We start from the raw sequence: 72,089 nt of genomic DNA, 5'->3' as shown, positions 1-72,089 counted from the left end.
TTGATCTAAAAAGCTTCATGTATATATCCACCCCATTTATGAGATATTTGTCAAGATTTAAAACGTCTTCCATTACACTTCCTTTCAGTTCAAAAGTTCTAGATTCTTTCGTATATTCATATCTGTTGACAAATCCTGAATTGAGAGTCAATGAATCCATAGGTTCGTCGTCTTTCATGAACAATTGACTTTTCATTTGAGAATTTTGTTCATCTGAACCAGAACACAAAATAATCTTCAAATATGTCTTCCATGGAAAATTGTTCGAATTTATGGGCACGAGTTTATTGTTCATGTATACATCAACTTGAGAAAACATGGCTTGCAAAGGTAAATTAATGATTCCCACTTTCTCTTGAGCAACCAAATTAGATCCATCCCCTTTGACTATCTGTAATTTAACGTATAATCGACTTCTACGTAAATCTATGTAATCGTTCCCAGCACCCGAAACAATTATTTCAATCGGCGTTGATTCATTTAAGATTGACGATATCGGTCGTTCTTCCGTATAGATAACTTTATTAACCGCTACCTGATTTGGAGGAGAAGCAAATATTGATAGTTCCATTGGTTGTCCAAATTGTTTGTTGTCATTGCTTAAAAATGCCATTACGTTTTCTGTTTTTTCTTTACAGTCTGTTGCTGGTTCCAAACGTTATCGTAATAATCAGAATTGAATGCTCTCTTTTTAGAATGTCTACCCTTTCTCTGTTTTATTTTCTTTATCTTTGATGTTGAACGTTTGTAGGTCTGCCTTTTAATGAAACCCTTTCTCTTTTTCTTCTTTTTTATACTACGTTTTGACAACTTAACCCTAGGTTCATTTTTTTCTTTTTCCTTCTCGTACTCCGACTTAGCCCTTTCTTTCACAGCAGCCATGGGAGTCACTAAATCTGTCTTGACTTTATCGTCTTCTTTCACAGCATGTTTATTTACAGGTATGAGATAAGACCCTCTGTAGTGTCCATGTAGCCTTCCACGTCCAATTTGATTTTTTTTTATTTCTTCTCTTGTATTGATAAGGACTAAATTTCTTATCTGCCATATTCTTGTAAAATGTCTCCCATAAACTTGGATCACTGACAAATGTCATACTATTCATTGTAAGGCAAAAGGAAATTTCTTAAAATGAAGTGTTACTGTCACTCTTCCTTTCAAAAATGTTGCAGGAAGTCCTCGTCTATCCTTTATATAGATGTGCATTTGCTGCACGTTTCCTATTTTAACTGATATATAATACGGATAGTTATATACAATGTTTTCTTGTTTATTACCGCTAGTATACACTCGTCGTATCAAAGGAACTTCTGTAAACCGTACAAATGTATCTTGACAAATATCTGAGCACACCAGTAATTCATTTTGTTTTGTTTTGTCGTCCCAATCTGTTGTTGTGAACTCCGTTAACGCCACCACCCAATAACCATCTAGTTGTATTTGCCTATTAAATTGAATTCTAAAATCATAAGATGTATTATTTGGATACAAAGTATTTACATCATCTGAAGATAGAACCATTCGCATACTCATATTGATTCAAGATAACTAAAAATATCGATATGTCCTCTTTTATATCTATATCTGTTTCATAGAATTCTTGGGTATCCATGAATTGAATTTGTCAGGCCATCCCATCCATTTTACTAACACTTCCGGTTGTCTTCTTTTTACCACCTTTTCCACTTTATAGACGTCGTCCTCAGAAATCAAAACTTTTTTGCAATTCATATCTGTAAAATGTTCCTTTGACTGGTTCGTTAAGAATATCTTCGAATTTATATATGTCCTGATTATCTCTTTTAAACCTTTGTGATATTTTGAAATATTCCATAGTCCAATTTTCCTGGTATCCTTTTTCAAATGCTTTCTTCAAATGTGATATTCTAACCAAATCGCCAACTTTGTATCTATATATTGATTTGGTTTTCTTCTTTTTTTCATCTTTAAAGATTCTTTAGTACTATTTTTGTTCGATTTTTTCTCTCTGACTAAATACTGAATGTAACGAATTTCACTTTCATTCGTTTTAGAAACTGTGGCTGGTGCAATATTTCCTAACGATTGATGTGGTGTATGATTGTAACTAAATACTAAGTCCTGTAATACATCAATGTATCTGTACGTTTCGTGTTCAGTAAACAAGGAATAGATCTTTCTTTTTAAATTCTTTATAACTGCTTCTGCATAATTGCTTTTCGTTTGAGCGTTATTTGTATAAAAAACGTGAATTCCTTGGTCATTCAAATATGTTTTGGTCACAGATTTAAATTCTCCACCATTATCAAACCTAATGGTTCTCGGTTTCTTATCACCATTATGAAAAATTTCCTTGAAAGACTTGGCTACCGTTTGGCTTTTTTTTATCTTTCAATGGTTTCACTATTAGAAAACTAGAGAAAATATCAATTAACACCAACAAAAATTTCACACCATCATTGTATTTTGAGACGTTTTCCATGGATGCTAAATCTCCATCCCACATTGAATCTATACCTTCTACTATTACTCTATTCCTTCTAAAATTCTTTCTCCGTAATTTATGTAGGCTGTAAGCTTCCTTCTTTGATAAAAAATATTTTATTAATCCACGTTGAATGTTGTATTTTCCTTCTTTTTTCACTATATGATACAATTTATCAGGACCAGCAAAGGCTCCAGGATGCTTTGGGTTGGTCCAAATATCGTTCAAATATTTTAACTTTTGTTGTTTAGTTACATCTGACATTTTCAAATGAAATACTGGACATAAGTATTTTGAACAAATGTTTTATACGTAAGGTTGAACCATAGTTAATCCCTATACGAGAAAAAAATGATTTTTCCTCATTGTAGTTTTTATCCAATGTCATTAGTTGATAAAATTCATGGACATCCAAATTATCGTCATTTGCAAATTTACTTATCAATTTTCTTAACTTGTTTTGAGTGCGATGCGCAAGTAATAAAGCCTGGGAATGTTTTTTTTCTGTTTTTTCATTATTTTCTTTAGAAGTATCTGAAATGTGGCATTCCCTAATGTTACAAAACTGCTAATTGTAGCACAAGGAATTGTTGCAGAATACAGTCCAATTCCACTAGTGCCTACAGTTCCACCTGTAGACAGTATATTGACAACATTTAAAATGTGAATTATAATCTCAATTGTTCGATTCAGTTTTTTATATTTTGAGATACAGGATGAATGTTTTCTGATATCTTTCTCAAGGTTGGTATCCATCTCTGTAAATCTGTTCAATCTATATTCTTCAATCATTTTGCCTTCAATACTGTCAACGTTGTTCATGCTTATTTTAAACAGAATTTGAGTTAAAATTTGTCTTTAATGTATATTTATATATTATAGGTTATCCTCTTGGGTACATCTTATGAGGTATCCCACATTAATGGTTGTTAATATAGATTCCTTTTTTGGGGGTACCCCTCATACATTGTTAATTATAGACCACTCTTTGAGGGTACCCTCATCTGTAAGCTATGTTGCTAATTATAGACTCTCCTCGGGGGTACCCTTGTTGCTAATTATAAACCTTCTTCGAGGTATCCAGTTATAGACCCTCTTAGGGGGTACCCCTCATTCACATTACAGTTATAGACCCTATTAGTGGGTACCCTCATCCACATTGAGGGGTTAAGGAACCCATATGTAGTAGCCTCCTGTGGGGGAGCCCTATGGTTCCTACTGCGGGAGAATACCACAGTAGGGTTCTTTAACGTGCGAGGAACGTTGCATCTTTCCCAACACGGTGCACCACTATGGTTTGCGATCAGGTTTTCCGTATTATAGCCTGACAACCCCAGCATGTAACACGCCAGGGGTACCCCATTCCACCGCCTGGGGCACACACCCCAGTTGCTCTGAGCACTATTTCGTCGCCTTTTACGACAAGCTTAGCGCTGCTGCAGGCCTATTCTTTTAACACCCGGACCTGCACGGGGCTGCCGTGATATGGCCCTGGTCCCCGAAACGGCAATACATAACAACAATCAATCAATCAATAATATTCAGACTATGAACATGAAACGGATGATAAAATGAACATAAAATGATGATGAAATGAAAAAAGGGATGGGACACAAGGATAATGGGGTCGACAAATTTTGATTGACGTTGGAAATAGGGAGAGGTTGGTAGGGTCGGGCAATTTAGACTTCTGTGGCTGAGCCCTATGGTTCCTACTCCGGGAAAAACCACAGTAGAGTTCTTTAACGTGCGAAGAACGTGGCATTTTTCCCAACACGGTGCATCACTATGGTTTGCGATCAGGTTTTCCGTATTATAGCCTGACAACCCTAGCATGTAACACATCAGGGATACCCCATGTTAAAAAAATAGGCCTGCAGCAGCGCTAAGCTTGTCGTAAAAGGCGATGTATGTTCTGATGTGTATCCATATGATGAAATTTGCATAAACGATACAACTCATCGTGCTGAAGCTGCATACCAAATTTCAAATCATTTTCCAATGAACAATTTCAAAGTTCTACTCGACAATACTTATGTAGTTCATGGGATGTACGTACGAAAGTACAAATGTATGTAAGGAGGGTAAAATTTATATGCTCCAAGTTTCAAGTCATTCCCATGAACAGTTCCAAAGAAGTACTTAAAAAGTTTATTTGGGACGAACAATGTATGTACGAACATACATACGAAGGGTACAACTTACAGTGTATATGCCCTGACGCAAATATATACGTAATGAATATAGAATAGCACTGGTATATCATATACCCCCCTCCCCAAAAATATACTAGATGTGTATTTAAGGGGTCATTGGACGATGGACCTCTGATAATTTTAAACCCTTCTCTTCTCAAAGGTAATTTTATTTGGCATTCATCTGCTTAGCATCTTAAAACTTTTCTTACCAACTTGCATTGAAATTTCTTAGCAAATAAAAATATGTTGTCTTCTCTGATGCCTGAATTCTTTGTCAATGGGTTGGCCAGATTTTTCATGGCATGAATGGCTCCACTTTGGATTATCACAGGAATAGTCTGCAATATAAAATACACTACAGCTCATAACGACTTTGTCATTTCCACCTGTCCACGATGGGAATACATTTGAAGCTTTCTTCAAAACATTTGCAGTTACACACCCCATAGAATAAATAAAGCTTTTGTATTCAATATTTTTACAGGAATTTATTTAGGAATTCAAGTAAGAGTACAAATGATGGGAAGGTGAAAAAGACAAAGTAGTCTTGAAATGCAGTTTAGTTTTAATAACAAAAACTTTCACATTATCTTTTTTCAACCTTGGGTTTCGGTTGATTGATTGATTGATTGTTGGGGTTTAACGACCGAGCCGCAATATTTCAGCTATATTCAGACGATGAACATGAAATGATGATGAAATGAAAAACGGGATGGGAGACAAGGACAGTGGGGTCGACAAATTTTGATTGCCACTAGAAAAAGGGAGGGATGGGTAAGGTGGGGCAATTCATCTTTCCCAACACGGTGCACCACTATGGTTTGCGGGCAGGTTTTCCGTATTATAGCCTGACAACCCCAGCATGTAACATGCCAGGGGTACGCCATTCCACCACCTGGGGCACACATCTCAGTTGCTCTGTGGGCAGAGCTCCTAGCCCCCGGCTAGGTTTCTGAGCGCTATTTAGTCGCCTTTTACGACAAGCTTAGCGCTGCTGCAGGCCTATTCTTTTGACACCCGGACCTGCACGGGGCTTGGGTTTCGGTAAAAATTCCATATCAATTTTCAGATACTATGGATTCTCGATACATGGATTAATACCCAACATTATTATGATATATTGATGCCTTTTTTAAACTCTGTGTTATATAATTTTTGAGGGTCCATGTTACACTTGTGTAGCTTGACCAAAATTTTGCTCATTTCCGTCGGCTCAGGGGAGCTAATAATTTTCTTTGCCAAATATATTGTTTTTATTTCTCAAATCAGCATTTAATCAACATTTTGTATATAATTTTTTACTATTCATCACAGCTTTATAGTTCTCATCTTGCTTCTAATTTCTACCAACTCCTGTTTTACCAACATCTTTTTTTCTAGGTCGGTTAACTGGTGACGATTGATTGTTGGGGTTTAATGTCCGAGCTCCAATATTTCAGCTATATTCAGACGATGAACATGAAATTGAGGATAAAATGAACATGAAATGATGATGTAATGAAAAATGGGATGGGACACAAGGACAGTAGGGTCGACAAATTTTGATTGCCACTAGAAAAAGGGAGGAATGGGTAAGGTCGGGCAATTTAGCCTGTAGCGGAGCGCAAAGGTTCCTACTCCTATCGAATACCACAGCAGGGTTCTTTAACGTGCGAGGAACGTAGCATCTTTACCAACACGATGCACCACTATGGTTTGCGATCAGGTTTTCCGTACTATAGCCTGACAACCCCAGCATGTAACATGCCAAGGGTACCCCATTCCACCACCTGGGGCACACGAAGAGACATCTCTGATTCACTAATACTTGTTGACCTATTTCTATAATACTGCAGACTACAATAAGATAAAGAGAAGAAAATTTAATGTTTTAAAGTATTCTGTACGAGATTGAAGACAAAACTAATTATATCCAACAATCACAGTGGCTATCCTCTGTCATTCTGTATATCTTTATTACATGCTTTCTACTTGTTTGAGTTTCATGTGCGACTACCCGAACATTTTGCATTGATTTTTCACAGCAAACAGATAATGAATTTGTAAAAGTAAGAATACAAATCTAAACGAATAGGTAGCATACTTATGGAAATACTCATACTGTTCAAATAAAATGCCCTTTAAATATCATTAAGCATTTAAAAAATTCAATAAATAAAATGGCTTCAACATTTCATAAAACTAATAATCATTAACTCTATTAAAAAATCCTACGCCTTGACCTAAATGTACTCTCATCTTACTAACCCAAGAGCCAGAAGCTCTCCTGGTCGCCTTCTGTAGTAGAGTAACATTCTTGATTGCACAAGCATTACGACTTCACGAAATCGTGTACTGTCAGCTGAAGCAGGATCTAGTTCTGTCCCCAAGTTTCTCGAGTTCAGTTACCTAATATGTAGCCAGTTTGACAATATCTTCTGGTCTGGAAGTGGTTTTCTTTTGTTGAAATTCCTATCTGATGGTGTTGCTCTGGAAATTTGGTTAACCCTTGTGCTCAATTCCATTTTCATCAACTGTATAAAATCATTAGCCTCTTTTCTTCCTTATTCATCATATAGTTTAAGTGAAGTTTTCTTCCTTATTCATCATATAGTTTAAGTGAATGAGCCAGTTTTAATCCTGCAAGACGTTAGATATCAAACCCTAGTTTTATAGGGGTACTGGGGTGTTGTAGTTCATCCTTTTCATCCTCAACTACAAACCGGATTTTCAAAAAATTAAATCATCGGCAGAAAAGACAAAATTAATCTACAAGTCAAATAATGCTGAATCCCATAACTCTCAATTTTCCATAGAGGAACTAAAATCGTCACTGGCTAAAGCCCACGATACAGCTAGTGGGCTAGATAATATTCACTACCAACTTTTGAAACATCTTCCTGATCCATCTCTACATACACTCCTTGCGTTAATGAACGAGATATGGACTTCTGGTAACGTTCCGTCCATCTGGAAAACGGCCAATATGTTTGATTTGTTCAAGACCGTTTCATCTAAAAACATTATCGATTTCTTGCGGGACATTGGTTTATTTAATAAAATCCAAATTGGATACCTTCCTTGATTTTTCAATATTTTAAATGTTTTATCGAAGTTATGTTTCTATATGTATTTTATGTCTTAGGTTCACCTTTTATGTACCTTTTTATATGTAAATAGCTGTTTGTTTTAATTTCATTATTTTATGAAGAGACTTTGATCTTACTTTTAATGTTTTCCTTGCATTAAATGTTCTTGCCGTGATATGGCCCTGGTCGCCGAAACGGCAATAAACAACAACAATCAATCAATCATTGTCCCTATTCCAAAACCAGGAAAGGATTATACGGATCCTTCAAATTATCGCCCGATTGCATTGACAAGCTACGTCTGCAAGACAATGGAACGAATAGTCAATGATCGCCTTGTGTGGTTCCTTGAGAAGCACAACTTACTCACTAATATTCAGTGTGGTTTCAGGCAAGGCAGAAGTACTCTTGACCATTTAGTCCGGTTTGAAACTCTCATCAGAAATGCAGTTGCTAAAAATGAACACGTGTCGGTCTTTTTCGATTTAGAAAAAGCCTATGACACGACGTGGAAATATGGTATTTTAAAAGATATATTTGATATGGGGTTGAAAGGAAGACTTCCTCTGTTCTTGTCTAATTTTTTGTCAGATAGTCATTTTAATGTGAGGGTAAATTCGATTTTTTCTGAGGAGAAGGGACAGGAAATGGGAGTTCCTCGGGGAAGTATTCTTTCTGTCACTCTCTTCAGTATTAAAATTAATAGTTTAGCCCAAGTTTTAAATGACAATATTGACGGTTCCTTGTGTGTGGCCCCCCGGCAGGTCCGGGTGTTAAAAGAATAGGCCTGCAGCAGCGGTAAGCTTGTCGTATAAGGCGACTAAATAGTGCTCAGAAACCTAGCCGGGGGCTACGCGCTCTGCCCACAGAACAACTGGAATGGGGTACCCCTGGCGTGTTACATGCTGGAGTTGTCAGGCTATAATACGGAAAACCTGACCGCAAACCATAGTGGTGCACCGTGTTGGGAAAAATGCCACGTTCCTCGCACGTTAAAGAACCCTGCTGTGGTATTCGATAGGAGTAGGAACCTTTGCGCTCCGCCACAGGACGCTAAATTGCCCTACCTTACCCCTCCCCCCTTTTTCCAGTGGCAATCAAAATTTGTCGACACTATTATCCTTGTGACCCATCCTTTTTTTTCGTTTCATGTTCATTTTGTCATCCATTTCATGTTCATTGTCTGAATATAGCTGAAATATTGCTGCTCGGACGTTAAACCCCAACAAACAAACAAACATCCTTGTATGTAGACGACTTTTTGATTTGCTACAGGGGACAAAATATTAGTAATATTGAAAGGCAGTGACAACTTTGCCTCAAAAGAATTGAGAAATGGGCTTTGGAGAATGGGTTTAAGTTTTCTACATCTAAAACTGATGGTATGCACTTTTGTCGAAAGCGAAAGCTGCATCTGGACCCAGATCTCTTTCTTTATGGTAATAGAATCAAAATAGTAGAAGAAACAAAATTCCTTGGATTACTTTTTGATAGTAAACTTTCTTTTCCTCCCCATATCACATTACTTAAATCTAGGTGTCTTAAGGCACTAGATATTTTAAAAATGGTGTCCAGTACCGATTGGGATGCTGATACCTCAATTTTATTAAATTTATATGTTTGTTTGGTTTGTTTGTTGGGATTTAACGTCCGAGCAGCAATATTTCAGCTATATTCAGACAATGAACATGAAATGGATGATAAAATGAACATGAAATGAAAAGAAGAAAGGATGGGTCACAAGGATAATAGGGTTGACAAATTTTGATTGCCACTGGAAAAAGGGGGGATGGGTAAGGTAGGGCAATTTAGCCTCCTGTGGCGGAGCGCAAAGGTTCCTACTCCTATCGAATACTACAGCAGGGTTCTTTAACGTGCGAGGAACGTGGCATCCTTCCCAACACGGTGCACCACTATGGTTTGCGGTCAGGTTTTCCGTATTATAGCCTGACAACCACAGCATGCAACACGCCAGGGGTACCCCATTCCACCACCTGGGGCACACACCCCAGTTGCTCTTTGGGCAGAGCGCCTAGCCCCCGGCTAGGTTTCTGAGCACTATTTAGTCGCCTTATACGACAAGCTTAGCGCTGCTGCAGGCCTATTCTTTTAACACCCGGACCTGCACGAGGTTATTAAATTTATATAGATCTTTGGTTAGGTCTAAACTTGATTATGGATCCATTGTTTATGGTTCCGCCAAAATATCTTACCTGAAATTGTAGACGCTGTTCACCACCAGGGGTTGTGACTTTGCCTTGATGCCTTCAGAACCTCTCTTACTGAGAGCCTTTATGCCGAGGCAAATGAACCATCCCTTTGGAGACAGACGTTTGAAATTAGGTCTTCAATATGGAAGTAAACTTATGGCCTACCCAGATAGCCCTGCCTACGACTGTGTCATTTATCCTATTTATGTCGACATTTATCGAAAACATGAAAGCAAAACCCCTCCTTTTGGAATTCGAATAAAACCTTATTTGGAGGCAATTCATCTGCAGACCAATGCAGTGACACCTGTTGTTACTTCGAAATGCCCTCTAGGGCAGCTTCCGCAACCTTCTTTCATTTTTGATCTGCGTGAATATAAAAAGTCCGATACCAATCCTTTATTTTTACAAGAAAAGTTTTCTAAAATTAAAGCAAATTATCCAGATTTTTCGACGGTGTATAGAGATGGCTCAAAAAACGGCGATAGCGTTGCATGTACTACTGTCCATGGTGACAGAACTGTAACTGAACGGTTGCCATCAAGCGCTTCCATATTCACAGATGAAGCTCGAGCCATATTGTTAGCTCTTAAATTGATTACTCAATCTAATCTGTCACAGTTTATTATTTGTTCTGACTCTTTGAGCTGTCTTTTGGCAATTAAGAATCACAAACTGAAAAACACTCTTATCTTACAAAATTTTATATTTTATTCATCGACTTCGGGAATTTAATATAGAGATTGTTTTTCTCTTGGTACCCAGTTTGGTATTCAGGGGAATTCAGTTGTAGACAGGGTTGCCAAGAAGGCATTAAATGAAATAATAAAGGACTTTAGTTTGACATACACCGATTTTAAACCTTTAATAAGGAAATGACGGTCTTGAACACAACAAACTCAATTCCATAAAACCCGATCTAGGCGTTCATCAATCCGGGTCGGGCAATTGCAAAGACCAAGTGGTCATGACTAGATGCCCCATTGGACATTCTAGATTTACACATGGCCATTTGCTTGTTGGTGATCCTCCACCTGAGTGTATCCCATGTGATTGCCCTTTCTCTATCAAACATGTTCTTCTAGATTGTGTGGATTTTGCCAACAACAGGCAAAATTATTTTGACTGCGCCAATATGTTTGATATGGACTTCTGGTAACGTTCCGTCCATCTGGAAAACGGCCAATATGTTTGATTTGTTCAAGACCGTTTCATCTAAAAACATTATCGATTTCTTGCGGGACATTGGTTTATTTAATGAAATCTAAATTGGATACCTTCCTTGATTTTTCAATATTTTAAATGTTTTATCGAAGTTATGTTTCTATATGTATTTTATGTCTTAGGTTCACCTTTTATGTACCTTTTTATATGTAAATAGCTGTTTGTTTTAATTTCATTATTTTATGAAGAGACTTTGATCTTACTTTTAATATTTCCATTTCATTCAATGTTCTTGCCGTGATATGGCCCTAGTCGCCGAAACGGCATCAAAAGACAACAATCAATCAATCAATCAATCAATCATATATGTAAATAGTATTTTGTTTTAATTTCATTATTTTTAGAAGAGACTTTGATCTTGTTTTTTAGTGTTATCAGATTGTTAAATGCTCTTGCCGAGATACGGTCCTGGTCACGGAAATGCCATCAAAACAACAATCCATCAATTCTTTAAGAGTCCTGGACTTCATGTGTAAAAGTTTCGTGTATCCATGATGTATTATTCAAAAGAAATTGCCCCGCTGTGGATCGCTATCCTCGTCGTGGTAGGGGGGGCTTGCGTGCCTCAGTGATCCTAAGAGCTAATCCAGCTGGAGTTTTTTCTCCTGGTAGGGTTACCCATGCTGGAAAGGTCAAAGGTTAGAGGCCAGACTAAAGCAATCTGAACATCGACCGTGGGCCCCGTGTTTAAAATAAAAAGTGGGTTCACCTACTTGTTTGCCGTGAGTTGCAACCCGTGGTGGTCGAGGAGGTCCTAGTGGATGAAGGTCGTATCTAGACTCCAGTCGTGACGTAACCCCCGTGTCATCGATGGCTGGATGATCGAGGATACGGCTATATATGCCACTCGGCTCTTAGGTCATCTAAACGATTATTATTATTATTCAAAAGAAATTGTCTAAGAGGAAAATCCGTAAAACAAAGTGCAATACTATTCAAAAACCGGAAAGTTGGAAAACTAACGCAATGGTCCGCTTACCAAATGATTGATTGATTGATTGTTGGGGTTTAACGTCCGAGCAGCAATATTTCAGGCATATTCAGACAATGAACATAAAATGAATGTTAAAATGAACATGAAATGATGATGAAATGAAAAAAAGGAATGGGACGTGATATGATGATAAAATGAAATTGGACACACGGATAATGAAGTCGACAAATTTTTAGTGCCACTGAAAATAAGGAGAGGTGGGTAGGGTCAGTAATGCAGGCTCCTGTGACGGAGCCGTATGGTTCTTACCTACGTAGAATACCACAGCAGGGTTCTTTAACGTGCTAGAAACGTGGCATCTTTCCCAACACATTGCACCACTATGGTTTGCGGTAAGGTTTTCCGTATTATGGCCTGACGAACCCAGCATGTAGCATGCCGGGGTTAGTCCAGTCAACCACCTGAGGCACACAACTCAATTGCTCGGTGGTTAGAGCACCCTAGCCCCTGCCAGGGTGTGGTATGCGATAGGTTTTGTTTGTTTGTTTGTTGGGGTTTAACGTCCGAGCAGCAATATTTCAGCTATATTCAGACGATGAAGATGAAATGGATGATAAAATGAACATGAAATGAAAAAAAGGATGGGACACAAGGATAATATGGTCGACAAATTTTTATTGCCACTGGAAAAAGGGGGTATGGGTAAGATCGGGCAATTTCGCCTCCTGTGGCGGAGCGCAAAGATTCCTACTCCTATCGAATACCACAGCAGGGGTCTTTAACGTGCGAGGAACGTGGCATCTTTCCCAACACGGTGCACCACTATGGTTTGCGGTCAGGTTTTCCGTATTATAGCCTGACAACCCCAGCATGTAACACGCCAGGGGTACCCCATTCCACCACCTGGGGCACACATCCCAGTTGCTCTGTGGGCAGAGCGCCCTAGCCCCCGGCTAGGGTTCTGAGCACTATTTAGTCGCCTTTTACGACAAGCTTAGCGCTGCTGCAGGCCTATTCTTTTAACACCCGGACCTGCACGGGGCGGTATGCGATAGGAGTATACATGTGTCCCGTACATTTTTCATTTCATGTTCATTTTCTCATACCCCGTGCAAGTTCGGGTGTCAATAGAATAGGCCCGCAGAGCAGAGCGTCGTTAAGGTAAACAATCACAAAGGTATAAAAAATAGGTTTTATTAAATACAATCCTTGAACCGATCCGCGCAACGATTTGACGGATCGATGACCGTTGACTGATTGATGGCTGACGGATCGGTTACCGATAACCGATCAGATCGTAGTTTCTTTTATGTGAAATGGTGTAAGATCTGTTTGAAATAAAAGTACTGTAAAATAAAGGTATAAATTGATGTTTAAATCTTTCATTATTGATTGATTGATTGATTGTTGGGGTTTAACGTCCGAGCAGCAATATTTCAGCTATATTCAGACGATGAACATGAAATGGATGATAAAATGAACATGAAATGATGATGAAATGAAAAATGGGATGGGACACAAGGACAGTAGGGTCGACAAATTTTGATTGCCACTAGAAAAAAGGAGGGATGGGTAAGGTCGGGCAATTTAGCCTCCTGCGGCGGAGCGCAGTGGTTCCTACTCCTATCGAATACCACAGCATGGTTCTTTAACGTACGAGGAACGTGGCATCTTTCCCAACACGATGCATCACTATGGTTTGCGGTCAGGTTTTCCGTATTATAGCCTGACAACCCCAGCATGTAACACGCCAGTGGTACCCCATTCCACCACCTGGGGCACACATCCCAGTTGCTCTGTGGGCAGAGCGCCTAGCTCCCGGCTATGTTTCTGAGCACTATTTAGTCGCCTTTTACGACAAGCTTAGCGCTGCTACAGGCCTATTCTTTTGGAACCGGACCTGCACGGGGCTATTTCATTATTAAATATGTGTAAAATTGACAAAGAAAACAATAAAAATCGTAAATTACAGTGACCGCTCTGTGGTTACTTGATGCGATCACCGGTTTCATAGATCGGTTTGACGGATCAATGCCCCCCGTGTTACAAGAATAGGCCTGCAGCAGCGCTAAGCTTGTCGTAAAAGGCGACTAAATAGTGCTCAGAAGCCTAGTCGGGGTCTAGGGCGCTCTGCCCATAGAGCAACTGGGATGTGTGCCCCAGGTGGTGGAATGGAGTGCCCCTGGCGTGTTACATGCTGGGGTTGTCAGGCTATAATACTGAAAACCTGACCGCAAACCATAGTGGTGCACCGTGTTGGGAAAGATGCCACGTTCCTCGCACGTTAAAGTACCCTTCTGTGGTATTCTCCCGGAGTAGGAACCATAGGGCTCCGCCACAGGAGGCTGGATTGCCCGACCCTACCCACCTCTCCCCATTTCCATTGGCAATCAAAATTTGTCGACCCCATTGTCCTTGTGTCCCTTTTTCATTTCATCATTTCATGTTCATTTTGTCATCAGTTTCATGTTTATCGTCTGAATATAGCTGAAATATAGCTGCTCGGACGTTAAACCCCAACAAACAAACAAACAAACATTGACGGATCAGTGACTGACTGGAAACTGATCGGTGACCGATGGCTGATCGCAATTTTTGTTGCACGGATCGGTTACTGTAAAGCGATGCCTTGCAAGAAATCGATATTGTTTTTGATGAAACGGTTTTGAACAAATCAAATCAAACGTATTGTCGCAGTGAAAATAATTTTGCCTGGTCTGGAGTTGGCAAAATCCACACAATCTAGAAGAATATGTTTAATGGAAAAGGGAGAATCACATGGGATGCACTCAGATAGAGGATCATCAACTAGCAAATGGCCATGTGTAGATCTGATATGTCCACTACGACATCGTTATGATCACTTGCTCTGTGCGATTGTCGGACGCAAATTAATGAACGCCTAGATCGGATTTTATAGACTGGAGCTTGTTGTGTTTGAGACCGTCCCATCGGTCCTGCCAAATCTTCAAAATATATTACGCTATGTACGGTTTAAAATAGTGTATGGTATACGTACGTCCTTCTTGGCAACCTTGTCTAGAATTGAATTCATTCCCCTGAATACCCATATGACTGGGTACCCAGATGTAGACAATTTCTTAAAGTGATGATTAAAATAAAGGATCTGTAGGATAAGAGTGTTTTTATTTTGTGTCTCTCAAAAAGAGTGTTTTTATTTTGTGTCTCTCAAAAAGACAGCTTAAAGAGCCAGAGGAAATAATTAACTATGAGAGATTAGAAGTAATCACTTTAAGTGCCAACAGGTTAGCTCGAGCTGCTTCAGCTATAAAGATTGAAGCGTTTGACGGCAAACGTTGTTGCAGTTTTGTCACCATAGAGAACAACAAAAGAAAAGCCTGGATAATTAGTCGTAAAAAGGATTGGTATAAGACCATTTATACTCACGTGAATCGAAAATAAAACTAAGGTGTGGAAGCTCTATTGGAAGGCATTTTGAAACCACAACAGGGGTTACTGCATTGGTAACAGGTTTGAAGCTGTCAAAATATTTTACAGAATAACTTAAATTCAGTAAAAAATTATTTTCAACATGGAACCATTTTTCAAAACACAAATGAAGGAGTCCCAGAAACAGCGTATAAATCCACCAATGTTTTAAATTTTCAGGGAACTAATATTTACACAATGCTTTTTTGAAAAACTGGATTTCAATAAATCGAATAAATAAGGTAAGCCCTTCAACATATACATCTTTTAAAAGTAATAAATCTTCATTCGATGTCTCAAGCATACTTGATAAGTCGCTAACTGATGTTATATTCTTACCAGTATACCAAGATGATAAATATGCAAATAAAAGCAAGGAAGAACATACAAACATAATAAAACAGAGAAAAGGAAAAAGTGGAGAAAGCTTTCAAAAGGTCTCCTACTCTTGTTTCAACATCTTGTCAAACAGAACCCGATTTAATGGAAAGTGAAAAGCGACTAAACAATGCTCAGAACTCTGCCCGGAGGCTAGGGCGCTTTGCCCACACAGCAACTGGGTCGTGTGTCCTAGGTGGTGGAATGGGGTAAACTGATATGTTACATGCTGGGGTCGTCACGCCATAACTCGGAAAACTTGACCGCAAACCGTAGTGGTGCAACGTGTAGGGAAAATTCCTCGCACGTTAAAAAAAAACCCTTCCATGGAATTCTCCCGGATTAAGAACCCTTGCGCTAAATTGTCCGACTCTACCCACATCACTCAGTGGCAATAAAAAATGTCGACCCTATTATCCTTGTATCCCATTCCATTTTTCATTTTCTGTTTATAATCTATTTTATGTTCATTGCCTGGATATAGATGAAATTAAACCCCAACAATCAATCAATCCCTTAATTACCCATCCCCCCTTTTTCCAGTGGGAATCAAAATTTGTCGACCCTATTATCCTTGTGACCCATCTTTTTTCTTCATTTCATGTTCATTTGGTCATCCATTTCATGATTATTGTCTGAATATAGCTGAAATATTGCTGCTCGGACGTTAAACCCCAACAAACAAACAAACCTTGATTACCCTGTAAACAAGGAATAAAGCCTCAGCGACGACAAATTTTGGTAAGTAATTTATGATCTAGTGTTCGTGGGAAGAAAAGTCTCAATACTGGGTTAGTGAATATCTTCAGGCCTAATGGCCAACCAACACGTCTCAATGGTATTGTTTATCTTGCCATGGTGATGGAATATACTGCTGGTGGTCCCTGGGAAGCATGCTCACCTCCGGCGCAGAAGGTCGTGGTTTTGATCCCGGCGCGATTCAAACCAAAGACTTTTGAATTAATCTCCGTGTGCATCTCCGTCAAGCACACGGTATTTAGGACGAACGATTGACGCTTGCCTGGCTTTAGGTCAGAATAATGTGCCAGTGTGGGTTGTCTTCCTGCGAGCTGTTGCTTATGTGAGCTAGCACAATACAAATCCTGCTCTGTGTGTTGGACTTCTACGGGGTATGTGCGATTGGTCAGTCGTCCTGAAATACATGAAAAAATCTGCCATAGGATGTTTAACCATTATCAAACACTTAGTAACGGAATTCATTTTAAGAATAATCATTTTATTGCTCAATGAAAATTTACAAAGTTTTCTTATACATGTTGTAACCACACGTAGCTGATCATTTATTCATTTTGTAGTTCAAAGAGACCAACAAAATCACTTTAAACCACAACTTCCTGGCTCTTTTTAGCCTAGTGTAATGTAATTTATCTTTTCTACATCAAATACATGTAGGAAATCGCTGTTTATATTCTTTTAAGTGTTTTGTCTATATCGAGTAACCCGGTAGTGAGAGAAATAAGATATGAAATTCACCATTTTACAATGTACTAACAGAGAATCTAGGATTCGTCACTATTTGGAAAAAAAAAATAATTATAACTGCATTGCAAGATATTGCTAACAAATATTTCAGGAGCAGATATCTCTCATTCAAATAAAATATTTCCCAACACAATTTAATTTGACGAGATCCGATAGTAGAAATTTCAAACGGACGTCTTGAGTGAATGTATGTTGTGGATCGGTGGATTTCTAGCCATGCCTGTTTCAGGGTCTTGTCTGACTTTGTCTGATTCTTACACGCACGCAAACATGAAAAGAGAAGCTTGGAATATCTTTTTTTATAATTTGAAATAACTCTGATCTGAAAATCATGCTTTTACCTTTCAAAAATGTGTAAAATTATTCCATTTATGTGTGAAAATAAGATATTTTAACCGTTAAAATTGTGAAAATAAATAGTTTGATCCGAAGAAAATCCCACCCGCCTCAATATCAAATGGTCGTTCCATAATGGAAGTATAATCAATATTTAAATTCTACATTTGATGTAATTAATTTGGAGGACGCTTACCCTACCGGTGCACCTAGTCCATGCTCCCAGTTTTTAGTGGAGTCCGAGTTGCTTATTTGCTTTTGTTACTTTGTATGTTTGATTTTAGTTACTTTATGTTCTTTGTTGTGTATATCTGTATTCCATGTCTGGTCTTTGTCCCTGGAATACATTCTTTTGATTACCGCTACAACCTTGGTTCCCTTGATTACTCTTTGAATGACAGTACGACATGTATTGGCAACTATGAATGAATTACGTTTTTTTTTTCATTAAAACAAATTTAAACCAAAACTTTACGAACAAAACAAAACAAACAAAACGATTTTTCGATACCTACAGTAAAAACCACTAAATTAGACATGATGTTCGTGAATTACTCTGAAGAAAACTTAAATTCGTGGATACCAATTGTCGTGGATAAGGGAAGAAACTCAAGTTCGGAAGAATGTTGACATATTTCTACTTACATGTAATTATTTTTAGCAAAGTTAAATATATCCGGAAGGTTGATTTTCAGTATCAGTTTGGATAGTAAAGAGCATTGTCACAGTTTATCGTCTGACCAATGAAATTGGCAATATTATATGGAGACAAGCCTTATTTAACTTTTCAAGTTAGTTTTACCGGTACTTAACCCACCTCTCCCTGTTTCCAGTGGCAATCAAAGTTGTCGACCCCATCATCCTGATATCCCATACCTTCAGTAGATACACAATTTGTTTTTATGTTCAATTAGGAAAATGTACATCTTAATAATCGTGTTTAATATCTATGACATTCATGCATTTTTGTCTTAATAATGTAGGTGTCAATCAAATCCATGTAGCATCAATTACATGATGTTGTACAAGTTTTCACGCTAGGAAGATTCACAATTGTCATTTCATATTTTCAACAAAACAAGGCCCGTGCGGGTCCGGGTGTTAAAAGAATAGGCCCGCAGTAGCACTAAGCGTGTCGTAAAAGCTGACTAAATAGTGTTCAGAACCCTGTCTGGGGGGAGTGAGGGGCTAGGTCGCTCTGCCCACAGAAAATTTCGGTTTTGTGCACAAGGTGGTGTTCAGCGCCTGGATATAGCTCATATAGTGCTGCTCGGGCGTTAAACCCCAACAATCAATCAACAAAACAGGAAGTTGATATTGAATTATTGGTTCTTGTAGAAATGGACTTGGACAAAAGTAAGTTAGCTCAGTATAATTTTGACGTGAGAGAAACATGGCATCTTTCCCTACACGTTGCACCACTATGGTTTGCGGTCAGGTTTTCCGTATTATAGCCTAACGACCCCAGCATGAAACATGCCAGGGTTATTTAGTCGCCTAAGTAGTGCTCAGAAACCTAGCCGGGGGCTAGGTGCTCTGCCCACAGAGCAACTGGGATGTGTGCCCCAGGTGGTGGAATGGGGTACCCCTGGCGTGTTACATGCTGGAGCTGTCAGGCTATAATACGGAAAACCTGACTGCAAACCATAGTGGTGCCCCGTGTTGGGAAAGATGCCACGTTCCTCGCACGTTAAAGAACCGTGCTGTGGTATTCGATAGGAGTAGGAACCTTTGCGCTCCTCCACAGGAAGCTAAATTGCCCGACCTTATCCATCCCCCCTTTTTCCAGTGGCAATCAAAATTTGTCGACCCTATTATCCTTGTGTCCCATCGTTTTTTTTCCATTTTATATTCATTTAATGTTTGTTGGGGTTTAACGTCCGAGCAGCAATATTTCAGCTATATTCAGACGATGAACATGAAGTGGATGATAAAATGAACATGAAATGATGAAACAAAAAAGGGATGGGACACAAGGGCAACAGGGTCGACAAATTTAGATTACCACCAGAAAAAGGGAGGGATGGGTAGGGTCGGGCAATTTAGCCTCCTGTGGCGGAGCGCAAAGGTCCCTACTCCTATCGAATACCACAGCAGGGTTCTTTAACGTGCGAGGAACGTGGCATCTTTCCCAACACGGTGCACCACTATGGTTTGCGGTCAGGTTTTCCGTATTATAGCCTGACAACCCCAGCATGTAACACGCCAGGGGTACCCCATTCCACCATCTGGGGCACACATCCCAGTTGCTCTGTGGGCAGAGCGCCTAGCCCCTGGCTAGGTTTCTGAGAACTATTTAGTCGCTTTTTACGACAAGCTTAGCGCTGCTGCAGGCCTATTCTTTTGACACCCGGACCTGCACGGGGCTATTCATTTAATCATCCATTTCATGATTGATTGATTGTTGGGGTTTAACGTCCGAGCAGCAATATTTCAGCTATATTCAGACGATGATAATAAAACGGATGATAAAATGAACATGAAATGATGATGAAATGAAAAACGGGATGGGACACTAGGACAGTGGGGTCGACAAATTTTGATTGCCACTAGCAAAAGGGAGGGATGGGTGAGGTCGGGCAATTTAGCCTCCTGTGGCGGAGCGCAAAGGTTCCTACTCCTATTGAATACCACAGCAGGGTTCTTTAACGTGCGAGGAACGTGGCATCTTTCCCAACACGGTGCACCACTATGGTTTGCGGTCAGGTTTTCCGTATTATAGCCTGACAACCCCAGCAATCATCCATTTCATGTTCATCGTCTGAATATAGCTGAAATATTGCTGCTCGGATGCCATGTTCCTCGCACGTTAAAGAACCCTGCTGTGGTATTCGATAGGAGTAGGAACCTTTGCGCTCCGCCACAGGAGGGTAAATTGCCCGACCTTACTCATCCCCCCTTTTTCTAGTGGCAATCAAAATTTTTCGACCCTGTTGTCCTTGTGACCCATCCTTTTTTTTTTTATCATTTCACGTTCATTTTATCATCCATTTCATGTTGATTGTCTGAATATAGCTGAAATATTGCTGCTTGGACGTTAAACCCCAACAAACAAACAAACAATCAAATATTTACGATAATATACAATATAAATGTAGTAATTGATGGAAATTTGATTCATTTTTACAAAATTTAATCAGGAAATGTAACAGAGATATATCGCTAGATGTTAAACAAATCAATGAGAACATCTTCAAAGTTTTGTGTTTTTAGTAAAGCCACTTAATATAAATATTGAAACGTGTTACTGTATTTTGAAAAGCGTTTACTTCCCTCTTTTGTTTGTTGACTCATTCTAAGGAAAGTGACGTATCTTTGATGTAAAATTTACAGCCGTAGTGAAGCTGATAGTGAGTACTTAAGATTTAAATTAAGTTTATTTCATTAGCATTTGTCCTTTGTTTACGATATTGTAAATCGGACAGGTTTGGGTTGAAATAATCAAACTATTGACGTTATTTCTTGAGTTAGAACCTGACCACAAACCATAGTGGTGCACCGTGTTGGCAAAGATGTCACGTTCCTTGCACGTTAAAGACCCTTGATGTGGTATTTGATAGGAGTAGGAACCTTGCGCTCCGCCACAGTTGGCTAAATTGCCCAACCTTACCCATCCCTCATTTTTTTCTAGTGGCAATCAATATTTTCCGACCCTATTATCCTTGTGTCCCATCCTTTTTTATTCATTTCATCATCAGTTCATATTCATTTTGTCATCCATTTCATGTTCATCGTTTGAATATAGCTGAAATATTGCTGCTAGGACGTTAAACCACAACAATCAGTCAATCTTGGCTTTGTTTTTTTTCTTACCGGGAATTTCCCTTTCATTTGATAATTTATTATCATTTATTGGACCCCGTGCAGGTCCAGGTGTTAAAAGAATAGGCCTGCAGCAGCAGCGCTAAGCTTGTCGTAAAAGGCGACTAAATAGTGCTCAGAAACCTAGCCGGGGGCTAGGCGCTCTGCCCACAGAGCAACTGGGATGTGTGCCCCAGGTGGTGGAATGGGGTACCCCTGGCGTGTTACATGCTGGGGTTGTCAGGCTATAATACGGAAAACCTGACCGCAAACCATAGTGGTGCACCGTGTTGGGAAAGATGCCACGTTCCTCGCACGTTAAAGAACCCTGCTGTGGTATTCGATAGGAGTAGGAACCTTTGCGCTCCGCCACAGGAGGCTAAATTGCCCGACCTTATCCACCCCCCTTTTTCTAGTGGCAATCAAAATTTGTCGACTCTGTTGTCCTCGTGACCCATCCTTTTTTTATCATTTCATGTTCATTTTATCATCCATTTCATGTTCATTGTCTGAATATAGCTGAAATACTGCTGCTCGGACGTTAAACCCCAACAAACAAACAAACCTTGATTACCCTGTAAACAAGGAATAAAGCCTCAGCGACGACAAATTTTGGTAAGTAATTTATGATGTAGTGTTCGTGGGCAGAAAAGTCTCAATACTGGGTTAGTGAATATCTTCAGGCCTAATGGCCAACCAACACGTCTCAATGGTATTGTGTATCTTGCCATGGTGATGGAATATACTGCTGGTGGTCCCTGGGAAGCATGCTCACCTCCGGCGCAGAAGGTCGTGGTTTTGATCCCTGCGCGATTCAAACCAAAGACTTTTGAATTAATCTCCGTTTGCATCTCCGTCAAGCACACGGTATTTAGAACGAACGATTGACGCTTGCCTGGCTTTAAGTCAGAATAATGTGCCAGTGTGGGTTGTCTTCCTGTGAGCTGTTGCTTATGTGAGCTAGCACAATACAAATCCTGCTCTGTGTGTTGGACTTCTACGGGGTATGTACGATTGGTCAGTCGTCCTGAAGTACATGAAAAAATCTGCCATAGGATGTTTAACCATTATCAAACACTTAGTAACGGAATTCATTTTAAGAATAATCATTTTATTGCTCAATGAAAATTTACAAAGTTTTCTTATACATGTTGTAACCACACGTAGCTGATCATTTATTCATTTTGTAGTTCAAAGAGACCAACAAAATCACTTTAAACCACAACTTCCTGGCTCTTTTTAGCCTAGTGTAATGTAATTTATCTTTTCTACATCAAATACATGTAGGAAATCGCTGTTTATATTCTTTTAAGTGTTTTGTCTATATCGAGTAACCCGGTAGTGAGAGAAATAAGATATGAAATTCACCATTTTACAATGTACTAACAGATAGTCTAGGATTTGTCACTATTTGGAAAAAAAAAAATTATAACTGCATTGCAAGATATTGCTAACAAATATTTCAGGAGCAGATATCTCTCATTCAAATAAAATATTTCCCAACACAATTTAATTTGACGAGATCCGATAGTAGAAATTTCAAACGGACGTCTTGAGTGAATGTATGTTGTGGATCGGTGGATTTCTAGCCATGCCTGTTTCAGGGTCTTGTCTGACATTGTCTGATTCTTACACGGACGCAAACATGAGAAGAGAAGCTTAGAATATCTTTTTTTATAATTTGAAATAACTCTGATCTGAAAATCATGCTTTTACCTTTCAAAAATGTGTAAAATTATTCCATTTATGTGTGAAAATAAGATATTTTAACCGTTAAAATTGTGAAAATAAATAGTTTGATCCGAAGAAAATCCCACCCGCCTCAATATCAAATGGTCGTTCCATAATGGAAGTATAATCAATATTTAAATTCTACATTTGATGTAATTAATTTGGAGGACGCTTACTCAACCGGTGCACCTAGTCCATGCTCCCAGTTTTTAGTGGAGTCCGAGTTGCTTATTTGCTTTTGCTACTTTGTATGTTTGATTTTAGTTACTTTATGTTCTTTGTTATGTATATCTGTATTCCATGTCTGGTCTTTGTCCCTGGAATACATTCTTTTGATTACCGCTACAACCTTGGTTCCCTTGATTACTCTTTGAATGACAGTACGACATGTATTGGCAACTATGAATGAATTACGTTTTTTTTTTCATTAAAACAAATTTAAACCAAAACTTTACGAACAAAACAAAACAAACAAAACGATTTTTCGATACCTACAGTAAAAACCACTAAATTAGACATGATGTTCGTGAATTACTCTGAAGAAAACTTAAATTCGTGGATACCAATTGTCGTGGATTAGGGAAGAAACTCAAGTTCGGAAGAATGTTGACATATTTCTACTTACATGTAATTATTTTTAGCAAAGTTAAATATATCCGGAAGGTTGATTTTCAGTATCAGTTTGGATAGTGAAGATCATTGTCACAGTTTATCGTCTGACCAATGAAATTGGCAATATTATATGGAGACAAGCCTTATTTAACTTTTCAAGTTAGTTTTACCGGTACTTAACCCACCTCTCCCTGTTTCCAGTGGCAATCAAAAGTTGTCGACCCCATCATCCTGATATCCAATATCTTCAGTAAATACACAATTTGTTTTTATGTTCAATTAGGAAAATGTACATCTTAATAATCGTGTTTAATATCTATGACATTCATGCATTTTTGTCTTAATAATGTAGGTGTCAATCAAATCCATGTAGCATCAATTACATGATGTTGTACAAGTTTTCACGCTAGGAAGATTCACAATTGTCATTTCATATTTTCAACAAAACAAGGCCCGTGCGGGTCCGGGTGTTAAAAGAATAGGCCCGCAGTAGCACTAAGCGTGTCGTAAAAGCTGACTAAATAGTGTTCAGAACCCTGTCTGGGGAGAGTGGGGGGCTAGGTCGCTCTGCCCACAGAAAATTTCGGTTTTGTGCACAAGGTGGTGTTCAGCGCCTGGATATAGCTCATATAGTGCTGCTCGGGCGTTAAACCCCAACAATCAATCAACAAAACAGGAAGTTGATATTGAATTATTGGTTCTTGCAGAAATGGACTTGGACAAAAGTAAGTTAGCTCAGTATAATTTTGACGTGAGAGAAACATGGCATCTTTCCCTACACGTTGCACCACTATGGTTTGCGGTCAGGTTTTCCGTATTATAGCCTAACGACCCCAGCATGAAACATGCCAGGGTTATTTAGTCGCCTAAATAGTGCTCAGAAACCTAGCCGGGGGCTAGGCGCTCTGCCACCAGAGCAACTGGGATGTGTGCCCCAGGTGGTGGAATGGGGTACCCCTGGCGTTTTACATGCTGGAGCTGTCAGGCTATAATACGGAAAACCTGACTGCAAACCATAGTGGTGCCCCGTGTTGGGAAAGATGTCACGTTCCTCGCACGTTAAAGAACCGTGCTGTGGTATTCGATAGGAGTAGGAACCTTTGCGCTCCGCCACAGGAAGCTAAATTGCCCGATCTTACCCATCCCCCCTTTTTCCAGTGGCAATCAAAATTTTTCGACCCTATTATCCTTGTGTCCCATCGTTTTTTTCCATTTCATATTCATTTAATCATCCATTTCATGATTGATTGATTGTTGGGGTTTAACGTCCGAGCAGCAATATTTCAGCTATATTCAGACGATGAACATAAAACGGATGATAAAATGAACATGAAATGATGATGAAATGAAAAACGGGATGGGACACTAAGACAGTGGGGTCGACAAATTTTGATTGCCACTAGCAAAAGGGAGGGATGGGTAAGGTCGGGCAATTTAGCCTCCTGTGACGGAGCGCAAAGGTTCCTACTCCTATTGAATACCACAGCAGGGTTCTTTAACGTGCGAGGAACGTGGCATCTTTCCCAACACGGTGCACCACTATGGTTTGCGGTCAGGTTTTCCGTATTATAGCCTGACAACCCCAGCAATCATCCATTTCATGTTCATCGTCTGAATATATCTGAAATATTGCTGCTCGGATGCCATGTTCCTCGCACGTTACAGAACCCTGCTGTGGTATTCGATAGGAGTAGGAACCTTTGCGCTCCGCCACAGGAGGCTAAATTGCCCGACCTTACTCATCCCCCCTTTTTCTGGTGGCAATCAAAATTTTTCGACCCTGTTGTCCTTGTGACCCATCCTTTTTTTATCATTTCATGTTCATTTTATCATCCATTTCATGTTCATTGTCTGAATATAGCTGAAATATTGCTGCTCGGACGTTAAACCCCAACAAACAAACAAACAATCAAATATTTACGATAATATACAATATAAATGTAGTAATTGATGGAAATTTGATTCATTTTTACAAAATTTAATCAGGAAATGTAACAGAGATATATCGCTAGATGTTAAACAAATCAATGAGAACATCTTCAAAGTTTTTTGTTTTTAGTAAAGCCACTTAATATACATATTGAAGCGTGTTACTGTATTTTGAAAAGCGTTTACTTCCCTCTTTTGTTTGTTGACTCATTCTAAGGAAAGTGACGTATCTTTGATGTAAAATTTACAGCCGTAGTGAAGCTGATAGTGAGTACTTAAGATTTAAATTAATTTTATTTCATTAGCACTTGTCCTTTTACGATATTGTAAATCGGACAGGTTTGGGTTGAAATAATCAAACTATTGACGTTATTTCATGAGTTAGAACCTGACCACAAACCATAGTGGTGCACCGTGTTGGCAAAGATGTCACGTTCCTTGCACGTTAAAGACCCTTGATGTGGTATTCGATAGGAGTAGGAACCTTGCGCTCCGCCACAGTTGGCTAAATTGCGCAACCTTACCCATCACTCATTTTTTTTCTAGTGGCAATCAATATTTTCTGACCCTATTATCCTTGTGTCCCATCCTTTTTTTTAATTTCATCATCATTTCATCATCAGTTCATATTCATTTTGTCATCCTTTTTATGTTCATCGTTTGAATATAGCTGAAATATTGCTGCTAGGACGTTAAACAACAACAATCAGTCAATCAACTTTTTCTTTGCTTTGTTTTTTTCTTACCGGGAATTTCCCTTTCATTTGATAATTTATTATCATTCATTGGACCCCGTGCAGGTCCAGGTGTTAAAAGAATAGGCCTGCAGCAGCAGCGCTAAGCTTGTCGTAAAAGGCGACTAAATAGTGCTCAGAAACCTAGCCGGGGGCTAGGCGCTCTGCCCACAGAGCAACTGGGATGTGTGCCCCAGGTGGTGGAATGGGGTACCCCTGGCGTGTTACATGCTGGGGTTGTCAGGCTATAATACGGAAAATCTGACCGCAAACCATAGTGGTGCACCGTGTTGGGAAAGATGCCACGTTCCTCGCACGTTAAGGAACCCTGCTGTGGTATTCGATAGGAGTAGGAACCTTTGCGCTCCGCCACAGGAGGCTAAATTGCCCGACCTTACCCACCCCCTTTTTCTAGTGGCAATCAAAATTTGTCGACTCTGTTGTCCTCGTGACCCATCCTTTTTTTCATTTTATCATCCATTTCATGTTCATTGTCTGAATATAGCTGAAATATTGCTGCTCGGACGTTAAACCCCAACAATCTATCAATCAATCATTCATTGGCTTTCGTGTCCTGTGCGTTAAATGCACATTCTTGCCTTATTTTCAGATGCTGTGTTAGTAACGAACTCGAAAAAATGAAAATATTGTCTTAATTAAGCGGCTTACATCACAATCTTGATATCACCATGGTCCCTAAATATATGTTTCATTGTAAAATGCAAACAAAAAATTATATAAACGGTTAAATGAATTGTTTAAAAAAGAAAAATATAATTTTAAAGAGAAAAGCCTGAAATTCCGTCTCGGGGGGAAAGGTGACATAACATAGGAAAGACATATACTTTTAGATTTAATTGATCAAACATGGACATATTATTGTTACGTCTGTCTCCCCGTGCAGGTCCGGGTGTTAAAAGAATAGACCTGCAGCAGCGCTAAGCTTGTCGTAAAAGGCAACTAAACAGTGCTCAGAACCCTAGCCGGGGGCTAGGGCGCTCTGCCCACAGAGCAACTGGGATGTGTGCCCCAGGTGGTTGAATGGGATACCCCTGGCGTCTTATATGTTGCTGTTGTCAGGCTATAATAAACCTGACCACAAACCATAGTGGTGCACCGTGTTGGGAATGATGCCACGTTCCTTGCACGTTAAAGAACCCTACTCTCGCGGAGTAGGAACCATAGGGCTCCGCCATAGGAGGCTAAATTACCCGACCCTACCCACCCCTCCCAGTGGCAATAAAAAATTATTGACCCCATTGTCCTTGTGTCCCATCCCTTTTTCATTTCATCATCATTTCATGTTTATTTTATCATCCACCTCGTGTTCATCGCCTGAATATAACTGATATATTGCTGCTCGAGCGTTAAAACCCAACAAACAAACAAACAGAAATACATCCTTACAAATAACATGCATTCATCACGTCAACTTTAACTATAAAAACATGTCATAAGTATCTTATAATTATGTGTTATTATTTTTTTCTGTCAGGTATTGTAGGCGGTCTAAAGATGACTTCCCTTCAAGTAACACTGCTCACATATGGTATACTCCTTCAAACACAGACTTCCATTTGTCAAACTGATGGTAAGGAAACTCTTCTGTTTCAGTTCTTTTTGTTTAAGGAGATAGAGCTGGGGTGATGGTGAGGAAACTCTTGATATCAGTGATATGTTTGTATCATATTCGATTTCACCAAATCCAATCAAGCTTTCATTTATAACAGAATAAAACCTATGCAAGTTACTTTGATGTTTCAATGAGATTGATGTAAAACGCTGAATACAAGCGTTCCAATGATTTGTAAGAGTTATCTTTAAACCAAATAATAGACTGCATTTTGAGTCCATTGAAAAAGGAACCCACAGCAAATAATATAACTATGTTTGACATTGTATTAAACAATGATGAGAAAAAACAGTTTTGCGATTGGTGCAATGACCACATTTTGTTAATATGAGGCAGGTTTAAGCTAGAGTAGTCTAATCAATGACGACCGAAGTTGTAGTTTCGATCATTTTACGTCCACTAAATCTATAATGTCGGAAAGTTTCGCTGTCAGACTTAAATCACACTCTCACTGCTTCAAATAATCCTAGAAAGTTTTGCTGTTAGACTAAAACATGCTCTCTGTGTTTCAAATGTTATATCCTAAATAATTGAAAATCAGTAACGTAATTTAATGAAAGATTTAAAGGAAGATACAGATTTTCCTGTATAAGAAATAACATCATGAATAATGTGTCATTTGTCTTTCATTTTAAAATAAAAATAACTTTTTCAGTTAAGACAATTTCTGACAGAATGTTCTCATATGTTCCTACTGAATTGTCTTAACAGGGGAAATGAGGTTGGCTAGAAAGAAAACGAGTAGTTTTGTTGTCAAAGGAAGAGTTGAAATATTTCATAATGGTAGATGGGGTACTATATGTGACGATGGTTTTGGCGACAGTGAAGCACAAGTGGTTTGTAGACAGCTGAATGAGAGGTATGCCAGTACAGTGAAAACTGTTTAAACCGAACCATTGTAATTTATATTAAAGTACATGGACTATAATTAGTGTAAAACTGTATTTATTATGTTCGATTTGATCCATTAAATTTGGTTTTATGATTGATTGATTGTTGGGTTTGAATGCACCAGCAGCACTATTTCAGCTTTATAATGCAAAAAAGGATGAGACACGAGGACAATAGATTGCCACAAGATAAAAGGGGGGTATGGGAAGGGTGGGGTAATTTAGCCTCCTCTGGCGGAGCGCAAAGGTTCCTACTTCTATCAAATACCACAGCAGGGTTCTTGAACGTGCCAGGAACTTGGCGTCTTTCTCAACACGGTGCACCACTATGGTTTGCGGTCAGGTTTTCGTAAAAGGCGTCCAAAATAGTGCTCAGAACCCTGGTCGGGGGCTAGTGCACTCTGCCCACAGATCAACTGGGATGTGTGCCCCAGGTAGAGGTATTGGGGTACCCCTGGCATGTTACATGTTGGGGTCGTCAGGTCATAATACGGAAAATCTTGCCACCATAGTGGTGGAATGTGTTAGGAAAGATGCCATGTTCCTAGTACGAAAAAGAACCCTACTGTGGTATTCTATTGGAGTAGGAATCATTGGGCTCCAGGAAACAGGAGGCTAAGTTGCCCGACCATACCCACCACAATTTCCAGTGGCAGTAAAAATTTGTCGAATCGATAATCCTTCTGTTCCATCCCATTTTTTCCTTTCATCATCGTTTCGTGTTCATCGCCTGAATAAAGCTGAAATACTGCTGCTCGGGCGTTAAACCCCAACAGTCAATCACTTTTCTCGACATTTAAAAGAAGCCTGTCTGAAGTTTCGTGGGTTGTCATACCATAAGTGGAAACATAGTGACTCAGCGTGTGTGGAAAACGTTGTTTCCTATTCTTCCTTATTTCCATTTAATTCATCTGATTGATTCTTGTTCAACCTGTTTTCGCCCTGACTATACATGAAATATATGCAACTGGACGTCAAACAGACCACAACCTATCAATTGAAAAAAAAAAACAAAAAAAAAAACACTTTAGCCATCTACAATGAACACTGTCTAAACGGACCCCTTTTGGATTGCTATTGGTTTAGACGTTTTTTTTTTTGTGGCCTATTCAGTATTTGATTAAGAAAAGTTTTACTGTATTATATTAATTGCAGTTTGAACGGAGCCTTTAGTTTCACAGAGGGTAGAGGTTCTGGAACAATATGGCTGGATGATGTAAGTTGTCAGGGTCCCGAAAGATTTCTCAAAGACTGTAGCCATGAAGGATGGGCGGTGGAAAATTGTGATCATAGTGAGGATGTTGGTGTCAGTTGCGTAAAAAATGGTAATTATTAATGTATTAAGTACCATTCCATGTAATAATCAGGCAGTACGTGGCACATCATGGTTTACTTATCTTCCTGCAATTACTATGAACAATTTGTTTTTAGCATTGGAAAATAATAATAGATTTTTTTTATTTCATTCCATCTCTTTGGTCTATATGGCAACCAGAAGTTGAGGCACACATATAGATAAAATGCCTTGTAAAAAACGGTGAGCTTTTCAGTATTCGAGAGTAGGAGAACATGAATATACAACACAGTTCAGTGAAATTAACTTTAACATTGTAAAATATGATAATAATAGATACTTATAAGCATAAAAAATCAATTGTTAAAGGTATTGTTTTAACATTGAAAGAGGAGATAATTCAGAAATGAGTATAATGATAAAATATTGAATATTTGGCAGTTTTCGACCAGACAAAAATAGTCAAACTAAAAAAAAACAGTAAAAATTGCAATAATTGCAATAACAATTGTTTCATATATGTTCTTTTTTAAACAATAGAAATATGTTGGTGTAAACATTTTTTCATGTAAAAAAATGTTCTCAAATGTTAGCAAAACACAATAATTGTCAGCCTTTTAATGCATTCCAAAAGATACTATTATATACAACTGCATTTCTGTTGACAGAACAGCTGTATTTCGCCGAAAAGCAGCATATATCAACATTTAATACATAAAGGAATGATATAAGTTCAAACTGAATATTTTATGATACAATGTTTTCGCTGCTATTCACACTTTAGTTTGCTAGTAGGGAACACAATAGGCTCCTAGGAGCCCGAATCGCTCGGCTGGTTAAAGCTTGTCATTCAAGGGTAATAACGCCCCGTGCATGTCCGGGTGTCAAAAGAATAGGCCTGCAGCCGCTTTAAGCTTGTCGTAAAAGGCGACTAAATAGTGCTCAGAACCCTAGCCGGGGACTAGGGCGCTCTGCCCACAGAGCAACTGGGTTGTCTGTCCTATGTGGTGGAATGTGGTACCCCTGGCATGTTATATGCTGGGGTCATATTCAAATGAAATTCCTTCATGCACAGATGGTCACGTGAGATAAAAAAACACCGCCTACTTTGGGTGTCTACAAAGGCGTGCGTACTGTAACAACATGGAGTCGATAATTCTGAATTGGGACACTTGATAGATTTGGAATCGATGTGGAAAACGAAAGAGATCGTCGTAAATTTGATGGACGCATATTTCAATGTGGCTTAATAGAAGTTTTAGTAAGTTTCACTTGATTTTTCATTATTCATACCCCTTGTTCTATTCAGTTCCCGAAATTTTTGCCCGAAAATTGAACCAAATTATGCGATATCATGCAGGCTATAATACGAAAAACCAGACCGCAAACTATAGTGGTGCAACGTGTTGGGGCCCCGTGCAGGTCCGGGTGTTAAAAGAATAGGCCTGCAGCAGCGCTAAGCTTGTCGTATGAGGCGACTAAATAGTGCTCAGAACCCTAGCCGGGGGCTAGGCGCTCTGCCCACAGAGCAACTGGGATATGTGCCCCAGGTGGTGGAATGGGGTACCCCTGGCGTGTTACATGCTGGGGTTGTCAGGCTATAATACTGAAAACCTGACCGCAAACCATAGTGGTGCACAGTGTTGGGAAAGATGCCACGTTCCTCGCACGTTAAAGAACCCTGCTGTGGTATTCGATAGGAGTAGGAACCTTTGCGCTCCGCCACAGGAGGCTAAATTGCCCGACCTTAACCATCCCCCCTTTTTCCAGTGGCAATCAAAATTTGTCGACCCTATTATCCTTGTGACCCATCCTTTTTTTTTCATTTCATGTTCATTTTATCATCAATTTCATGTTCATTGTCTGAATATAGCTGAAATATTGCTGCTCGGACGTTAAACCCCAACAAACAAACAGCAACGTGTTGGGAAAGATGCCACGTTTCTCGGAAGTAAAAGAACACTACTGTGGTATTCTTCCGGGGTAGGAACCATAGGGCTCCAGTCACAGGAGGCTAAATTGCCCGACCCTACCCACCTCTCCCTATTTCCAGTGGCAATCAAAATTTGTCGACCCCATTATTCATATTTCATGTCATCATCATTTCATGTTTATTTATCAACCATTTCATGTGCATCGCAAAATATAGCTGAAAAATTGTTGCTCGGGTGTTAAACCTCCACAATCAATCAATCATTCCATATACAATAATGTAATTTTCAAGGACATCCGTAACGGAGCGCTAAGGTTCCTATAGATTTTTCGTATTATAGCCTGACAATCCCAACATGTAACACGCCAGGGGTACCCCATTCCACCACCTAGGGTACACAACCCAGTTGTTCTGTGGGAAGAGTGCTTAGCCCCCGGTTAGGTTTCTGAGCACTATTAAGTGGCCTTTTACGACAAGCTTAGCGCAGCTGCAGGCCTATTCTTGACATCCGGACCTGCACGGGGCCGATTTTTCTGTTCTTGTGATGATTTCCATTATGTCTAATAATATATGCCTATGTACTTATTAACATTATTTTAAATTGTTTATAGGTGCCATACGTTTAGCATCCCGATCACAAACTAGTACTTCCGTAAGTGGTAGACTGGAGATTTTGCATAACGATGTCTGGGGCACGGTTTGTCTCAGTAAGTTTGATGCAAATTCAGCAGCTGTGGTGTGTAGACAACTTGGAGAAAAGTAAGATATAGGGAAAGGTTGACTTTGGTGTAACATTTAATTCATTTATTTTCAGAAGAAGGGATTTCCTTTGAAAATAAAATGTTTTCTTTTTTTTAAATGAAAACTAACACCCAATCGACACGATGGAGTCAAAACTAATTTGTATGATTTTACTTGTACTACCTGTACTATCGAGTGAGACTATTCCAGCATTATTTTCAGATATTTTTCTCCGTTTAAAAATAATGTTATTATACACAATTTATAGAGTATTTTTACACTTGTTGATCTATGAAGGTTTTTTGTTTAGTTTGTATTTAGTTAATCTCTTGTGCATTTGTTGCGTTTAATCATACTCGTTCTATTTTTCTTTCACCTATTTTAAATTCTTTGAATTTTGTGAGTTACAAAACCACGAGTGAAGTGTTCATCTCTACGTGATCCTTAAATATTTAGATATTCCTTATTTCAGAGACACTTCACTGTGAATTTTTCTTCATAAAAAGTTTCATCCTGTTTTCTTGCTTAAGCATAAAATGTTCGTAAGTGTTAATTTGGTTTAGGGAGTGTTTCGGGCCCTTGTTCCTGCCCTTTTGTTTGGAGATGCATACGAAATGAGCGGACAGCTCTTTCAACGACCAGACAAATTGTTTTAGTATCCAACTCGGACAACGTCCGCATATGCTACTATTGCATTTGTTAGCAAACTGTCGTCGTACGAATTCAATTACGCGGAAGTGCAAATTTAAATATAAAAAAAAAAGAATGTGCATATGTATTTGGAACGCAACTAGCGGTTGTTATGTCGAATATAATCTATTGGATTGATCTGCCGTGAAACATGGTTATTTAGGGCGGGGCACAATGGGAAAAAGACCAAAGGAACCAAATCACTCTTTAAACTATCTTTCATCTTATCATCAATTTCATGTTCATCGTCTGAATATAGCTGAAAAATTGCTGCTCGGACAAACAAAATTGCCCCAACAAACAGACAAACAAACTTTAAACTATCAAAACTTTAGATTCTTGCGTGATAATAAAAACAATTACCACTATGCACTTTGTAGTGTGACATTATTTTTTAAGAACATTGCATTTTTACAGTTGTAAATGTCATCAAGGGAACCAATATTCTGGCGGAAATTAAAAGAATGTAATCCACGGACAAAGACCAGACGGGAAAAAGACACATACAACAAAGAACATAAATAACCAAAATAATACATCCAAAGTAAAAAAACCCCGTGCAGGTCCGGGTGTTAAAAGAATAGGCCTGCAGCAGCGCTAAGCTTGTCGTATGAGGCGACTAAATAGTGCTCAGAACCCTAGCCGGGGGCTAGGCGCTCTGCCCATAGAGCAACTGGGATATGTGCCCCAGGTGGTGGAATGGGGTACCCCTGGCGTGTTACATGCTGGGGTTGTCAGGCTATAATACTGAAAACCTGACCGCAAACCATAGTGGTGCACCGTGTTGGGAAAGATGCCACGTTCCTCGCACGTTAAAGAACCCTGCTGTGGTATTCGATAGGAGTAGGAACCTTTGCGCTCCGCCACAGGAGGCTAAATTGCCCGACCTTACCCATCCCCCCTTTTTCCAGTGGCAATCAAAATTTGTGGACCCTATTATCCTTGTGACCCATCCTTTTTTTTTCATTTCATGTTCATTTTATCATCAATTTCATGATCATTGTCTGAATATAGCTAAAATATTGCTGCTCGGACGTTAAACCCCAACAAACAAACAAACAAACCAAAGTAAAAAAGTAAATGTTTTCATGGTGCAGATGGATACACCGTAACGATCAACGAATTTATGAGGACGATAATAAGACTTCTATGGCCCCGTGCGGGTCTGGGTGTCAAAAAAATTGGCCCACGGCAGCGCTAAGCTTGTCGTAAAAGGCAACTAAACTGTGCTCACACATAGAGCAACTGGGTTATGTCCCCGAGGTGGTGCAATGGGGTGTTGCGTTGTCAGGTCAAAATACAGGAAACCTGTCTGCAAACCATAGTGATGCAACGTGTTGTAAAAAACCTTTTCGCGCGTTAAAGAATCCTGCTGTTGTATTCATTAAAAGAACGAACTTTTGCGCTCCGTTGCAGATGGCAAATCGCCGACCCGACCCACCTCTTCCTATTTCCAGCGGTAATCAAAATTCGTCGACCCTATAGTCCTTTTGTGTCCAATCCCATTTTTTGCATTAAATAACCATTTCTTCAGGAATCTTGGGTCCCATGATTACCTTGTCATGTTTATCGCCTGGATATAGCTGCAATATTGCTGGTCAGGCGTTAAATTCCAACAGTCAATCAATCAATCAGGCAAAAACTTTGTTTTGGGTTTTGCCTTCTGTGGTATTCGATTGGAGTAGGAACATGTTTGCGCTCCGCTACAGGAGACTAATTTGCCCGACCCTACCCATACCTCTCTTTTATCTTTTATTTTTGTGACCCATCCCTTTTTCATTTCATGTTCATTTTATCAACCCTTTCATGTTCATCGCCTGGATATAGCTGAAATATTGCTGCTCGGGCGTTAAACCTCAACAATCAATCACTCAACCAATCTATGGAGCGTTATTCCCGGTACATGGGACCTTTAGAAAGAACTTTGTGGTGTGATTAGTTTTCGATGATCTTTTAATCTCATGTAATGACGTGACCGGAAGAACCATATTTGAATGGAGAGTTTTTGAAAGAACAGTCAGGTTGATTAGTCTTGAAGTCCTCAATCTCGAGGTTCTGCAATTGCCTTTTATAATTGAAAATTTTGAATGCAATGGGTGAAGTATAGGAATATGAAATAATTGGTATGGATTTGTCTTTGAAATATGTTTTGGGAATTTTGTTGGTAACGTTTTTTGTGATGGAGGATGTTAGCCAAATTAATTGAATCTATACCTTTGTTGACAAACGGTGGTGGAAGAAATGGTCGTTTTTCTTCATCTTGGCTTTTTACACAAACTGGTTTCAAGAGTCTGTGGAAACCAATATCCAAAATGATGGCAACAAGTCTGTATAATGATGAGGTGTGGTCAGAAACAGGAATATCAAGACTTGTTTTGTAAAGGGAGTGTAGTAGAGTGAGAAGAATAGAATAAAGTCTTGAAGGTGCGATTGTGTACACATTGTTGTAATTATATGTTGTGGACATTAAGCACCACAAGAGTGTTTAACACTCCAAATTAAAATAAAATCACATATCTTATCAAATGGTCATATGATAAGGCTTACTTTAGAAGTGTGTTACGCACTGGTTAAATGCTTTTTTGTGATCTCTGAAGATATTTATCAATTGTTTTAATCGCTAGTGTATTCGCTCGTGTCACCATGTTTGTTCTCCTTAACTTTTTCTTGTTTTAAGTTTCGTAAATTCTGTGAGTTACAAAAGCACGAGTGAAGGTAGTGGTAAAATATGGTTAACTAACGTCACCTGCTTTGGAACTGAAACATCATTGACTGACTGTTCACATTCTGACTGGGATCATACCAACTGCACGCACAAAGATGAAGTCGGCATCACTTGTTACAATGGAACTGAAGGTATTGTATGTCTGTAAGACCAGATCATTATCCCAAGATTCTGATAAGAAATTGACCATTTTTGAAAATATTCTTCAAAGTCTGACCTTTTTCTTTTCTGTAAAATCAGAAACTTAGCTGCAAATTTGTCAAAAGTATAAAATTGAAAACAAAAATCAGATAATAAAAGGATAATTAATTGGAAAACGTGAATAACCAAAATATTATCACGAGTGCCGAAGAACGCCTAGATTTAACGAGTGTGCGAAACTTGTTCCGCGCACGAATTAGATCCTCAAGCGTTCTTGGCACAAGTGATAATATTTTGATTATCTTTTTTATTAAATAGATTTTCTTCTTAATTTATAAGAAATTCAGTGATTGACGATTGATATCAAAGTTGTGACCTTTGGCGGGAGAAAGCGCGAGAGTGAAATTACCGAATTTATTTCACAGTGTAAATTATCGAAATTTATTACACTTGAAACATTGGATAAAACACTGCTATCTATATGATAAAATACCTCCCAGTGGCAATCAAAATTCATCGACACTATGATACTCATCCCATTTTTCATTTCATCATGATTTCATATTCATTTTTTTCAAACCTCTTTCAAAACTTTTAACTTCTATACTCAAAACTGTCAAAGAGGCTCTGTTGTCCTACCACAACACTTCTTACTCCCGGTAGTGGTATTAATTCAATGTGGATCCTGAAAAATTCTTTTGGAGACAATCATTGCATGACTATTATCAGAATATAAAAGCATTAAAACATATGATTTTTCAACACACATCGTTTTTTTTTTTCAAAAAGATGGTACACCTAGATACAAGTATATAGTTCTTGGTGGAGATTCCTCATACTTTGTAAGAAATAATTCCGAATCATCTGCCAAATGTGCAGATGTTTACAAAATGCTTGAATTTTTAATCGACAACATATTTGTCCCGTGTGGTGGACGTGTTTTTCAACAAACGGTCGGCATTCAAATGGGAACAAATTGTGCTCCTCTACCTGCTAACCTATTCCGTCACTCTTATGAAGGTGACTTTATAGCTGATCTAATCCAAAAGAAAAAAAATCGTTTGGCTAGATCCTTTAATATCAGTGTCCGCTATATAGATGACGTATTATCTTTAAACAATCCGAATTTTTTGGGATTTGATACATCGCATCTACCCCAAACTTGAGGAAAAGGATACTACAGACACTGTGAAGCAAGCCACATATCTTGACTTACACCTAGGAAAACTAATGACCAAACTTTACGACAAACGTGATGACTTTTTATTCGAAATTGTCAACTTTTCTTTCATCTGTGGCAACATCCCTTCAGCACCTACGCATGGAGTGTTCATATCATAACACATACGTTATGCCAGAGATTGCCGAAACTACAAACGTTTTTTTTGTAACAAATAGGCTTTTGGAACAGGGTTATGTTGCTACAAGATTGAAGTCATCACTACAGAAGTTTTATGGTCATCATCATGAACTCGTGGATCAATATGATATATCCATCTGTGCCATGAAAACTGATTTATTCAACGTGTCATAGTTTTTTTTCCTTTCCTCGTTTGGCAACCCGGGACTTGATTTTCATGAGCAACTCGGAGGTATTTATAGAAAATACAGAGGACGCTTACCCTACCGGTGCTCCCAGTTTAGTGGAGTCCGAGTTGCTCATTTGCTTTTGTTACTTTGTATACATGATTTTGCCTGGTGTTGGTAAAATCCACACAATCTAGAAGAACTTGTTTAATAGATAAAGGGCAATTACATGGGATACGCTCAGGTCGAGGATCACCAACAAGCAAATGGCCATGTGTAGATCTATAATGTCCATTGCGACATCTAGTCATGACCGCTTGCTCTTTGCGATTGCCCTATCCGGATTGATGAATGCCTAGATCTGATTTTCGATAAGAGAAAATAAAATAATTTGGGATAAATACTGTAATTTGATTGGCTAAAATAGTTTTGTTATATCTCAACGGATAAAAAAATATTGACACGCCCCTATTCAGTTAAATTCAGAGCTACTTTTCTCATGTTTAAAGATAAAAATATGTTTCAAAATTAATTTATAAGAATTGGCTATGATAAAAATTTTGTCTATTGAAAAGAAAAAAAACATTTCCATGTGCATATTTTATAATGTGCACATGGACAATTTATGTTATTTTTCAATAGACAACATTTTTATTATTTTCAATTCTTAAATGCTATCCAAGCCGATGCTATAACAGAATAATGCTCCACAGCGGTATCAAAGGGCAAATGATCAAATCTAGCATCCGTGAATTATTGATAAAACGTTTTACTAACAAGACCAAATTTTAAAGCTCTAGCCATAGTTTCATAAACAATCTGAAATTGCGATTTTCCTCAAATTTACAATTTCAGATGATTTGATTAGAGAAATGAAATGAGTAAAATTAAGATTTTTCGTAAACGCTTGCACTGATCACATTAGTATAATGCCTCGCTTTTATATAGGTGCAGTCAGGTTGGCTAGTAATCTTTCCTCTGGTAACGTCATTTCTGGTAGATTAGAGATATTCCATCGTGGTCAATGGGGAACTGTTTGTAAACATGGATTTGACAATGTAGACGCTATGGTGGTTTGTGGACAGATTGGAATAAGGTGGGTATATTAGGTAAGGTACAATTTGTGTTATTTCTTTTGTATGGGATATTTTACTATTTTTTATTTGGACCACCCACTTTTATATTCATTTAAAAAAGTAGCAACATTAAATTAGAAACGAAGGGGAAATAACTTTAAGAAATAACAGAAGGACAAACACCTTTATACGCTATACATTCGGGAATAAGCTCGTGCATTCTGGATGAAAGCATCCACTTGTTATACATGTATCCATAAAAATGTAAAAGACCTGTATTTTAGCTAGAGAATGTTTAAGTATTTCAGTCTCGACACAGTTCACGTTTTGTTTTTGTGTTATTCATTTTTAGAGCAAAAAGTTCCGCTAGTTTCAACATAAATAGGGGGAGTGGGCACATATGGTTAAATAACGTGGATTGTAAAGGAACTGAAACGTCTCTGAGTGCCTGTTCGCATTCAAATTGGGAAGATAACAATTGCTCACATTATGATGACGTTGGAATCAGTTGTTTTAACGGATCTTTATCGAACATGGAAGGTATTTATTTGTATTTAGAATATAATTTTATTATTTTGTGTACCTAACAGAACATTTGACATGTCTGAAGAATAAGCCTGCAGCAGCGCTAAGCGTGTCGTGAAATGCGACTTAATTGCGGTCAGAACTTATTGGTCAATTGAGTTATGTGTTCCAGATGGTTGAATGGGCTTCCCTGACCTCCTACATTCTTAGATCGGCAAACTTGATCTCGAACTATAGTGGTCCACCATGTTGGTAATAATGCCACGTTGTTAGCATGTAAACAAATCTGCGTCGGTATTTGAAAGGAGTAGGTTTCTCAGATTCGCTTTATGAGGCTTAATTGTCCAGCCCTAGACACTTTTTTTTATATAATTCTGATGGTAATCGAAAATCCTCGACATTTTGATCATTGTGTCCCATACCAAGTTTTATTTTCACCATCATTTCATGTTCATTTAATCATCATTTCATATATCTTGCCCGGATATTACTGAAATACTACTACTTGGGCATTGAACAGCAATTATTAAATACATTTGACATGATCATTGAATTTATTTTTCAAACATGAAGTAACGGTAGTAATGATAAAATATAAATTAATTAATTTCGAGAAAAAGTGATGTATCCGTTATTTTAACATCATGTAATGGTACCATTATAACTTTATCTACGTACTTAAATCACGTTTTTAGCAATCAAGATTTCCTAGATATTTCAGTGTCCTAGATTTTGAAGGCAGGCGACCATTTGTTATATGCGGCAGAATTTTGACATTAGTTTGAGTGATTTCCAAGATCTTTTTAGAGGTTACAAAGTTAATTTAAAATTGTCTGATCAATAAAGAATATATGAGAGTGATAAAAATATGAATTTGGTAATCTTGACACTGGCCTTGACTACTGAAATATTTTGTTTCTGCTAAATATTCTATTTTTTACTCAACCCTTTTCAACAGCATGTACATATCAAGTTTCAGTGTATTTTACTCTGTGATGCTCTGTTAACTTTCTGGAAGAAAAATAGTATATATTTTGTTCTTACCAACACAGTTGTTCACAAAACATTTTTATTGCCATCGGAGCTCCGGAAAACAGTTTCAACTGGTGGTCATCTCAGAATTGATAAGATTTGGATTTTTCAATTCTGTTCCGTTCAGCACGTTTGCAGAAGTTATGCCGACATACACAGAATAATAAGAAACAAAACACAAACAGTGCGTTTCCCCACTTCGTTTTTGAAACACAATGTCTAGAATTTCCAGTGCGAGCAAACGCAAATGTCGCCCCGCACAACATATTTTATCTGGTTTTTTTAACATCATTCAATTGACACATTCCATTGTATTAACATATCGAATTTTACGTTTGTAGCCACCTAAATTACCGAGATACTGAAATGTCCTATATAATGACAGGCGACCATTTTAAAGTGTAATTCGGCAATATTTTTTTGCGAATTCCGAGGTCTTGTTTGGAACATGCTGTAAGATTTATTGATATTTTTGATAAATAAAAGATATGGCAGTGAAAAAAGGGTCATTTTTTAAGGTTTTTTGTTGCCATGGCAACAGTTCGTTTCTTTCATTTTTTTTGGTAAATGCAAACTTCATTAGGCTCACTGAACACAACCAATTTTCAAGTTTTAAGTCATTTAAGTTTCCGATTTCATTGTCCTTGATTATGCGTTTGTATTGAAACGGTAGTTTTTCTTTGCCGATTGGTTTGATTCATTCTCTCTCAATAGCGACTACTTACGTTTTCATATGTAGTTCATTCCCTTCAGTTACACTCTCTTTAAACTCCCGACAAAACTATTTGAGTAAAAATAGCAAACAGAAGAAAGGCAGCAATAACAATTTATGGCCTAACATTAATTTTGGGTGATATGTTTAGATTTGCTGTTGAGCAAACAAGCGAATGTCGCCCCAAGCGTTTTATGTCAGTATCATATTTCCTAGACAATTTCACGTCCTGTGTGATGGCATTAGGCGGCCATTTAAAAAATGGTGACTGTGAATTCTATATCATTATGAAATGAGTTTTCATTTAAAAAAAAACCTATATATAAATAAAAAAGACCGTGAGAAAAAAGTGGATTTGGTTTGGTTCTTTTTTTGGATGTTTCGTTACCATGGAAATAGACAACGTGTCGATTAAGTTTTTTTTACATCTCTACCACCATACTAAATTTTAAATTTCAAGCCACATCATAGGTTTCCGAGATGTTGTAATGTCATAGAATATCATCTTAGGTGAACATTTCGAAAATGGCGGTATTTCGGCAAATCTAAAATTAAATTCAGTTAATTCTATGCGACACATCATAATACAAAAATCTATTAAAATATCTCAAAAGATATGACATAGATATGGCACTGACCAAAAAAGTAGATATCCGTATTAGTAGCAGTTTATATGTCTGTTGCTAATGCAATAACTACATATCAATTAATCTTTTTGTACAATTTTATTAGGCTTATTAAATGTCAGTCCCTGTAAGAATCAGGCATTAGGTGAAACTTAGTATGAACAAAAACCATCATTTTAATTGTGTAATTTGATTTTTTGCACCATCAGAATCAAGGAAAACAGACTAGATTTTCCACATCATACTGGACCATTGAGTTACAATTTCATCGAAATGCTCTGAAAATGAACATTTGAAGGGCAGGTAACTGTCAAGAACCTCAATTTTTTAAGATTTCTGGGCAAAGCCAATGATGCAGAGATCAATTACTGGTGTCTTCAAATAGAGATAGCATCCTTGAGTGATATTTTATTGTCAGATTTTTTTTGACATGTTTCTGATTTTTCTCAATTTCCCGATTCTTACAAACTCTTACACTTAAATTGTACCACCATTCCAAATTTCAAGTGTCCAGCCAGCCGTCTAGGTTTGATGTTCGAGGACTCAATACATGTAAGAGAGTAATCAAGAGAACCAAGGTTATAGCGGTAATCAAAAGAATGTAATCCAGAGACAAAGATCAGACATGGAAAACAGACATACACAACAAAGAACGTAAAGTAACTAAAATAATACATACAAAGTAACAAAAATAAATGAGCAACTCGGATTCCACTAAAACCGGGAGCATGGACCAGGTCCACCGGTAGGGTAAGCGTCCTCTGCTTTTCTAGAAACACCCGCCGAATTGCTCATAAAAAGTCAAGTCCGGGGTAGACAAACGAGGAAAGGAAAATTATAACCCGTTGAATACATCAGTTTTCATGGTGCTGATGGATACACCATAACGATCCACGAGTTAATGATGACGACCATAAAACTTTTGTAGTGATGACTTCAATGTTGTAGCAACATAACCCTGTTTCAGAAGCCTATTTGTTAGAGTTCTAGCGCGATACAAAAAGTCTGCGTAGTTTCGGCAAGCTCTGCCATAACGTATGAGTTGTGATATGAACACTCCATACGCAGGAGCCGAAGGGATGTTGCCACAGATGAAAGGAAAGTTAAGAATTCTGAATGAAAAGTCATCACGTTTGTGGTAAGGTCAATAGTTTTCCTTTACCATCGATTTCTAAGTGTAGGTCAAGATATGAGGCTGACTTCACAGTGTCTGTTGTATCCTTTATCTCAAGTTCTTTTGGGTAGATGCGATGTATCAAATCCCCGAAATTAGGATTGTTTAAAGATAATACGTCATCTATATGGCGGAAACTGAGATTGAAGGATCTAGCCAAACGATATTCTTTCTTTCTGATCAGATCAGCTATAAAGTCATCCTCATAAGGGTGAAGGAATAGATCAGCAAGTTAAGGAGCACAATTTGTCCCATTGGAATGCCGACCGTTTGTTGAAAAACACGTCCACCACACTGGACAAATATGTTGTCGATTAAAATTCCAGCATTTTGTAAACATCTTCCTCTGTATATCTGGAAGATGATTTGGAATTATTTCTTACAAAGTATGAGAAATCTCTACCAAGAACTATATATTTGTATCTAGGTGTACCATCTTTTTTGGAAAAACAACGATGTATAATGTTTTTAAGTCGGGGTTTTAACTGAGTATGGAGAATAGAAGTATACAGTGTTGAAAAATCATAGGTTTTAATGCTATTATATTCAAATAATAGTCTTGAACTGATTGTCTCCAAAATATCTTTCGAATTTTTCAGGATCCACATTGAATTCCACTACGGGAGTAACAAGTGTTGTGGTAGGACTGTAGACCCTCTTTGACAGTTGTGAGTATAGAAGTTTTGAAAGAGGTTTGGTGGTACATTTTGCAGATCCCGCTATGAAACGTTGTTTGTATGGAATGTTGTGAAGTTTAGGAATCCAGTACATAGACGGTAAATCACAATCATCCTCCTTGGTAGAGAGACCAAAAGAGGATAGCACAGATTTATGGTTTTCCACAATCTCTTCTTTGGAGAGAGTGGTAGCAGTGTAAGTCCTATCACTGCTACTATTTTCTACGTCTATGTCTGATAATAAACATTGGATATAAAACGTTTTGCAGACAAAAACAATGTTGTTTAGGGCTTTGTCTGCTGGTACGACAACATACTTGTCATGTATAGTAGACAATGTTTTTGCTACATCGGGGTCTTTGAAAACTGATGTAGCCTTGGCACTCATTGACCTACTTAAAACTTTCATTCGTTTCAAAATTAAAGACCTCACGGCCTTTAACCACTGACAGAGAATCAATGTCTTTTTGTTCTCGTTTTATCCGTTTTCTTGCATAGTCCTCGACGGCATCCATAAGAACTTTAAATTTATAAATCCAATTTATTGAGCGTGGTTCACGGTACTTGGGACCTTTAGAAAGGATATTACGCAGAGATTCGTTTTCGATAATGGTTAAATATCCCGTAACGACCTGACCAGACGGACCATATTTGAATGGTGAGGTTTTGCAAGAACAGTCAGGTGGTTTAGCCTTGAAGTCCTCAATCTCGAGGTTTTGCAATAGCCTTTTATAAGAAAGGCAGAAATGACATTATGTCGCCCGACATTAGTCTGGGGCGACATGATTAAAGAGAAACGCTAAACCCCGAGCTGACGAATGACTTATTTCGACCAAAACTGTACAAGCTATCAACTGTATTCTGAAATTTTTTTGTAGTTATACTTTCTGTACTATCAACTTCAAAAACAACCCTGTGGAATCGAACTCGCGCTAAATCAAGTTGATTAAATATGTACCGTTATATTTTAATATTTTGCGACCATCCTTAATGTCTTCATCCGGACCACTCTTTCTCAATTATCTATTCATTCATTTTAATATGTTATGTTTACTTATTACATAGGGCATATTTACAATATATAATCAATAAACATATCCATGATTACCATGCAATACGTTTAACTTTTATCCAATATGTATGAAATTATAATTTATACTTAATCTTGAAATACTTTTAATATATTGCTTGTATATAGGCACGGTCAGATTGGCGGAGAGTATAACATCGCGGTATTCAATTCGGGGTAGAGTTGAGATATACCTGTTTGGTGAATGGGGAACCATTTGCGATGATGGTTTCGACAACAAGGATGCTTTGGTAGTATGTCGGCAGCTGGGGAGAAAGTATGTGGAAGATGCTTTTTATAAGAATTTACGTTCTGTCAATTCATTGATCAATAAGTCGTTACATGTTCTTATTCTTGTCATTTAAACTGCTTATCATAACAACACACTTATTTGTCAATTTGCCAATCAAAAGGTCTTTATTTGAAGCTATACATGTTCGTTGAGAGTGCAACATTGTAAAGTTTTTTCGGCCCATTGTTCTGGTCAAAGTTATTCCTTTAGATTGGCTCAAAATCTTTAATAACTAAATATATATAAATTACAAACAAAAATGAAAAATTGTGAATGTTGATATATACGTTTGAATACATCATATGGTGAGATGCAGTAAGTAAACTGACACTGAAAATACACAGAAAGGTTTTAAAGGAATTTAACTGTGAAAATGTACCATTTTACAATAATATATGTATACCAAGGCATACCATTAATTTCCATACTTGGTAAAACGAATATAAACCACTACTACAATACAAAGCCAATACGAAATCACGAAGCTACAAAATAAGTTCTGCGATTTTTCTATGAAACAATCAAGAATATCCTATCAGTTCATTTAGATATAAAACACATATTTTCAACATTCGCAACTTGTACAACGGAATCACTGTCTGGACAAGAAAAAAATGAAAGTCCGGTATGATCCTATTTCAGACTTGGAAAGTCTACTAAGTATTCTAAAAGTGTATATAAGACAACACGGACTGTCGTTTGCCGTTTTGTTTTGGGATCACAACCTGCAGAACAATAGTTTCTTCTAAATATAACTAACTTTATCAGTGGTTATCGTTTCCCAGCATTTTACATTAATTCATATTTTTTTTTTAAATCTTAGGTAGCTGTTAGACATAAGAGTTTTAATTTTGGTAATGATTTTACTCTGCAAAACACAGAACTGAATCTTGAAACTTTTTATTTTACTTATGATATTTTATTGTTTTATAACAGTTTTCACGGAGCATATAGCTATACTGCTGGCGGAGGAAACGGAACAATATGGTTATATGATGTCCGCTGTAAGGGGTCAGAAGATTATCTTACACAATGTAGTCACCCCGCATGGGGTTCAAAAAATTGTGGTCATGGTGAAGATGTAGGAGTCGTCTGTGTGAAAGAAGGTATTTACAAATTTGGTGAAAAATATGTTTTTGTTGTTTGTATTCACTTTAGGTGGGGGTAAGTTAAACCTATATTTATTGTCGTATGCCGATGAAAATAAAGCTTGGGAATGATACAATCAGGATTACGACAGTAAAATAATTCTTAATGTCATTTATCAACATTTTTCTCGTTTTAAATTGCAGAATAAATCATAAGTCTTTTGGATATGAAGTTCGAATAATTACCTCGGCACGAGAAGCAGAATATACATACACGTCATAGCATTTACTTCCATTACTAAATTTCATTCAAATGTGTGCTGTCTGTTTCCTACAACGTATCGATTTTACCAACTGTAATAGTTTAGCAAATGTATTTATTCGTTTCTCTGTTCATTATATTCGTTATTAAAATAATGTATTACATTGTGTGTCTAATATATATATTCATTCAAGAATTTACAATAATAAAAATTTTGTCTATTGAATATAATATTAATTGTTTATTGTTTATTGCACGAAGTAGACAAATTTTGCCAATTCTTATAAATTAATTTTAAAACATATTTTTATCTTTAAACATGAGAAAAGTAGCTCTGAATTTAATTGAAAGGGGCCTGTCAATATTTTTAAATCCATTGATATATAACAAAATTATTTTTACCAATCAGATTACAATATTTATCTCAAATTAATTTATATGTGTTTGTGCTAATAATGCTTATTTTAAAAAAATAGGTGCCATACGTTTAGTTGACCAATCTACTACGTCTACTTCGGTGAAAGGTAGATTGGAAATATTTCATAATGAAGAATGGGGTACTGTCTGTAGTAGTCAATTTAGTACCACATCGGCAGCAGTGGTTTGTAGACAGCTTGGAAAAAAGTAGGATATATGTTCTATTATCTTGTATGGATGATTCCAATTTTACTTCTCGCAATAGTAATACAAGATGTTTTTGGCTCGAGCTTTTGTAAGTTCTTAAAAAAACCCATTTAATATTGAGATGTTTACAAAAAGTAAGTTATTTTATAACTTTGTATTTTTTGGTAACTTTCTAGTCACAATTATGGCAAGGGTATTGTATCAATACACAGGAAACATCTTCATATTTGGTGAATAAATTATCATAACATAATGTATCATATATAAAAAAAATATAAAGTTGTTTCTTGAGTATACACATAGTTTTAAAAGTAAATGTGTCCGAAAAAGAGCAAAATTTACAATTCTCAGCAATCACTATGAAAAGACGTATAATTATAGCACAATTATTACGTCATAATAATGAACTAATACCACCAAATATTTTTTGCCCAATATTTATTTATTTGCCTCTGTTTTGAACAATTTTTATGTTATAATTACAAATAACTTCTCTATATTCATTGCCCGTAGCCCTTTAGATATTGTTCACATTTCTGTGCGTAGAGACATTAAAGAGTAATCAAGGGAACCAAGGTTATAGCGGTAATCAAAAGAATAAAATCCAGGGACAAAGACCAGACATGGAAAACAGATATACACAATAAAGAACATAAAGTAACTAAAATCGTACATACAAAGTAACAAAAGAAAACGCCCTGTTTTGTTGACGTTACAATGTAAACAAGTAAAAAACGTAATTTACACATGAGATTATCAGTATATAAAACGATTAAATGATGAAACACGAATGAAATAAGAAAAAATATTTCTTGCTTTTTTAATTAATAAATCAATTTCAATCTGGAGTATCAGGCTTTAGTATGCACTCAATAATATGACATTGTTGTTTTTTTTCCTCTGTTGTTAGTGCTAGGTATTCTTTGAGTTACACAAGCGAAAATGAAGGTAGCGGAAAAATTTGGTTAACTGATGTAATTTGTTTTGGAACTGAAACTTCTTTGACTGAGTGTATACATTCTGACTGGGAGAGGAACAGTTGCATGCACAAGGATGACGTAGGAATAATTTGTTACAATGGAACAGAAGGTACTGTAGGAATAAATATTAATTCATGTAAGAATCAGACAGCGGGTAAAACAAGATATAAAATACCCCACTTGTAGAGAACATTACTTTTATTATTATATAGATAGCAGTGATATACCGAATGTTCCCAGTGTACAATATTTCGATAAATCACACTGTGAAATAAATTCTATAATTTCTCTCTCGCACTTTCTCCTGCCAAATCGACATAACACGGATATCAATCCTCCGTTCACAAAATTGTACATGTATGTTGAAAATAGACACGAATAATGGAGAAAAAATCTATATAATAAATAGGATAATCAACTGGTTGTCGTGATTAACCAGAACTTGATCACTCGTGCCAAGAACACATTAAGATTTAACTCGTGCTCGGAATAAGTTCCGTACACTCGTTAGGCATTCCTCGGCACTCGTGATCATAATTTGGTTATTCACTCTTTCCAATTAATCATCCTATTACTCATTGTACAATCAAAATCAACGAGTAATACAAATATTAAATTTTAAATCATTATTGTTCATACATAAGAAAAAAATATAACTTGTTAGCATTAGAATGAAACATTTCAAAACAGTTACAGTGATGCACACATAAAAAAGTTGGCTTTGAGAAAAAATCGATCGTCAGATTGTTAGTACTTTACATGCACGCATAATATTGTTCCAAGTCTCTGATTCTGACGCCCCGTGCAGGTCCGGGTGTTAAAAGAATAGGCCTGCAGCAGCGCTGAGCTTGTCGTATAAGGCGACTTAATAGTGCTCAGAAACCTAGCCGGGGGGGGGGGCTAGGCGCTCTGCCCACAGAGCAACTGGGATGTGTGCACCAGGTGGTGGAAGAATGGGGTACCCCTGGCGTGTTACATGCTAGGGTTGTCAGGCTATAATACGGAAAACCTGACCGCACACCATAGTGGTGCACCGTGTTGGGAAAGATGCCACGTTCCTCGCACGTGAAAGAACCCTGCTGTGGTATTCGATAGGAGTAGGAACCTTTGCGCTCCGCCACAGGAGGCTAAATTGCCCGACCTTACCCATCCCCCCTTTTTCCTGTGGCAATCAAAATTTGTCGACCCTATTATCCTTGTGACCCATCCTTTGATTTTTTTCATTTCATGTTCATTTTATCATCCATTTCATGTTCATTGTCTGAATATAGCTGAAATATTGCTGCTCGGACGTTAAACCCCAACAAACAAACAAACTGATTCTGACAATAGCTATACATAATTATTACCGTAGTAGGACTGGATATTTGTTTTCTGTAGGGTTTGATTCTATCACTTTCAATGATGAACAAATTTGTGTAAAATGCGCCAAGCTTAATGCATGTTGGAGACCCCATTTGTCATTTCTTACATAATAAGTATTTATTGAACCGCTACAGATGGCAATCGTTTACCTTTTCCATGTTAAGGACTTTAAGTGGTGGTTAAAACAACGTCATTTTGATCGAATTCAAAATTTTAACTAATCAATTTCTTAAAAGCACCATACATTCTAGGGCTGTTCAGAGAAGACAAAATCATTCATTTTGGCACTCGTTATAATTTGCGAGACACTGTTGACAAATGAAATGAAATTCAATTATCAATAAATTCATTCATATGTCTAATTTATTTCTGGCAGAAGCCATCCTCCATATTCTAGGGTCAAAAATGAAAACTAATTTTAAAACATCTATGACTGCTACGACCAAAGCATTTGGAAATTCTAAATGAATGGCTGCTTTCTAGGTGCTGTTCGATTGGCTGGAAACAAAACTACTCGATACGCCATCTTTGGTAGATTAGAGGTATATCATCATGGTGAATGGGGAACTGTTTGCAATAATGGGTTTGACAATGCAGATGCAAAAGTTGCTTGTAAGCAGTTCGGAATAAGGTAGGGGGCAAAATTGATAAAAGAGTAATAACAAGAACGAAGATTCGAGGGTTAACAGAGAGAGTATGATGCAAAGATAAGGACCAGACATGGAAAATAAACACACACAATAAACATGAAATACCATAACAAACACATACAAAGATTCAAAGAGCCCCATTGGGGTCAGAATGTCAAAATAATAGGCCCAAACCAGCGCTATGTTTGCCGTTAGAGGCGACTAAATAGTAAGCAGAAACTTCACCGGGGGCTAGGGAGCTATGCCCATAGAGCAACTGGGTTGTGTGCCCCCGTTGGTGGAATGGGGTAACCCTGGCGTATTACATGCTAGGGTTGTCAGGACATAATACGGAAAATCTGACCGCAAACCATAGCGGTACAACGTGTTGGGAAAGATGACACGTTCCTCGTACGTTTAAGAACCCGTCTGTGGTATTCTATCGGAGGAGGAGCCATTGGTGCCACAGGAGGCTAAATTGCCTGACCCAAACCACCTCTTTCTATTTCCAGTGGTATTCACAATTTGTCCACCCCATTAGCCTTGTGTCCTATCCCTTTTTAGATTTCATCATCGTCATTTCAGGTTCATTTTATCACGCTCGGGCGTTAAACCCATCAATCAACCAATTGTTTTTTTCACCCATTTTATGTTCATCGCCTGGGCATAGCTGAAATATTGCTGATTGGGCGCTAAACCCCAACAATTAATCAATCTATTAAACAAAGATACAAAGATAAATGAGAAACTTGGACGCCACTGAAAATTGGGGTCATAGATCAGGCGCAACGGTAGGGTATGCGTACTTTTTTTTTTACAGAAACGCTAGCTGAGTTGATCATAAAATGTCACGCCTTCGGAAGACGAAAGATAAAATGAAAACAATTAAGCGATGACCAAATCGGTTCTCATGATACAGATTAGAATAGATGTATTTTTTCTGGACAATTGCGAACAAATTCTCATATCAGAGATTTTTTCCAGTTTCATATTCTAAAATTGCGTTCTCATTTACCCTGTAAGACAGCGATTCACATTTTTAGCCCAGTATTGGTGCTCTATGTTGTATATTAAAGGACTTATAGTTTGTTGAATTAAACAAGTTTCCAATAAAATTACAGAAGATTGGTTATTGAAAATTATTTGGATTTAATATAATTCTTTTAAGTAGCAATCTTTATTTAAAAACAAAAATACACAGGTAATTCATGCATTTCAAAAACCAACCAAATTCGCTTTTGTTTGCAATTTAGAAACGGTTACATACCACATAATTAGTCTGTTTGTCACGCAGTTTTGCACTTTTTGGATATAAAACATATAAAGATTGTGTATGAAAATGGAAATTACAGAAAGTTAAAAATTGGTTTAAATTGGTGATTTCAGAGAAAGATTAATCTATAATTTTCGTTAAAGTGCATACCTCAACACAGAAATGACTATCGTTACGTGTAAATTTTTTCGGAGTTCTGCATCTTTCGAAGAGTAGTTCCAACTTCCTGAACAGTTTCATCTCAATTGGACGAGCCACTTTTGCAAAGTTTGAAAATTTTACGACAACCGCTACCAATTTGAAGACGAAAAGGCCGATAATATCTTACGATTTATTTTTGGTAATACTGACATTTCATAACATAAGTCCCCCAAGGGCATTTAGGGCTATAAAACAATTGATATTCTGTTTAGATTAAATAATTAATGGTGACAGGTTGTCGTCCGCTCTTTATAACTTCTTCCGGTTGTCAATTGACAGAGACTAAGTAATAAATTATTGGCTGATATAATATTCGTTGTAATCTTAATTTCGTGAATCACCTCTTCCAACGAATACCACAGCAGGGTCCTTTAACGTGCGAGGAACGTGGCATCTTTCCAAACACAGTGCACCACTATGGTTTGCGGTCAGGTTTTCCGTATTAAGGCCTAATGACCCCAGCATGTAACACGCCATGTGAGCCCCATTCCACCATCTTGTGTGGTGGCACACAATCCAGTTGGTCTGTGGGCAGGGTGCCTGAGCCCCCGGCCAGGGTTTCTGAGCACTATAAAGTCGCCTTTTACGACAAACTTAATGCAGCTGCTGGCCTATTCTTTCGACACCCGGACCCGCACGGGACCGAAAACCACGAAGATAAGTATCCGATGAGTAAAAATGAGGCCAAAGTAGTCAAATAATCTAAATGTTAAAATTCGTTGTAGATACTTTATACCGGACTTACCATACAATTTATAGGTATTAAAGATTGTAGGTCAAAGTAAATTCTCATTGTAATATGAAATCGTTCGAAATCTCTGTAATTTAACCAGCTAGATAAACTTTTCTTTTTATTTAGTTCAGTTTATTCTACAAGTTATACTACCAGGAGGACAGGAAGCGGGAAAATATGGTTAAGTAATATAGGTTGTTATGGAACTGAAACTTCGTTGACCGACTGTTCACATTCTCACTGGGAAAGCCACATTTGCACTCATAATGATGACGTAGGGATCAGCTGCGTCAAGTCTATGAACATTGTAATGGAAGGTAATATTCTATAGATATAAGTTTGCGAAGATCTAAGTCTTATTTGTCATTCTAGAGTGATAGTTAACGCAGAAATAGAAACAAAAAGATAATTTATTTGAAATATAGAAGGAAAAAACTGAATTTGCATCATTTAAAAACGCTATTCTCATTAACAGGGTTACCATAAGTTAAATGTTTAAAGTGAATAAGTACCATTCTGTGTAAGGGTCAAGCAATGTTTGGCACATCATTATTCTCAATTTGGTGCATTCCAATCCATACGAAAAAGCTTTTACGTTGTAAAACTTTGTGACCTAATGTCGTTAATAAACCTTTTGATAACATTATTCCTAGCAATGTGCCACTCAGTTTTATTTTTTAATAATTTTATTATATCCTTTTTCCGTCATTTGTAGAGAGATGACAAAAAGCAATATTATGCAAATTTGCCGTAAAAAAGCAAAATTATGCATATTGTCTGTAAAATAAAACAAAATTATGAAAATTTTCTGCTAAAAATAGCAAAATTATGCAACTTTTCTTCAAAATATAGGAAAATTATGCAAATTACATGTAATAAGGTAGATAGTTGTTTGTCATAACAAAAACGAATGTAATGTTTTCAATTTTAATTTCACTTGTAAAAAGGTGACATCAGGTTGGCTGAGAACACAAGTACTCTGTACTCCATTTCTGGTAGATTGGAAGTTTACCGTTTTGGTGAATGGGGAACCGTTTGCGATGATGGTTTTGACAACAAGGATGCTATGGTTGTTTGTAGTCAGATCGGGAAAACGTATGTTAAATAACTTCAGTTAGGTGCATCTTTTTACGTGCATTGCGACATTGGTTTCTATTAAAGCGAAACAAGATCAATCGTAAATTACATAAGTGACATATTCTTTACCTTTGTACCGCCATGATAATAAATATTTAAAATTATTATTATAATTTCAGCTGTTTAGAATGCGTGCTTTTAATCTTAAATGCGCAAGCTGAGTTCAGCTGCTTGTATGCTAAACGAATCGGCAAAGATCTAGTCGTATGAGGTAATCCAATTTATAGACCTCCAAATTATACCCCCTTTATCTCGGTGACCTACAACCATATACGAGAGTTGGAATATTCAAAGGGAAAACTAGTTTTATCATCTCGTTATTTCGATATGAGGCAGTGTAACCTGTAAGAGGATACACTCAGTTTATTTAAGCCATTGAAGAAGGTAATTTATTGACTAAAAATTTGGCTCATTATATATTTTATTATAGTGTATTAACATCTTTATCGATATCGTTGTACAATCCTTTAGAATCTGAATATATCTTAAGTAATTATAGAAAACCATGAATTTAATTTCATTCATTGACAAACTAAATAAGTCTTCAATTCGATTTAGTACAAAAACAAGCTTCGGAGCCTATAGTTTCAATGGTAAAGCAGGCACCGGACAAATATGGTTAGATGATGTATCATGCATTGGTTCAGAAAACTACCTGAAAAATTGTAGTCATGACGGATGGGGCTATCACAATTGTGGGCATAATGAAGATATAAGTGTCGGCTGTGTAGAAGAAGGTAGTTATTGCTTTAAAAAAAAGATTATAAAAGAGTTATTTGTCGCTGATATGTAATATGCTGTTAAAAGAAATTATATGTTATGATGCAGACAAACCTGCAATTAGCACAATTAGTTCATGGTTATCTTATATTCTGCATTTTATTATTCGTTTTGGGGTTCATTGTGTAAATAATAGACAATTATATTTTTGTGTTTAGTGAACCGTGTAAGCAGCATTTTTTGTAAAACCATGCTCCGTTATATTTACATTAGGAGCGATTCGTTTAGCTGACCAAAGTCGAACCTCAGATTCCATATATGGAAGACTAGAGATTTTTTATAATGATGTTTGGGGCACAATATGTAGCAATCAGTTCAGTATCAATTCAGCAATAGTGGTGTGTCGACAGATCGGACATAAGTAAGATACTGTTTTTTTGATAAATTGACAAAATATACTGTTTTTTAGTGTTTCTGTCAGATGTTTGTTTTTGTGACCATATAAAAAGGGGTTTATGTTTAATAAAAATCTCATCTTATTTATGACTGGTTTTAAAACTCGGTTGAGAAAGAAAAGGATTTCGTTATTGTTTTTAATATCGTGACATTTACTTCTATATCTGTATTTTCAAGATAAGTTACATGTAGCAATGTAACAATAAGCTATTGGCTCATTTAATTAAAAAATTAGATCACTTTTTATAGAATCACGGTTTTGTCGATGTTTCAAAAAAATATTAACCGGGTGGTGTTATACTTCTGATGAAAATCAAGACATATCGCAAATAAACAAATAGGTGATCTATATATTTAATCATTAAACACAACATGTTGTTTGTTTTCCTGCCGCTCCAGAACAATTGGTTTTATATGGCCTTCATAATAATAACGTATATGGCATTGGTTTTTTTTTTACAAGATACCTAAAACAACAAAGGATATAGTTCATTTTTATACTTTTGTACTTTTTAATATGCATTTTTACTACACCTAACAAGATGCAGTTATTTAAAAAAATTGAAACTGGTAACGATTGACGTCTTTGTTTTCAATTCAAAGTTTATTTAAAAGAAACGTAAATATAAACCTGACCGCAAATCATAGTGGTGCACCGTTTGGGAAAATGTCACGTTCCTCGCACGTTAAAAAACAACTCTGCTGTGGTATTCGATAGTAGTATGAACCTTTGCGATTCGCCAGAGGAGGCTAAATTGCTCGACACTACCCATCCCTTTCTATTTCTAGTGGCAGTTAAAATTTGTCGTCCCTATTGTCAGATAACTGTCTTCATGCTGTTCAACTCTTCCTATAACCAATTTTTAACTGATCGATAACATATCTGGAGGTTGTGTTTTCTATTTTTTGAAATCGACAGTATTATTTTTTAAAGTTCGGTGTATTCTGCAAGCTATTCAAACGGTAATGGAGAGGGAATAATATTGTTAACTAGTGTAGTTTGTGATGGAACAGAATCATCTCTTACGGCCTGTTCTTATGAAGTTGGAAACGTTAGCTGCACACACAAAGATGACGTAGTCGTCAGTTGCTTCAATTCTACGGATGGTACTGTATTATTTACATATATGTGTTTTCTGTTTTCTTAACAATTGCGGGCGTGATGTTTGTAATCGTTAAATAATTTACGTTTTGATAAAAAAGTAACAACCAGGCAAGGCCCGAAAGGGTAGTCATACACGCTTAAAAGCAAAATAGACTACAAAGTCCAACCGTGCAAACCCGAGAGGGTACTCATAGACGAATAAAAAATTATCATACAACGTGAAGTAAACTATGGAATAAAAAAAACCACATCCCATACTTTGTATATAAACTAGAAACCACTGCTTCCATTTCGCATCGGCTTCAATGCTAATTTCACAATATTCAATGGCTTCTATGGACTATACTTTAACTTTAACCCACAAAAAACTGCATATCTGTATGATTCTACATGTGTCAGTTCACAATCCACAGAGTGACATATGATGTTTGCAAACTTGCATTGCAGCACTTGTCACCGGAAAAAGGGACTGTACATAGCATTGGAAATCCCTGTGTTTTCACAAGATAGGGGTACATTAAGAAATCATTACTGAGATTGGATTTGACAGCGCAGGAAGAAATATGCACTTATAAAATGACCAAAAATGTTTTTCCTTTCAGAAAAAAATTCATTTTTAAAAATAAAATGAGAACTTTTTTCAAAACACAACGAGGAACGGGAGGTAATTTCTGCGTAGGACTATTTTTACGTACGTACCAAATGTTCATCGGTTGAATTTGTGGTGTGTTTGATTCATCAATAAAATTCAATTTATATTTTTTTTCCATACATTTCATATCTTTTTTTTTCAAAATATGTCTGTGTTACAGTTGAGGTTAAATTGATTGAAAGAATAAGCACCTCCGCCTATGTAAAAGGTATTCTAGAAGTACGATACGGTGGCATATGGGGAACAATATGTAACAATCAGTTCGACAGAGCAGCTGCTAATGTTGTTTGCAAGCAGCTTGGAGTAAGGTAAGCTATACTTCAGGGATAATTTAAATCGTATTACTTAATAGTCATTGGAAATTTGAACTGCCTGAAATTCCTTAAAATTTTTTATTGTGATTCTTGCTATAGCATGTGTTAAGTTTAATTAAGTGTAATTATGCAAGACTCAGGCAAAAGGGAAAAATTAGAAAGATACACTGATCTAACAGTATAATTTCACTCGATGCTTTCTTCATTTCACTAATAAGTTATATAAGTCTGAATATGGTACATTATGTTATAACTTGTGCTAAATCTGTCTTAATTTTTCTAAATACAGTACCTGAACCGATCCGTGCAACAACATTTGCGATCGGTTATCGATCACCGATCAGTTTCCGGTCAGTCATCGATATGTCAAACCGATCCATTTAACTGGTGATCGCATCACGTGACCAATGAGCGGTCAATGTAGTTGACGGTTTTTGTTGTTTAAACATCAATGTATACTTTTATTTTACATTTCTTTTATTGAAAACAGATCTAACGTCATTTTACATAACAAAACTGCGATCAGATCGGTCATCGATCAGTCAGCGATCATTCAGTCAACGGTCATCGATACGTCAAATCGTTGCGCAGATCGGTTCAAGGACTGTATGTCTGAAAAAATACTTGAATTATCTTGACCGAGTCTCATCTTGTCCAAACTAGTCTCAACTAGTCTCGACCATGTCTCAACAATTTAATTCAAAGCTCTCAACAACCTTATTACTCCCGAGTTTTTCATTCATTATAGCATTATAATGTTTGGAAATGGTATTAATTTATTTTAAAGTGGGAAGTTTTATTGTATTTGAAGTATATTTTTCTGAATAAAGATAGTTTTTTATTCTAATATCTAGATATTAGATATACCTTTACTTTAACATTTCACGACAGATTGTCATTTTGTCAATTTTGTACCTTTATTTTATATTTTTTATATAGTTCCTTTTTGCCATTTAAAAGTGGCTATTGCTCACTTATTCGTTATTGAAATTGACGTTTTATTCGAACCACTTCATAATATTCTTAATTTTCCTACTCGGATATATCTAACTAGTTGTGGACCTTGAAATGCGTTTTACTTTGGCCTGTAACTTATGAAATAATGAAAATGAAAATGTACTTCATTTTCATAAGTTACTTAAAATTACACAAATTTTCCCACTTTTTAACAAATTTCATGCACCTATTTCGATAACTATAAAAATTTACAATGTACTTAAAAACTGCCATAGGAGGGATAGTACCCCAAATATGAAAGGGTTCCCTAACTTGATGTCTTGTAACCTCTGACAGTCGGTATAGGGGAGATTTCCCTGATTTAAACTCTTTTATTTGAGAGATTTTGCGTGACAATTTTTTTCCTCCCCAAAACATATTTAAAAAACCCCAGCGTGCAAATTAATTGTGCGTGTGAATTATACATGTACGATACATGTGGTGTAAAGGAAATGAGCCTCGTACCAAACATCACACCATGAAAATAATTAATCGTTAAGGTAATTTGTATGTTTATAGTTGAGCTGTCTAATCTGTAAATAGAAATATTCACGTACATTTTATACATGTAAAAGTGGAGTAAGGGAAAAGACTTAAATCTTCATTCAGCCCGGAATTTGATTTGTTTGTTTGTCCTAGCAGCAATATTTCAGCTATATTCAGACGATGAACATGAAATGGATGATAAAATGAACATGAAATGAAAAAAAAAGGATGGGACACAAGGACAATAGGGTCGACAAATTTTGATTGCCACTGGAAAAAGGGGGGATGGGTAAGGTCGGGCAATTTAGCCTCCTGTGGCGGAGCGCAAAGGTTCCTACTCCTATCGAATACCACAGCAGGGTTCTTTAACGTGCGAGGAACGTGGCATCTTTCCCAACACGGAGCACCACTATGGTTTGCGGTCAGGTTTTCCGTATTATAGCCTGACAACCCCAGCATGTAACACGCCAGGGGTACCCCATTCCACCACCTGGGGCACACATCCCAGTTGCTCTGTGAGCAGAGCGCCTAGCCCCCGGCTAGGTTTCTGAGCACTATTTAGTCCCTTATACGACAAGCTTAGCGCTGCTGCAGGCCTATTCTTTTAACACCCGGACCTGCACGGGGCCCCGGAATTTGATCATTTTTTTTAATTCTTTGTTACAAGTGTAACTTTATGTGTATAAGGTTTAAATTTTATTTATATTTCTCCTCTTCGGTTCACTTGGTCAGTACTAGATTTTATAACATTACCTCGATACCAAAAATGAACTATATATACATGTACAAGTATACCGCTAGTATATTACATATTAAATAATTCCACTCAGTATCTGTGTAATGTCATTAAAGACGCAATATACACGCGTGTCACTTATCAACTGTGAGCCATATGTAACTACCATGTGTCTAAATACACGGGAATACATGTATTTATGTTAAATTCTGAAAACTTAATTAATTATGGAATAATAAAGCCCCTGATTAAGGTTTCTATAATATTGGGACTAACCCATGAAAGAATCCCCCTAAATTTAGTGATAAAACGTGTGTATATTATAAAGATAACTATATAGAAAAACATTAATACATATGTACACATTGGCAATTCATCATACAAGTACATTGTACATGTACATACGCGAAGTCCCTTTTAATTTGATACAAGTCAATAATTATACAAATGTAAGAAAATACATCTTTCACCTCTATACCCCCGCCGCGTTACTGGCTCCTGTCTGACACCAATAGACACGTGTTCGTTTAAAATAAAATCGATCTAAGATAAGACAAGTCGAGACTGGGTCAAAACAAGTCGAGACACAGTGAAGACTTTTTGGGACTTGATAGGACATAGTGAGACTCAGTCGAGACAATCCAAGTATTTTTCAGACATATTTAGAGACAAAGAGAGTCAAGACAAAGTTAGCACAAGTTAGGACAAAATGTACCCTATTCAGACTTATATAACTTAGTAGTGTTTGAAAGAGTAATCAAGGGGATCAAGGTTATAGCAGTAATCAAACGAATGTAATTCAGGGACAAAGACCAGACATGGAAAACAGACATATACAATAAAGAACATAAAGTAATTAAAATCATACATACAAAGTAACAAAAGCAAATGAGCAACTCGGACTGCACTAAAAAATGGGAGCATGGACCAGGTACACCGGTAGAGTAAGCGGCCTCTGCTTTCCTGGAAACATCCGCCGAATTGCTAATAAAAAGTCAAGTCTGGGGTAGACGAAAGAGGAAAAGAAAACTATGACACGTTGAACAAATCAGTTTTCATGGCGGAGATGGATACACCGTAGCGATACACCAGTTCATGATGACGACCATAAAACTTCTGTAGTGATGACTTCAATCTTGTACCAACATAACCCTGTTCCAGAAACCTATTTGTTAGAATTCTAGCGGGATACAAAAAGTCTGCGTAGTTTCGGCAAGCTCTGGTATAACCTATGAGTTGTGATATGAAAACTCCATACGGAGGTGCTGAAGGAATGTTGCCACAGATGAAAGGAAAGTTGATAATTCTGAATGAAAACTCATCACGTTTGTCTAAAGTTTGGTCAATAGTTTTCCTTTATCATCAATTTCTAAGTGTAGGTCAAGATATGCGGCTGACCTCACAGTGTCTGTAGTATCCTTTATCTCAAGTTCTTTGTGGTAGATGCGATGTATTAAATCCCCGAAATTAGGATTGTTTAAAGGTAATATGTCATCTATATACCGGAAACTGAGATTAAAAGATCTAGCTAAATGATATTCTTTCTTTCGGATCAGCTATAAAGTAATCCTCATAAGAGTAAAGGAATAGGTCAGCAAGTAGAGGAGTACAGTTTGTTCCCATTGGAAAGCCGACCGTTTGTTGACAAACGCGTCCATCACACTGGACAAGTATGTTGTCGATAAAAAATTCTTGTATATTTGGAAGATGATTTGGAATTATCTCTTACAAAGTATTAGGAATCTCTACCAAGAACTAAATATTTGTATCTAGGTATAAAAAAACAACGATGTATAATGTTTTAGTCCGGGTTTTAACTGAATATGAGAATAGATGTATACAGTTTTGAAAAGTCATAGGTATTAATGCTATTGTATTTTAATATAGTCTAGAACTGATTGTCTCCAAAAGATCTTTCGAATTTTTCAGGATCCACATTGAATTATTGCCCCGTACAGGTCCGGGTATTAAAAGAATAGGCTTGCAGCAGCGCTAAGCTTGTCGTAAAAGGCGACTAAATAGTGCTCAGAACCCTAGCCGGGTGCTAGGGCGGTCTGCCCACAGAGCAACTGGAATGTGTGCCCCAGGTGGTGGAATGAGGTACACCTGGCGTGTTACGTGCTCGGGTTGTCAGGCTATAATACGGAAAACCTGACCGCAAACCAAAGTGGTGCAACGTGTTGGGAAAGATGCCACGTTCTTTGCACGTTAAAAACCCTACTGTGGTATTCTCCCGGAGTAGGAACCATAGGGCTCCGCCACAGGAGGCTAAATTGCCCGACCCTACCCACCTCTCCCTATTGCCAGTGGCAATCAAATTTGTCGACCCCATTGTCCTTGTGTCCCATCACTTTTTCATTTCATCATCATTTCATGTTCATTTTATCACCAATTTCATGTTCATCGTCTGAATATAGCTGAAATATTGTGCTCGGACGTTAAACTCCAACAAACAAACATTGAATTAATACCACTATTGTGGTAGGATGGCAGACCCTCTTTGACAGCTGTGAGTAATAAAGTTAAAAGCTTTGAAAGAGGTTTGGTGGTACATTTTGCAGATTCAGTTTTTGTTTGTTGCTTGTTGGGGTTTAACGTCCGAGCAGCAATATTTCAGCTATATTCAGACGATGAACATGAAATGGATGTTTGTTTGTTTGTTGGGGTTTAACGTCATGCAGCAATATTTCAGCTATATTTAGACAATGAACATGAAATGGATGATAAAATGAACATGAAATGATAAAAAAAAGGATGGGTCACAAGGATAATAGGGTCGACAAATTTTGATTGCCACTAGAAAAAGGGGGATGGGTAAGGTCGGGCAATTCAGCTTTTTGTTTGTTTGTTTGTTGGGGTTTAACGTCCGAGCAGCAATATTTCAGCTATATTCAGACAATGAACATGAAATGGATGATAAAATGAACATGAAATAAAAAAAGGATGGGTCACACGATTAATACGGTCAACAAATTTTGATTGCCACTGGAAAAAGGGGGATGGGTAAGGTCGGGCAATTTAGCCTCCTGTGGCGGAGCGCAAAGGTTCCTACTCCTATCGAATACCACAGCAGGGTTCTTTAACGTGCGAGGAACGTGGCATCTTTCCCAACACGGTGCACCAGTATGGTTTGCGGTCAGGTTTTCCGTATTATAGCCTGTTAACCCAAGCATGTAACACGCCAGGGGTACCCCGTTCCACCACCTGGGGCACACATCCAAGTTGCTCTGTGGGCAGAGCGCCTAGCCCCCGGCTAGGTTTCTGAGCACTATTTAGTCGCCTTTTACGACAAGCTTAGCGCTGCTGCAGGCCTATTCTTTTAACACCCGGACCTGCACGGGGCTGGGCAATTTAGCCTCCTGTGGCGGAGCGGAATGGTTCCTACTCCTATCGAATACCATAGCAGGGTTCTTTAACGTGCGAGGAACGTGGCATCTTTCCCAACACGGTGCACCACTATGATTTGCGGTCAGGTTTTCCGTATTATAGCCTGACAACCCCAGCATGCAACACGCCAGGGGTACCCCATTCCACCACCTGGGGCACACATCCCAGTTGCTATGTGGGCAGAGCGCCTAGCCCCCGGCTAGGTTTCTGAGCACTATTTAGTCACCTTATACGACAAGCTTAACGCTGCTGCAGGCCTATTGTTTCAACACCTGGGCCTGAACGGGTCTGTCATGTAACTTTGTTTGTATGGACTGTTGTGGAGTTTAGGAATCCAGTACACAGACAGTAAATCACAATCGTCGTCTTTGGCAGGAAGACTAAAAGAGGATAGCAGAGATTTATGGTTTTCCACAATATCTTCTTTGGAGAGAGTGGTGCTATTTTTTTCTACGTCTACCTCTGATAAAAAACATCGGATGTAAAACGTTTTACGATAAAAAAAACAATCATGTTTTGGGCTATTTGTCATGTATAGCAGACAATGTTATTGCTACATCGGGGTCTTTGAAAACCGATGTAGCCTTGGCACTCATTGACCTACTTAAAACTTTCATTCGTTTCAAAATTAAAGACCTCACGGTCTTTAACTGCTCTGACAGAGAATCAATGCCTTCATGTTCTCGTTTTATCCATTTTCTTGCGTAGTCCTCCATAAGAACTTTTAAGTTATTATTCCAATTTGTGTAGTTTGGTTCACGGTACTTGGGACCTTTAGAAAGGATATTACGCAGAGATTCGTTTTTATGATGGTTAAATCTCCCCTAACGACGTGACCGGAAGGACCATATTTGAATGGAGAGTTTTTTCCAAGAACAGTCAGATAGTTAAGCCTTGAAGTCCTCAATCTCGGGGTTCTGCAATAGCCTTTTATAATTGAAAAGTTTGGTTGCAGTGGGTGAAGTGTAGGAATATGAAATATTTGATATGGATTTGTCTTTGAAATATGGGGAAATTTTGTTGGTAACGTTTTGATGATAAAGGATGTTACCCAAAATATCATTATTATATTTCTGCATCGCTGGATTTGCTGGGACATTTTTCAATAGAATGTTAGAAAAATGAGGTGTTTGTCAGAGCTATCGGCCCTTGAGATGTTTCTTTTCAGTGCATTTCAATGAAATTATAACTCAATACACCAACATGGCATGGAATGTCTTGTTTTTTTTCCTTGAATCTGATGGCGAAAATAGTCAAATCAAACTTTCAAAATGATTGTTTTTTATACCATGTTTCACCCACTGCCTGATTCTTACAGATACTGACACTTAATTCCTAAGAAGTTACAAAGAATATAAAGGATTAGTACATTGGTTTGGTTTTTCCACTCTATATTATATTGATCCATATTTGAAGTTAATATGATCGACATTATTAACAATAATTTAACTTTGCTCTTAAACTTTTTATGTAGGACGGAAAACGCAAATATGTATATATTGTAATAAGACACATTTTACTATGCAAACCAGATAATTTTAAATTTTAAAGTAAATATTTACAAAGTGAAATGAGTTGCTAGACGAGTAATGGAGCAGACAATAAACTTTCTTTTGCCTTTTTTGTTATATAGATGATGCTATAATCTATTTGACTGATATATGTGTAGTCTATCCCAAAGAACGTTAAATTAAAGACATATACCACGGAAAGCATTTAAGTGTTGTTTTTTCCCTGATATCGGCAAAACAGGAAAGCTTTCAACTTAAATACGATAAACAGAACGATGTTGGTTTTATTAAAGTCAAAAATCTATTATCATGAAGGATTACTGAGGTTGATTTAGCGAATTAGGCCATTGTTTCTAGAAAAGACCGAACATCTTAGACAAAAAAACGTCTGGATCACGGTTTAGACACATGACAAACTCCTCTCATCTGTCATGTCACATATAACATATTCTTTCTCAAGACTTTGACATCAACACGATACAGTGGAACTTCTATCCTTCTGGAGCACTTGAGTTCCTCTTTAGTCAATAGTAGGGTTTGTGCTGATTGTTTCCGTATGTACATTTTATACTCTGTTTGTGTTTTATAACGTGTCGTATTCTATGTTCGCTATCCTTGTTATCATTGTTATATACACCGAATACAGTCGTTTGAACCTTCTGTTCTTTTGTATCATGTTCCATTATCTATTTTTAGAACAGGGTTTGCTACAAGCTACACCACTATGGACAGCAGAGCTGGAAAAACGCTATCGTTAACAAACCTGGTTTGTAATGGAAATGAATCATCTCTGAGCTCATGTTCTCATTTTGGATGGGGAAACAATATCTGCACTCAAAGGGAAATATTAGGCATAAGTTGCTTCACTGAAACCGAAGGTATTTTTGTAGTTATCCCTAATGCAAACTTCTGTCAAAAATAAAAAAAAAAATATTTTTGCAACATTTAAATTTTTTTAAGATTTGTTATGGAAACACACACACACACTTAAGGGATATGTATTTATGTTTATATACATACGTCTCAGAATGTGACGGCTCTATTCACTACACTGCTGCATTGGATCAAATCGATACAGGACAGATAATGTAAGCATACAGAGGTCTGAAAAATTACCAACGATGCTAGAACTCAAATTTGCAAGGCAAATATTGATTTGTTGTGACATGTATCGTTAATTTGATCCTCTATCCTACATAACAACACGAAGAGCTCTTCCGTATTACCATACACCGGGTACTAAGTTCCAGCCCTACATTACTCCTGCGAGGAGAGCAATGACCTGCTCAGCGAAAGCAATATTTTTATAGAGTCTAGTTGGCCTAGTGTTCTAAGGCGCTGGACTTTGTACAGGCGGTGTTGCCATAGATGTCACAGCGGTACGAGTTCGAGCCCAGCAGAGGGAACGGTCAATTTTAAATTATGAAGTAAATATTTACAAAGTGAAATGTGTTGCTAGACGAGTAATGGAACAGATAATAAGCTTTTAGTGGAGTCCGAGTTGCTCATTTGTTTTTGTTACTTTGTATGTATGATTTTAGTTACCTCATGTTCTTTGTTGTGCATGTTTGTTTTCCATGTCTGATCTTTGTCCCTTGATTATATTTTTTTTATTACCGCTATAACCTTGGTTCCCTTGATTATTCTTTCTAACATCGTTGGTAATTTTTAGACCCTTATAAATTAAGCAAAACATAACATCTACTTTAAAAAAAAACCAAAAACATTCAATAACATTTGCTTATAATAAATTGTCAAATTGTTGAGTGGAACATTTCTCACTGTCACATAGAGTTTTCTTTTACTATATTGTATAACCCCTTACCAAATCACAGAATTGGAGTTTGTATGATTCCGTCTGTCTGTTTTTCTGTATGTTTGGTTGTGTGTTTTGTTGTTGCTCACATGTCCTCCTTTATTCCTTGCATTGTCCTCGTAAATTTGAATGTAATCATACATCATTATACCAATTCAAAGCATAGTTTAACTTTTGAAGTCAGTTCTTGTTAAGATATTTTTTCTTCAAAAATGGCAATTTGAAGACTAGATGCTAACTGTAAATAAGATACTAACTTCATAGAAGTAAAACGCTATTAAATACATGATTCGTTTATATTTTGAAGTGACACTTTCATTAAGGTTACATTAGTCAGATTTAATCTATTTTCACAGTTGATGCTGATTGGTCTTTTTTTCAAGAATCAGAGAACAAGAAAAACAACACAACAAGCAAAGATAATAGAGGTACGACAAAGCCTATGAAAAATTTAGAGAAAACTATTCCGCCAAAATTTTAAATGCTTTTATCTAAAGAAACGAACACACTGACCTACAGTTTTTATCTATTTTTTCGTCCTATTTTGGTTAAGCATGGAAAACCTGAAGAAATTTCACAACCTTTAAGTGTAATCTATCATCTCCGAAAAGAATAAATTTACAAATCTGTAGAAATAAAACTACATCGATACATTGATTGAAGCCAAGTGCAGGTCCGGGTGTCAAAATAATAAGCCTGAAACAGTGCTAAGCTTGTTGAAAAATGCGATTAAATAGCGCTCAAAACCCCTGCCGGGGGTTAAGGCGCTTATTCCTGATAGCAATTTTCCTAAGGGTATTCTAATCCGTCGAGAAACATAGGTGATGTAACTAAACATAGACGATAATGGTCAGACATATATCTCCAAAAACCGTAAAGTTTAGCCAAATTTTGACTGGTTAAAAGTGTTCAGCATGATGAGATCCATCAAATTTGTGCTTTCATCTGCTAAAGCATATTAGAGTAATTGCCCCTTTTCGACGTTTTTCGATAGTTTTAATGTTATTTCTCTCAAATTCTTTACTTGTGACCCCGTGCAGGTCCGGGTGTTAAAAGAATAGGCCTGCAGCAGCGCTAAGCTTGTCGTTTGTTCGTTTGTTGGGGTTTAACGTCCGAGCAGCAATATTTCAGCCACATTCAGACGATGAACATGAAATTGATGATAAAATGAACATGAAATGATGATGAAATGCAAAAGGGATGAGTCACAAGGACAATAGGGTCGACAAATTTTGATTGCCACTGGAAATATGGAGAGGTGGGTAGGGTCGGGCAATTTAGCCTCCCGTGGCGGAGCCCTATGGTTACTACTCCGGGAGAATACCACAGTAGGGTTCTTTAACGTGCGAAGAACGTGACATTTTTCCCAACATGGTGCACCACTTTGGTTTGCGGTCAGGTTTTTCGTATTATAGCCTGACAACCCCAGCATGTAACACGCCAGGGGTACCCCATTCCACCACATGGGGCACACATCCCAGTTGCTCTGTGGGGAGAGCGCCCTAGCCCCCGGCTAGGTTTCTGAGCACTATTTAGTCGCCTTTTACGACAAGCTTAGCCCTGCAGTAGGCCTATTCTTTTAACACCCGGAAATGCACGGGGCGCACGTTAAAGAACCCTACTGTGGTATTTTCCCTGAGTAGGAATCATAGGGCTCCGCCACAGGAGGCTAAATTGCCCGACCTTACCCACCCTCCCTATTTCCATTGGCAATCAAATTTGTCGACCCAATTGTCCTTGTGTCCCATTCCTTTTTCATTTCATCATCATTTCATGTTCATTTTATCATCAATTTCATGTTCATCGTCTGAATATAGCTGAAATATTGCTGCTCGGACGTTAAACCCAACAAACAAACAAACTTCTTCTGTGAAACTACAAAACCAATAAGCACCTATATTGGTATAAATATTACCGAAATGATTATTTATAAGGCCTACGAAAGTCTACATTCGATCAAAGTTGTGGGACTAGTTATTGCCCTTGCGAAGTAAAAAATGCCTTTTTACAAGGTCAATGCGAATTTCTTATTCAACTTGTATGATTTTGCAAAACATATATTCTTCCGAGAAGTAGATTAACCGACAAAATCATACGCAATTTTAATTTTAAATGAAGGTTACCTCAGGGATAAATATTGACCAAAGAATTTGGTCTTTATTAGCATACTTGAAAACAGGGTAATCATGGAAGACCTGGGCAGTTGGTAGTACATGCCAAAATTCATTTGTAAAAACGTCATTCATTAAAATCACTAGACGTTTAGTTCCTTTGATAACTTTCATAATTTTCTATATATCAATAGCTTTCATAATAATAACAAATAATTGTCTACCTTATTCTGTTAACAGTGTGCGGCCATCCAACACCAGGTAACTATGCAGTTATTGCTGGAGTTGCTACAGGATGTGGTATACTATCAGCAGCTATCGCTTTAGTGGTTGTGCATTTTGTTCTGCGTTTTAAACGTCAACAGCAAGGTAATGGATATTCTTTAGCCGGAAAAAGAGATTATTTAGTTATATCTACTAATATCCTTTCTAGTTTTCATGTTAAGGGGGTTTAAACCTCTATTTAATGCCCATCACCACAATAGACGCAATATTTTTAAAAAGTAGCAATTAAATATTGAATATAAAGGGTAGAAAACAAAATTACCGAGCTGATAAAATCTAGGCCATTCAGTGACTGATAATTCAAATCTTTCTCAAACTGGACATGAAGTGTAAATATCGATTGACAATTACAGATGTCAGCAGTTTTTATCATTCAAAACCCTGATATATGATATCATGACATGGTTAGTTTTTCTTTACAGAGAAAACAGAAAATAATACAAATGAATAGTGAGTAAATTTTGATTTTAGAGTTTTATTTAATGCAATGTGATTAGTACATTATAAACAGATATGAACACAATGATTATAGAAAGACGTACGATAATTCTTTTTTGTCACAAGAGGACTTTTTCCTTCATATATATCTGCAACTGAAAATTTTATTATTATTAATTTAGCTCCTCGTGAGGGGTTACGGTTAAAGTTTATAGGGAGTACACGGTGACGGAAAGGGAGATTCTTACGTATAAACTGCTTCATGTTCCGGGGTAATGAATATATGATGAAAAAATAAAAATTAACTTTTTTCTACGACGCCTGATATCAACTAGACGATAAATACCTAAGTGAATCACTGACAAATCAGCGACACAATGTTTGAGTAATTGGAGGTTGCACAAGTTAAGAGGAAATCACACAGATATAAGCAGGAATATATTCTTGTCAAGCATAAAATTCAAAGAAGAATTATTCATTTCGTTAAATTTAGATTCGTGGTTTCATTTATATCACGCTTCCTGATAACCAACGAACAACATTATTTAATTGTTTACACACAATATGCATTTAAAAACTAAAGATTTCACTTTCGATTTTCTTTTTATTTTATACGAACAGTGACGTCACATTTCGACGTGGAAGCATTCCGAATGAACAGTATGAACTGTTAAGTGTGAAACCGTAATATAAATGAAATGGTAAGCATTTGTGTAACATGTACCTAAAATCGAAAACGTATAAAAAACAATAGGAAGCAAGCAGTCATAGAGTCATTTTTCCTATGATTTCATTTGAATATTGGACGATTCGACGCAACATCCACCATGGCAGAAAATCTAGCGATCGTCCGTTTTTGATGTCACTGGTTGTTACGTTACGGGGATACAATGTAGAAGTATACAACTTTGCTGTCGACCAATCAGATTTCACATCACTTTTTGTATCACAACGTCTATGATGCGAAATCACTACTATCTATTTGTCTTTATACATGTATCACATAAAAGATTTTTTTAAAATTTATATTTTTTTTACCTTTATTAGCTGACCTTGCTATATGCCATTTGACCTATTGTCATCACTTGGCGTCCGTCGTCGTCGTCTTTGTGAACATTTTGTTTTCGAAACTCTTCACCTCTGAAACTACAAGAACCAACCTTCGTAAGAATGTTCATTAAGTTATTCCGCATAAATCACATGGCCGCAGTTACTGAAAATAGAACTTAGGAATCAGACAGAAGTCGCTTTTCATACATATTAAAAATCGTTAGGTTAGAAAGAATTCAATTATTGTCGAAATGATCCTCAATATAAGACCTACAAAGGTCAAAGTCGACAGATAACTCCTTGTTGAGTTATTGCGCTTGAAATGTGAATATTGTGTTTTCGGCAAATATCTTGAAAACTTGATCGATTAGAAGAAACTTTCAATTGCTGAAATTATTCGTATGATAAGGCCCACAAAAATGTGGGGATATCAAAGTTTTCGGACCTAGTCCTACCAAAGTCTTCTTTGAGTCAAAATTGTCGGACTACTCCTCGTTAGAGTTATTTCCCTTGAAAGAAAAAAACATAGTCAGGTGAGTCATTCAGGTTCCTGGGAGTCTATAGTTTTTCATTTGATGTGCATTTTGTAGCGCTTAAGATATATTTTTTACCAATCCTAGGATATGTTACAATATATTCTATCAAGCTACATTAACTATTCTTTAAATACTTACCCATACATATTTTTTTCTCAAATTGCATATAATATTATTCAAATCCCATACTAACATTCCAGCAGAACTGTAGTATAGGAATAAACAAAATCGATTGGTATGTTTGCATCTACTTTAACATTTTATCTACTTCAACAAAGGATTGGCATTATCATTTTATCGTCGATAATGCTTGTTTTTTATGATTACAACATATAAAATTGACTATGAAAATATAATTATATTGTTCAAATCAGTACCATGTATTCATTCTAGTGGAGTTTTTAATGTTTTGAACTTGTCTTGTGTTTTTTGCTTTTATGTTTTTTTCTTTTAGTTCTGCTCTAAATGTCCTCCCCTTCAAACAAAATACTTACTCTAAAGTAATCATTGTTCCCATGAAATATGTAACGCTTGCTTACAGAATACTCCAAAAAAGTAATGGCTTTGCTTCGTGAACAAACGTAAATTAAGGCATCAAGTTAAAAACAAAAAAAAAAACAAAATATTTTCGTAAGTTTGTAACATTATCACGTTTCGATTGATGTTTGGACATATAACATGGAATTAGAGAAAGGGGAACACAGCAGCGGATTAGGAACAATGGACATTAGGACTTTGGAAAGAAGCTATATATATTATATAAACTCTGCTCAAATTACATTTAAACAATATGTCAGGTTATTTTTTTTCATAAAAAAAGATACATTTTAAAATATATTTGTTTATTTTTGTGCATCATGTCTTGTAATGCATGTAGAGATTTGTGTATGGATTACGATGAAAAATTTAGCCACATCTTTTGTACATTTCGTATATAAAATAAAATGATTACAAAATCAACATATAAATGTTTGACGTAGTAACCAAGGGAACCGTAATTCGAGCAGAAAATCAAATGGATAAATACTAGACAGGGAAAACACACACACACACACACACACACACACACACACACACACACAAAGAACATAACATACCAAAACAAAATATTAATACGCAAACGTAAACGTGGAAATGAGCAACCTGGACCCTACTAAAAAAATTGAAGCCGTTATAACTCGAAAAACGTTAAAAATATATGAAATCTTGGGAAAAAAAAAAAAAAAAACTTGCAAAGATTTTTAAGATCCGATTTCAATTTTTATAATTGATTTTTTTTACCCCCTTTGTATCAAATATTGATATTTCAAGTCTGTTCGACAAATGTAGACTTTTATTTTCATAGGAATCTGATTTAAAAATAGTTGTTTTAAAGTAAAACAAACATGTATAAATAAAATAAAAACGTCGATATTTTGGGATGTTGCCCCTTTTAACCCGAAAACAGTGAGAGATATATCACATCTGGGGCCGATTTTACAAAAAAACGTAAGTGTGAAATTGATCGCAAATTATGACATCACAATGCTTTATAGATTGTGACGTCATTACTTACAATCAACTTTGCACGTACGACTTTTTCTGATTTAATAATGCAGACTTCAGGAATTCAATTAAAAAAAGAATTAAAAATACGACCACAATTTTGAAAATACAGTCATTTCCCGTGGGAAGATAGGAGTTGCATTTGTATACCCTCTGAAGTGAATAAAACTTTAATCCTATCTAAATGACATTATTAGCATACGTTAATTCGTGAGCCTATCAAAGTTTTCCTTTCTCCAATGATAAAAGTACACTGATTTCAAAGTCATTTGTGGTACGTAAACATAAACCATTCACAATTTGTCCCATGTTTGCTCTTTCTCC

General features: G+C 37.1%; 2 protein-coding genes across 3 annotated transcripts in view; one reads left to right on the top strand and one right to left on the bottom strand.

Annotated features, from left to right (window-relative positions):
* Window positions 1-613, bottom strand: part of LOC148596915 (uncharacterized) — an 804-nt gene extending 191 nt beyond the window's left edge. The window contains exon 1 of the mRNA XM_088564342.1: window positions 1-613. This exon is cut by the window's left edge and continues 191 nt beyond it. Within this exon, the coding sequence (XP_088420468.1) occupies window positions 1-613 (613 nt within the window).
* A 25,378-nt stretch (window positions 614-25,991) lies between these two features.
* Window positions 25,992-71,180, top strand: LOC148596914 (scavenger receptor cysteine-rich type 1 protein M130-like). Of its 2 annotated transcripts, none has more exons than XM_088563148.1 (24): window positions 25,992-26,105; window positions 28,068-28,163; window positions 28,917-29,064; window positions 30,251-30,420; window positions 32,934-33,081; window positions 36,431-36,609; window positions 39,095-39,242; window positions 39,575-39,762; window positions 45,167-45,314; window positions 46,266-46,435; window positions 47,156-47,303; window positions 48,214-48,392; window positions 50,132-50,279; window positions 52,611-52,801; window positions 53,432-53,579; window positions 54,180-54,358; window positions 54,615-54,762; window positions 55,732-55,904; window positions 56,715-56,862; window positions 64,681-64,862; window positions 66,157-66,228; window positions 68,152-68,280; window positions 68,619-68,646; window positions 69,256-71,180. In XM_088563148.1, the coding sequence occupies exons 2-24, from the start codon at window positions 28,088-28,090 to the stop codon at window positions 69,320-69,322; spliced, it is 3,315 nt and encodes a 1,104-aa protein (XP_088419274.1). In that variant the 5' UTR covers window positions 25,992-26,105; window positions 28,068-28,087; the 3' UTR covers window positions 69,323-71,180. The 2 variants fall into 2 exon arrangements, with proteins under 2 accessions (XP_088419274.1, XP_088419273.1); XM_088563147.1 differs by having other exon boundaries at window positions 39,569-39,762.
* Window positions 71,181-72,089: the final 909 nt, after the last annotated feature.

Source organism: Perna viridis, chromosome 15, assembly GCF_037379345.1.
Source record: "Perna viridis isolate PV_CMFRI_1.1 ecotype Kerala chromosome 15, ASM3737934v1, whole genome shotgun sequence".
Taxonomy (NCBI): Eukaryota; Metazoa; Mollusca; class Bivalvia; order Mytilida; family Mytilidae; genus Perna; species Perna viridis.
The sequence above is the reverse complement of the archived record's forward strand: the minus strand, read 5'-3'. Positions and strand labels throughout refer to the sequence as shown.

What these genes read in the sequence shown, in the direction of transcription:
- LOC148596914 (XM_088563147.1), top strand. Translation starts at nt 28,088, where the DNA reads ATGACTTCCCTTCAAGTAACACTGCTCACATATGGTATACTCCTTCAA. An exon ending in TTGCTTCAATTCTACGGATG is followed by an intron (nt 55,905 to 56,714) that starts GTACTGTATTAT and finishes TCTGTGTTACAG; the next exon opens with TTGAGGTTAAATTGATTGAA. An exon ending in GAAAATAATACAAATGAATA is followed by an intron (nt 68,647 to 69,255) that starts GTGAGTAAATTT and finishes TTATACGAACAG; the next exon opens with TGACGTCACATTTCGACGTG.